This window comes from Mustelus asterias, chromosome 25 (assembly GCF_964213995.1).
Source record: "Mustelus asterias chromosome 25, sMusAst1.hap1.1, whole genome shotgun sequence".
Lineage (NCBI taxonomy): Eukaryota > Metazoa > Chordata > Chondrichthyes > Carcharhiniformes > Triakidae > Mustelus > Mustelus asterias.
The window spans coordinates 837333-909421 of NC_135825.1; the positions used below are offsets into that span (position 1 = coordinate 837333).

General features: G+C 46.5%; 1 protein-coding gene across 1 annotated transcript; it reads left to right on the forward strand.

Annotated features, from left to right (window-relative positions):
- Positions 1-10196: 10196 nt before the first annotated feature.
- prok1 (prokineticin 1) lies at positions 10197-46714 on the forward strand. Its single transcript, XM_078241925.1, has 3 exons — positions 10197-10265; positions 42318-42443; positions 45870-46714. The coding sequence occupies exons 1-3, from the start codon at positions 10197-10199 to the stop codon at positions 45990-45992; spliced, it is 318 nt and encodes a 105-aa protein (XP_078098051.1). The 3' UTR covers positions 45993-46714.
- The last annotated feature ends 25375 nt before the right edge of the window (positions 46715-72089 follow it).

The window sequence follows — 72089 nt, forward strand, 5'->3', positions numbered from 1 at the left end:
CAGTGCAGCACTCCCTCAGTACTGACCCTCTGACAGTGCAGCACTCCCTCAGCACTGACCCTCTGACAGTGCGGCACTCCCTCAGCACTGACCCTCTGACATGCGGCACTCCCTCAGTACTGACCCTCTGACAGTGCAGCACTCCCTCAGTACTGACCCTCTGACAGTGCGACATTCCCTCAGTACTGACCCTCTGACAGTGCGACACTCCCTCAGTACTGACCCTCTGACAGTGTGACACTCCCTCAGTACTGACCCTCTGACAGTGCAGCACTCCCTCAGTACTGACCCTCTGACAGTGCGACACTCCCTCAGTACTGACCCTCTGACAGCGTGACACTCCCTCAGTACTGACCCTCTGACAGTGCGACACTCCCTCAGTACTGACCCTCCTGCAATTTGCCTAAATCTGCTGCAGAAAGTTTGAAAGATTGTATCAATGTGATCCAGCCATAGAAGAACATGAGGCCTGGAATATAACCTCAAATTCTGCCCTTTATACACCTTAGCAAGACACTGGAGGGAGACAGAAATAGCCCACAATCATAATGAACATAACCTCGCATGAACCTCACTGCTGAGCACATTAGGAACAAGGTGCATTTCTGGTGTGGCAAAGCCACCTCACATCACCAACATGGAATAACAATTGTGTAATAAACACCATTCATTGCAACTGATAAGAACAGAGTGGGGAATTAATCACCCAGGCCCAGATAACAAGGAGACCCTCAGCAATCTCTGCACACATTCTAGCAATCAATACCAAGAACACAAGCTCAAGAAATTGGAGCAGGAGTAGACCATTCGACCCATCAAGCCAGCTCTGACACCCAGTACAATCGTGGCTACTCTTGGGCTTCAGTTCCACCCTCTCGTCCACTCACCATTTCCCTCAATTCCTTGAGAAATGAAATGTCTGCCTATCCCAGCTTTAAATATATTCAATGATGGAGCATCTACAACACACTGGGATAGAGAATTCCAAACATTCACAATCCTTTGAGCGAAGAAATGTCTCCTCATCTCAATTCTAAATGATTGGCCCTTTATCCCGAGACTGTGTTACCTTTTTTTAGATTCCTCAGCCAATGTGAAACCCAGTAACCAACATTGGTGATCATGGAAACTCGTAATCAATGTATAATCTAGTGATCAACATGGTAATCTATGATGAATTCAGCATTCAGCAACCAACAGCAATCAGAATTAATATGGAATCTGGTGATCAATAATTAACTCAGAATTAGAAATCAGTAAATAATGTGCAATTTGTTAACCAACACTAACAACCAATGTGGAAGCCAGTGACCAGTGTATGCATTAATCTGAATTTCCTGAGCTCAATGCACTCTTGCATTAGGACAGTTCTTGGAGTGGTGGGAGTGGGGAAGAGCAGAGTGAGACTTGTACAGACTGAATGTAACAGAGCTGGGACCAATGACCTTTCAGGGTGATTTATTCATGTTATTGGGAGGGTTTAAACCAGGTGGTAAGGAACCAGGAGATAGTATTACAGAGGAAGCAAATTCTTTGGATCTGGAATTCACATAGCAGAGGCAGCTTCAACTATGGCTTTCAAAGGGAAGTGCACAATTAACTAAAAAGAGATTGTCAGAGCGAAAGGGAAAAGACAGGGGACTGGGACTGTCATATTGCCTGGAATGACCTCAATGAGGCCCATGAAGTTGGCCTCTTGGAGTATGAGCTCCCTGATTGAGGTTTCTTCCAGTTCACAGGCTCCCAAGCGTGCCCTTTTGCAACCTTGTGGAGTCTGTGGACCATGTCTACATTCTGTGTTATAGGCTGCACTATCTTTTCAGTTTCCCTGATGTTTTGTTTGCACTTCAGTCCCATGCTCCTGATCTACGGGCACACGGTGCGGGGGGGGCGGGGGGGTGGGGGGGGGTGGTAGTGGCGGGGAGCGGGTCGGGAGGAGGACCTCCTCATGAACCTGCTCCTGGGCCTAGCGAGGCGTGCCATCAACAGGTTCAGGCAGCGGGCGATCGACAGGGTTGTCCAACCTGACTGTCTGCCCCTCTACCGTGGCTATATTCGCGGCCAGGTGTCCCTGGAGAGGGAGCATGCGGCGTCCAGGGGCACCGTTGATGTCTTCCGTACCCGCTGGGCACCGCAAGGACTGGGGTGTATTATTGACCCTGATAATCACCTTTCAATTTGATGCTTTACGTTTCCTTCCCACTTTGTCTTTTGTTTCAGGTGGTTCCCCTCCTTTTAGGAAGCTGCCCCTTTTGAGTTGTACTTAAGCTAGCTTGATTTCCTTTATTTGGTTCGACGGGGGAAGAGTTCCCTGATGGAGGTAATGATTGCCTACCCAATCAGGGAATTTCAGTTCTATTTTTTTTAAAATTCATCTGTGGGACACGTGCGTCGCTGACTGGACCAACATTTATTGCCCATCCCTAGTTGCCCTTGGAGAGCAATTGAGAGTCAACCACATTGCTGTGGCTCTCGAGTCACATGTAGGCCAGACCAGGTAAAGACAGCAGATTTCCTTCCCGAAAGATGGGTTTTTCCGACAATGGTTTCCTGGTCATCAATGGATTTTTAATTCCAGATATTTTTTATTGAATTCAAATTTCACCAGCTGCCGCGGCGGGATTCAAACTCAAGTCCTCAGAACATTAGCTGAGTTTCTGGATTAACAGTCTAGCGAAAATACCACTAGGCCATCGCCTCCCCCAGAGAGTGTTCCGATAATGTTGAGGAGTGCCAGGTCTACTGACACTCCGGACTCTGACTTTATACCTGAAACGCTCTTAGGAGTGGAATAGAGTTTGTAAATAAAGGGAATCTGGTGGAGAGACACCGATCTCTGAGGAGTTAGTTCAGTGGCAATGAGGAAAAAGAGTGACCCTCAGGAACTTGCTCACTAACAGCCGGCTTCACTTGGGGTAAGCCAGTTTCAGGCATCACGACTTTGTTTGGGAAACTGGCCTGTTTTGACCCTGCAGTGGAGGACTGGATCCAATATCTGGAACGCATGCGTTACCTTTGAGAACAAATGACATTGAGGCAGATGAAAAGCAATGGATCATTCTTCTGGCTGCTTGTGGACCAGCGGCATTTACCCTTATTCACAGCTTAACGTTTCTGGAGGTGCCAGTTACCAAAACTTTCCAGGAATTGGCGGGCCTAGTGAGGGAATATTAAGCCACCTCTGATCCTAAGAAGGTACAAGTTTTACTCAGCACTCCAGGAGATGGAGAAATCTGGTACAGGTTTCCTAACAAGGTTGAGACAATTGGCAGAAGCATGTAAATTTGGGCTGACTCTTAACAAGATACTTAGAGACTGTTTGGTATGTGGGATAAATAATGTAACTATCCAAAAACACCTACCAGCTGAAGCCCACTGGACTTTAGACAGGCGCTATAGCTGGCCTCATCGTTGGAAAGTGCTAGAAGTTTGGTATATGAGTTGTGAGGTATCTCGATGGGAGTGGGCACCCACGGTAGTTTGACAGAGTTCAGTGACCACTACTTGAGCGTGGACGATTACATAACCTTCCTCAGGAAGTATCCGGATACAAGTAAGCCCGGGTGTGCCCGAAGTACAGTATCACAGCAAAGCCAAGCTTTGACCAGACAGTCAACAGTCCCTTCCGAATCCTGCCCAGAAAGGCACTGCAATTGTTGCCGTTCATGGAGTTGGAGCAGCAAAGCAAGCCTTCAAGATATAAATTTAGGAAAATGACATATAGGCTGACGTCCAGGAGAGTACACACCTTGGAAGATCCACCTACATCTGACATGGAACAATTAAACGGTGCAGCAATGTCTAAATCGGACCCAATGAACAGAATCTGCCATCCTTACCTGGTCTAGCCTATATGTGGGCACCTGAACCACAGCAGTGTGATTAACTCTTAACTACCTCTGGAATGACCCAGCAAGTTATTCAGTTCAAGAGTAGTTAGGGATGGGTGACAAATGTTGGCCCGCCAGTGATACCCGCATCCCATGAAAAAATGAATCTTAAAAAATTTCATTGCCAATTGATGAATGAGCTATAAACTGCTACTAACACTCCTGACATCCCATGAACACAAGCACCATTCCTCCTCAATTAACGCTTTCTCGTTTTTAGTTGATATATTAATATGTAGGGAAATTAACTTGGTCAGTTACTGGCCAGAGACAAACAAAATTAAGCTATGCATCATTGGATTCCAATAGTTACAAGTCCAGCAGAATCTGAAGAATCATAAAAGTAACCAATTTAATCAGGCTTTGCGAAACCATTTTAATCCTATTTACCTTTCCCCATAGACATTGAGCTGAGTTAAATCAGCAAGATGTCAGAAGGTTAAATGTGGCCCATCTCTTCAGGGAAACCACTTCACTAAGTACATTTCAGCTTCGAGTGATTTAATCAACTGGGGAAAGATTTAGAAACACTTGGTCTTGTTTTGTGCAAGTAACACAGATTATGAGGTGATTTTATTGAAGCATTTAAAACGATGTAAGAATGGTGCAGGGTTGGTAGAATCAAACAGTTCCCGTTGATTCAGGGTCTTGAATGAGGGAGTAGAGATACAGGATTACATGGGAGAGATTGAGAACTGAGGGCAGGAAAAGCTTTACACAGATTGTTGTGAAGCTGTGGGATTCACTCCCACGATTAGTGGTTGATGCAGAAAATGTGCATGCAGATAAAAATTACTGAGGGAGATAGGGAATGGGTGGCCACCAGACAGAGGAAGAGTAGGAAGGCAGTGCAGGGGTCGTCTGCGGTCATCTCCCTCCAAAACAGATATACCGTTTTGGATACTGTTGGGGGAGATGGCTCACCAGGGGAAGGTGGCAGCAGCCAGGTTCATGGCACCGTGGCTGGCTCTGCTGCACAGGAGGGCAGGAAAAAGAGTGGCAGAGCGATAGTGACAGGGGACTCAATTGTAAGGGGAGGAGACAGGCGTTTCTGCGAACGCAAACAAGACTCCAGGATGGTATGTTGCCTCCCTAGTACAATGGTCAAGGATGTCTTGGAGTGCTTGCAGGACATTCTGGAGGGGGAGGGTGAACAGCCAGCTGTCGTGGTGCATGTAGGCACCAACGATATAGGGAAAAACAGGATGAGGTCCTACAAGCTGAATTTAGGGAGTTAGGAGTTAAACTAAAAAGTAGGACCTCAAAGGTAGTAATCTCAGGATTGCTACCAGTGCCACGTTCCAGTCAGAGTAGGAATGTCAGGATTGCTGAGATGGATACGTGGCTTGAGGGATGGTGCAAGAGGAAGGGATTCAGATTCCTGGGACACTGGAACCAGTTCTGGGGGAGGTGGGACCAGTACAAATCGGATGGTCTGGACTGGAACCAATGTCCTAGGGAGAGTGTTTGCTCGTGCTGTTGGGGAGGGTTTAAACTAATGTGGCAGGGGGATGGGAACCGATGCAGGAAGTCAGAGGGAAGTAAAGTGGGGACAGAAACAAAAGGCAGGAAGGGGAAAAGTGGAAGGCAGAGAAACCAAAGACAAAAATCTAAAAGGGCCAGTGGGCTGATGAATGGCAGATGGAGTTTAATTTAGACAAATGCGAGATGATGCATTTTGGTAGATTGAACCAGGGCAGGACTTACTCAGTTAATGGTAGGGCGTTGGGGAGAGTTACAGAACAAAGAGATCTAGGGGTACGTGTTCATAGCTCCTTGAAAGTGGAGTCACAGATGGACAGAGTGGTGAAGAAGGCATTCGGCATGCTTGCTTTCATCAGTCAGAACATTGAATACAGGAGTTGGGACGTCTTGTTGAAGTTGTACAAGACATTGGTAAGGCCATACTTGGAATACTGTGTGCAATTCTGGCCACCCTATTATAGAAAGGATATTATTAAACTAGAAAGAGTGCAGAAAAGATTTATTAGGATGCTACCGGACTTGATGGATTGAGTTATAAGGAGAGGCTGGATAGACTGGGACTTTTTTCTCTGGAGCGTAGGAGGCTGAGGGGTTACCTTATAGAGGTCTATAAAATAATGAGGGGCATAGACAAGGTAGATAGTCAATATCTTTTCCCAAAGATAGGGGAGTCTAAAACTAGAGGGCATAGGTTTAAGGTGAGGGGGGAGAGATACAAGAGTATCCAGAGGGGCAATTTTTTCACAGAGGGTGGTGAGTGTCTGGAACAAGCTGCCAGAGGTATTAGTAGAGGCGGGTACAATTTTATCTTTTAAAAAGCATTTAGATAGTTACATGGGTACGATGGGTATAGAGGGATATGGGCCAAATGCAGGCAATTGGGATTAGCTTAGGGGTTTTAAAAAAAAATAAGGGCGGCATGGACAAGTTGGGCCGAAGGGCCTGTTTCCATGCTGTAAATCTCTATGACTCTGACTCTATGGCCACAATACAGAGACTGTGGAGAACTCAGCGAATGGGTCAGAAAGGCTCAGAGAAATAAAACACAGGGAGAGTGTACAAAACATGTCAGGACAGACGGTCTGAGAAAGCAAGGCAGAGAGCAAGGGAAGTCTCGATTAAACTGCATTTATTTCAATGCAAGAGGCCTGACGTGCAAGGCAGATGAACTCAGGGCATGGATGGGTACATGGGACTGGGATATTATAGCAATTACTGAAACATGGCTAAGGGAGGGACAGGACTGGCTGCTCAATGTTCCAGGGTACAGATGCTATAGGGAAGATAGAACAGGAGGTAAGAGTGGAAGGGGAGTTGCGTTTTTGATTAGGGAAAACATTATGGCCGGACTGAGAGGGGATATATCCAAGGGTTCACTCACTGAGTCTATATGGGTGGAACTGCGAAATAAAAAGGGGGAGATCACTTTGATAGGGTTGTACTATAGGCCCCCAAATAGTCAGCAGGAAATTGAGGAGCAAATAAGTAAGGAGATTACAGATAGCTGCAAGAAAAATAGGGTGGTAATAGTAGGGACTTTAACTTTCCCAACATTGACTGGGACAGCCATAGTATTAGAGGGTTGGATGGAGAGAAATTTGTTGAGTGTATTCAGGAGGAATTTCTCATTCAGTGCGTGGATGGCCCGACCAGAGAGGGGGCAAAACTTGACCTCCTCTTGGGAAATAAGGAAGGGCAGGTGACAGAAGTGTTAGTGAGGGATCACTTTGGGACCAGTGACCATAATTCCATTGGTTTTAAGATAGCTATGGAGAACGATAGGTCTGGCCCAAAAGTTAAAATTCTAAATTAGGGCAAGGCCAATTTTGATGTATTAGACAGGAACTTTCAAAAGTTGATTGGGGGAGTCTGTTGGCAGGCAAAGAAACGGCTGGTAAGTGAGAGGCTTTCAAAAGTATGTTAACAAGGGTTCAGAGAAAGCACATTCCTTTTGGAATGAAGGGCAAGGCTGGTAGAAGTAAGGAACCCTGAATGACTCGGGATATTGAGGCCCTGGTCAAGAAGAAGGAGGCGGCACACGACATGCATAGGCAGCTGGGATCAAGTGGATCCCTTGAAGAGTATAGGAGGGTGTAGGAGTAGAGTTAAGAGAGAAATCAGGAGGGCAAAAAGGGCACATTAGATTGCTTTGGCAGATAAGGCAAAGGAGAATCCAAAGAGCTTCTACAAGTGCATAAAGGGCAAAAGAGTAACCTAGGGAGAGAATAGGGCCTCTTAAGGATCAACAAGGTCATCTATGTGCGGATCCATAAGAGATGGGTGAGATCCTAAATGAATATTTCTCATCTGTTGAGAAAGGCATGGATGTTAGGGAACTTGGGAAATAAATAGTGATGCCTTGAGGAGTGTACATATTACAACGAAGGAGTGCTGGAAGTCTTAAAGCGCATCAAGGTAGATAAATCCCCGGGACCTGATGAAGTGTATCCCAGGACACTGTGGGAGGCTAGAGAGGAAATTGTGGGTCCCCTAACAGAGATATTTGAATCATCGACAGTCACAGGTGAGGTGCCTGAAGATTGGAGAGTGGCAAATGTTGTGCCTTTGTTTAAGAAGGGTTGCAGGGAAAAGCCTGGGAACTACAGGCTGGTGAGCCTCACATCTGTAGTGGGTAAGTTGTTAGAAGGTATTCTGAGAGACAGGATCTACAGGCATTTAGGGAGGCAAGGACTGATTAGGGACAGTCAGCATGGCTTTGTGAGTGGAAAATCATGTCTCACAAATTTGATTGAGTTTTTTGAAGGGGTAACCAAGAAGGTAGATGAAGGCAGTGCAATTGATGTTGTCTACATTGACTTTAGCAAGGCCTTTGACAAGGTACCGCATGGTAGGTTGTTGCATAAGGTTAAATCTCACGGGATCCAGGCAGCCAGTTGGATAAAAAATTGGCTTAATGACAGAAGGAGGGTAGTTGTAAAGGGTTGTTTTTCAAACTGGGGGCATGTGACCAGCGGTGTGCCTCAGGGATCCATGTTGGGTCCACTGTTATTTGTTATTTATATTAATGATTTGGATAAGAATTTAAGAGGCATGGTTAGTAAGTTTGCAGATGGCACCAAGATTGGTGGCATAGTGGACAGTGAGGAAGGTTATCTAGGATTGCAACGGGATCTTGATCAAATGGGCCAGTGGGGCCGATGAATGGCAGGTGGAGTTTATTTAGATAAATGAGAGGTGATGCATTTTGGTAGATTGAATTGGGGCAGGACCTACTCAATTAATGGTAGGGCATTGGGGAGAGTTACAGAACAAAGAGATCTAGAAGTACATGTTCATAGCTCCTTGAAAGTGGAGTCACAGGTGGACAGAGCAGTGAAGAAGGCATTCAGCATGCTTGGTTTCATTGGTCAGAACATTGAATACAAGAGTTGGGACGTCTTGTTGAAGTTGTACAAGACATTGGTAAGGCCACACTTGGAATACTGTGTACAGTTCTGGTCACCCTATTATAGAAAGGATATTATTAAACTAGAAAGAGTGCAGAAAAGATTTACTAGGATGCTACCGGGACTTGATGGTTTGAGTTATAAGGAGAGACTGGAAAGACTGGGACTTTTTTCCCTGGAGTGTAGGAGGCTTAGAGGTGATCTTATAAAGATCTATAAAATAATGAGGGGAATGGATCAGCTAGATAGTCAACATCTTTTCCCAAAGACAGGGAAGTCTAAAACTAGAGGGCATAGGTTTAAGGTGAGAGGGCAGAGATACAAAAGGATCCAGAGGGCAATTTTTTTTACTCAGAGGGTAGTGAGTGTCTGGATCAAGCTGCCAGAGATAGTAGTAGAGGCAGGTACAATTTTGTCTTTTAAAAAGCGTTTAGACAGTTACCTGGGTAAGATGGGTATAGAGGGATGTGGGCCAAATGCGGGCAATTGGGACTAGCTTAGTGGTAAAAACTAGGTGGCATGGTCAAGTTGAGCCGAAGGGCCTGTTTCCATGCTGTAATACTCTATGACTCTATTCCCAATTGGATTAGAGAAATGGATGGGATCAGGGATATGTGAACAGGGTTGGTTATTAGGGCTTTTTTCTCGGGTGGAAGATACTTGGAAGGGCTTGTTGAGCAGAATGTGTAATTTCTATGTATTTCTGTGATATGTAGTAAGTCTAGTTAATTTTCAGTAAATTATTAGTAATCTCAATAAGTGCTAAGTGGTTACTGAGCACTCCCCAATTTTAATATTAATGTCTTTGCATGAGCAGTTTGTGCTTTGTCTGCACAGAGTCTATCTGCAGTCTGTGCGCAGTTTGCATGTTGTCTTTGCCTGACCTGCCTGGTCTGCAGGCACAGGTCAGGCAAAGGCAACATGCAAACTGGTCTGCGTGTGTGTTGCGTGTTGTGTGTGCACAAACTGCCTGTGCACCAGGATATATACTGGGGTGCTGAACCCCTCACCTTATCACTGGTCTTTGGTTTGTCCCTGCAATACTGACAGTTTTTCATTTGATTTGATTTGATTTATTATTGTCACATGTATTGGGATACTGTGAAAAGTATTGTTACTTGCGCACTATACAGACAAAGCACACCGTTCATAGAGAAGGAAACGAGAGAGTGCAGAATGTAGTGTTACAGTCATAGCTAGGGTGTAGAGAAAGATCAACTTAATGCGAGGTAAGTCCATTCAAAAGTCTGACAGCAGCAGGGAAGAAGCTATTCTTGAGTCGGTTGGTACGTGACCTCAGACTTTTGTATTTTTTCCCGAAGGAAGAAGGTGGAAGAGAGAATGTCCGGGGTGCGTGGGGTCCTTAATTATGCTGGCTGCTTTGCCGAGACAGCGGGAAGTGTAGACAGAGTCCATGGATGTTGATAACTGCTGTACTGGAGACAGTTTCACGCTTTCAGCCCCATGTTGTTTAGTTAAACATGTAAGTACAATGACACAGAGATCTAAAGGGGTTGTTGGTGATGTCCGTACAACAGATTCAAAAAACTTTGTACCTTTTTAAATTGGGACATATTTGGACTGATTCAATCCTCCTTCACTCAGTTCCAGAGCCACCAGTGAATCTGTCATCCTGCCAGCTGTTTCAGATAACTCACCACAGGCTGGGAATTGGGGTTTCTGCCTTATTCGGCTCAGCACCAGTTCCATCCTCTCCCTCAGGCGACTGAGCCCAGGAGGAAACAGCAGTAAAACAGGGAAATAAGAGCGCTGGTCTGAACTGGCCTTTCCTTCTGTGGGGGTAACTGGTTGGGTAACTACCAACTGATAGGCAGCAGGTAACCATCGAGGATCTTGATCTGGGGAGTGAAGGAGTACAGACTATTTCTGTTGGACTACGATTTTACTGCTGCTGGACTATTTACCATTGATCACAGTTTTCACTGTGCATGAGTTACCCGCGCTACTTTTCAATTGAACCCATTTTTTTTCCAGAAGTGTGCCTTCATCCCCTAGGTACTGATAACTCGCACACTATTCCATCAGCTTCAGCGCTGCTGAAAGCAAAGCCACTGTTTTATTTCTTTAATTTGTCTAAAACCCCAGTGAGACTCACACCAGGCATGAAAGAGAGCAACTCACAAATGTTACTTTAACCCTTATGTATCTCACAGCAACTTCACATGAAAGAAGATCCAGCCTTAAGCTGCCCTGTGAAGAACGTAAGAACATCTGTAACATGGATGTGTTCTTAACATCTGGTTTTATGAGTGAAACCTGCTGGCCAATGTTTTTGCGTTTCATTCTGTCTTCATCACAACAGGAGGAGGCCATTCAGCCCCTCAATTCTTTTCTGCCATTCTATTTGGTTGTTGCTGACCTGAATCCATTTACCTTCAGAACCGGCCAACAGCAACACTCTTGCTGCCTGGAGCCTGAGAACAGCAGTATGTTTTTGGTCCAGCCTCTTCTTTTCCTTTCCTAACTCCCCCAGCAACACACCCATCTCGATGACAATGTAGCTCCAACTCCCAAAGCAAAATAACTATTTGGGCAGAAAGTTCTTTGCAAGCAGAGTAGATACCTCCTCTCCAATTCGCTAGCTAAGTAAGCCCACCTGCTGTTTTATTAAGTTACCTTTCCAGCTGAGAACTCCTTACCTCAACAAGGCTCCACCTTTTAAGAGGAATAGGCTATAAGTTGTTCTTGTTACATTTATCCCATTTCCACAGTTAAACATTAATCTTTCCAGAATTAAAAATTACCTCTAAAATATTACTGTGAATATGAATTGGTATTTATCACACGAAACACAGAGTCAATGACACATTAATAGGACTCACAAATAAAGAGACAAATGAGTTATTACTGGAGCTATTGAGACAAATGCAAGTTCTGTTTCAATGCAGAATTCCTGTTAATTCTCTCATCCATCATCAGCCGCTCATTGCAAACAAAACAATTTCACCAGGAAGACTCATTTTTCATTTGGCTGACATCCATTGGAAGGCATTCCAGATGATTTTCCAGGCAATAATTACTGTGATTTACCCTCTTGTCCATGTGACACCCTTTCCCTCCCTCCCTCCCTCCCTTCTTTCCTCCCTCTCTCCCTCTCTGCCTCCCTCCCTCTCTGCCTCCCTCCCTCCCTCTCTCCCTCCCTCTCTCCTTCCCTCCCTTTCTCATTCCCTCCCTCTCTCCCTCCCTCTCCCTGTGCCTCCTTTTCTCCCTCCCTCCCTCTCTCCCACCTTCCCTCTCTCTCTCCCTCCCTCTCTCCCTCCCTCCCTCCCTTCCTTTCTCCCTCCCTCCCTTTCTCCCTCCCTCCCTTCTCTTTGACTAGGCTCACAATATCTCTCGTTATCCAAGGTTCCCAAAACTTGCCATAGTTATCCTTCATCCTTACAGGAATGTGCTGGTCCTGAATCCCTATCAGTTTACACTTGAAAGCCTCCCACAAGCCAGATGTTTATTTCCCCTCAAACATCTGCCCCCAATCTACATTCTTCAGTTCCTGCCTAATATCATTGTAATTAACCTCCCCCCCACCCCCCCCCCCCCGCTTCCCTTTTAATGAGATCACCTGTTATTCTTCTAAACTCCGGAGACTATGGGCAGATACAGTTCTTGAGTGTAGATGTACTCAGTTGACAGAATTCCCAGGAAGAAATAAATGGGTTCTCTAAGAAAGGTACCAGAATAATCATGGGCGACTTTAATCTACATGTAGATTTTGTGTACAAAATTATGAAGGGTATAGATAGGGTGAACAGTGGGGAGCTTTTTCCCAGGTCGGAGGTGACGATCACGAGGGGTCACGGGCTCAAGGTGAGAGGGGCGAGGTATAACTCAGATATCAGAGGGACGTTTTTTACACAGAGAGTGGTGGGGGCCTGGAATGCGCTGCCAAGTAGGGTGGTGGAGGCAGGCACGCTGGCATCGTTTAAGACTTACCTAGATAGTCACATGAGCAGTCTGGGAATGGAGGGATACAAACGAATGGTCTAGTTGGACCAATGAGCGGCACAGGCTTGGAGGGCCAAAGGGCCTGTTTCCTGTGCTGTACTGTTCTTTGTTCTTTGTTCTGTCCTTCCCTCTCTCTCCCTCCCTCCTTCCCTCTCTCCTTCCCTCCCTCCCTCCCTCCCTCCCTCCCTCCATCCACTCACTGAGTACTGAATCTTTGCTAAATGCACATTCTGAAACAACAAAGGTGGTTCTGGGAATCAGGATTTGAACTTCCAATGAAAGGTTCTGGAAGTGGTACTGTTCCCTTTGAAAAACAAAGCCTTGAAATGAAATAATTGAAGTTTTCAAATATTGAGATACAAAATACAAGATATAGGAGCAGAATTAGGCCATTCAGCCCATCGGGTGCGCTCCACCATTCGATCATGGCTGATATGCTCCTCACCCCATTTTCCTGCCTTCTCCCCATAACCCTTCAACCCATTACCAATTAAAAATCTGTCTAACTCCTCCTTAAATTTACTCACTGTCCCAGTATCCACCGCACTTTGGGGTAGCGAAATCATGAAGGGAAATGGCAGATTTGATTCTCGGAAATTGTTCTTTGTGAAATTAATTCAAGTTTCAATTGATACAAATTCAAAATGAGCAAGTTAAGAGAAATCCTTCTCATCAAAAGGTGACTGAATTTAGATTAGAAGGAATAGTTATAATTGAGGGAGAGGGTGGCAATGGGTGGGAGGATGACGGTTGGTGTGGAGTGCAGTAAGGTTGGGTGGGTTCGGGTGAGGTGAAGGTGGGTGGGCTAGGTGAATGTGGGTGCAGGTAGGGTGAGTGTAGGTAGAAGGGTGGGGTGAGTGTGGGATTAATCAAATGAAAGATGTTGTGTGGGTGAAATGGACACAAAGGTATTCTATCACATCCAGGATCAGAGTTTTCAGGAAAGGTCATCAGCTAAGCCAGGCCCAAACAAATGATCGGTGGAGGACATGAATGTTAGTGCAAGGGGTAGCGACAAGTGGGCTGTGTTGTCCTGGACGGTGTTCTGCTTCTTGAGTGTTCTTGGAATTGCACTCATCCAGGCATGCGGAGAGTATTCCATCACACTCTTAACTTGTGCCTTGTAGATGGTAGACTGGCTTTGAGGAGTCAGGTGGTGAGTTAATCGCCACAGGATTCCTAGCCTTTGATCTGCTCTTGTAGACACAGTATTTACATGGCTAGTCCAGTTCAGTTTCTGGTCAAGCTTTGTGTAATTGCTATTTTGTGTAGTAACCTTTGATGTGGCACCTTGTTAAATGCCTTCAGGAAATCTAAATACAGCACATCTTTATCCACATTGCTTGTTATTTTCTCAGACAATAAATTAGTTAAACATGATTTTTCTGTCACAAAACCATGTTGATTCTGCCTGAGATTGCTCCTTCATATTAGTTTCCACAGCATGAAGTTATTACAATTGTCACTTTCCTGAACTTTCCTGGAGAGTTATTTTTCCTCCCAATATGTAGAATGAGTGCCTGTAGTCTTGATGTGGGCAAAGACCAACCGACTTTGAAGACCTCAGCTACATCACTGTTGATGCCACAGGCTTTGTTTTACATCATTTTGGTTCTCCCATCGATGGTGGCACATCCACGGATTCCTATCGATGGTGGTACACCCACAGATTCCCATCGATTGTGGTACACTCATGGATTCCCATCTATGGAGGTACACCCACGGATTCCCATCGATGGAGGTACACCCATGGATTCCCATTGTTGGTGGCACACCCACGGACTCCCATCGATGGAGGTACACCCATGGATTCCCATCGATGGAGGTACACCCACGGACTCCCATCGATGGAGGTACACCCATGGATTCCCATCGATGGAGGCACACCCACGGACTCCCATCGATGGAAGTACACCCATGGATTCCCATCGATGGAGGCACACCCACGGATTCCCATCGATGGAGATACACCCATGGATTCCCATTGATGGAGGTACACCCACAGATTCCCATTGATTGTGGTCCACCCACAAATTCTACCGCAGGGTGCTGGGTGAAAGCCTGGGGAGGATCAGCTGCCATTCCAGATTCATGGTGGAAGAGTTGCTGCAAATGATTTTTCCAGTGTTGATGGGCCACATTGTCATCATTAAGAAGAGAGACACCATCCTTTGAGTGATCTTGGTCTATAGATGGCCATGGTGGCTTCAAAAACACTTCACATGTCATGATGACCATGTATTGTTGGATCTCTTGAGCTTTCCCTTCCCATTATGTGTCATTTATCTTCCAAATTTGTCTTTAGGCATCAGCCTTGAGCTATGTAATGCTGCCTTCTATAATTGCAACCTTGGGTTGTTCAGCCAGACATGTATCTGTCGCCTGTGTTTTTGTTCTAGGAGGCCACAAACTTCAGCATTGAACCAATCCTGGTGACAATGATGCTCAAACCCAGTGATCTCAGCACAGGACCCTTGTACAGATGACTTTATTTGATCCCACAGTTGTGGAACTGAGATTCATATCTGATTAATTTCCAGATTGGTCATGAATTGCACTTGGAATTCCTCTTTTTGATTGGGCTGCTTTAGGGCTGAGACATCGATCTTCTTCCTCTTGGACTTTTGGGTCTTGGAGCTTGGTAATATTCATCAATGATTGAATAAATCTATGATTTATCCAGCAGGTGATCAGTACTTTGCATTAATAAAGTGATATAAGGATTACTTATGTCACAAACAGAATATATTTCTTTCTTAATGTCTTGATCAATGTGATTTGTGTGTGGGGTATTTACATTTTCACCCTCAGAGGAATTGTTCCAATTTAGGTAATTCTAGCAGCAAGCTTTCTGTGAATCTTAAAATAAAGAAGGCTATATATTATCTCACACTTACCCTGGAGATTTGCAAGCATGATTTTTCATCCACTTGATTCATGCACTCAAAGATTAGATACGATGAAAAGAGAAATACTGTAACTACAATGTATAATTCTCTCAGTTTCTCTTTTGTGTCAGGCCTGTAGTTTCTTAGATGAGTTGATTTTTTTTATTGAAGTGAAGGTCCTGTAAGCAGTGGTTTCTCAGTAAGCTGTGAGGTTTCTTATTGTTGGATTTTCAAGAGGTTGGTTCTCAGATAAACTTGAAGTTGGAAAGGTCTTCAGTCGATTTCAAAACATTGCTGTTTATTACCTTGGCTGCTTGGTTGAATGCAGCTAGTACAGTGGCTTTCTGGTAGTTTCTCTGTCTTTGCAGAGCTGAATCTTGGTGTTTTAAAAATAGGCTACAAGCAACAACATCACCTGTTACAAATCCAAAATACTTGTTCAAATAAGTTTGGTGGACAGTTTGATAAACATAGAACAATCATAGAGGAATCATAGAATCCCTACAGTGCATAAGGAGTCCATTCAGTCCATCGAGTCTGCACCGACAACAATCCCACCCAGGCCCTATCCCCGTAACCCACATATTTACTCTGCTAATCCCCCAGATACTAAGGAGCAGTTTACCATGGCCAATCAACCTAACAGGCATATCTTAAAGTTTATTTATTAGTCACAAGTAAGGTTTACATTAACACTGTAAGGAAGTTACTGTGAAATTCCCCTAGTCGCCAGAGTTCAGTGCCTGGTTGAGTCAATGCACCTAACCAGCACATCTTTCAGACTGTGAGAGGAAACCCTGCAGACACAGGGAGAGCGTGCAAACTCCACACATACAGTGACCCAAGACTGGAATCGAACCCAGGTCCCTAGCGCAGCGAGGCAGCAATGCTAACCATTACTGCCTCTTGTGTTGATCTTGTGTTTATCATTTGAAATTTAGAAATTTACCTAGTCTGTGTTGAGAAGAGGGACCATCATAAAGCAATGGCAGGTCAATGTGTACCCATTCACATTCATCAAACACAGATTGAGTTTTGATGTTTTTTGTCTATGGTGAACCAAGAAGATGAGTTGGCCAGAATGCAAAAGTCCTTTTGTTGATGTTCCATCTTTGAACAAAGGGATGTGTAGATTTCCTGCAAGGTCATGAAAGTGAATAGTTAATTAGGCGTTGGCTTGAGTTGCAAAACTGTCTGGAGACAATACGGAAAAATCTCACATCATTCTGGTAGTTTCTCTGCCTTTGCAGAGCTGAATCTTGGTGTTTTAAAAGTAGGCTACAAGCATGGCTAACTAATCTACGTCACCTGTTATAAATCCAAAATACTTGTTCAAATACGTTTGGTGGACAGGTTGATAGGCATTGACTTGAGTTGCAAAACTGTCTGGAGCCAATACAGAAAAATCTCACATGGTTTGCAGTGGCCACTTTAACAGTCTGGGTTTGTTCAAAATTTTAAAGTGATGTCTGAAAGTTCATAATAAACTGGAAAATGACACCTCTCTCTGACAATAATGGAATAACCCAGGAGGTGCCAGTGCTTTGAGCCACGGTGCCTCCATGTGGTTTCGTATTGGCCCTTCAGCTGGAAGAAGGTGTTTGTTACCATGAAGTCATGCTGAGCACACTACCTCAGCAAGGGGATACCAGAGCCATGGCCAATCCCGGGATTAAAGCCTCTCAGAAGGAGGTTTGAGGTTAGCAGTGAAGATTTCATAAAGGTCAGAACCAAACTCCTCTTCAACATCTTCATTGGAGGCAAAGGTCAGTGCACAAATGCTGATGATGGTCATATCTTAGTTACGGGTCAGCTGTCAGAGAAATGTCACGAGTCGTTCATTGCTATAACTGGAGAGTTCTGGCAGTGCATCCAGGTTAATATTCCAAATGGCAAACCCAACTCTGTGGACATCAGGGTCACTGTCAGCCTTTCCTCTCCAGTAGAAGGTGTATCCCTGTTTGTTCTTTCAGCTGCCCCTCCCAGGAAGGTGGCTCTCACTGAGAGCAGCAATGTTAATTTAGAGTCTCGGTAGCTGACACGATACGAATGTAGTTCTTTCTGGATGGTCACTCTTGAGATTGTCCATGAGCATTCCAATATTCACGTTGCAAAATTGAAGGTTTTCTTTCTTTGACCATGAAGATGGTGCTGCCGCAGGGTGCGGTTCCCCAGCCTGGAGAAAGTGGGACAACCTATTTTTAGGGCACCTTTTCCAGCCCTCTCCCCATTGGTGTGAGCAGAGGGTATCCTGAAAGGAACGGCTCAGACACAGATGCTGCTGCCCAAAGACACATCTGTCCCAACACAGGTGTCCAACCATCTTCATGTATCTGTCGCCGTGTGCAGATTCTTGGCTCAGACTCACAGACCTGTCCCTGTCACCAATTCTCCAAGGATTGGTGGTCAGACTTTGGTGGTGAGTCAACCAATGATAATTGGGGCTAACTTGCCGCTGCAACCCTCTTCCACCTTTGCAGCCAGTGTGATGCACAGACTTCCTTTACCTGTTCTGCCATTGAGGGCTTTTTGGATCATGCTTTCATGACATTTTCCCTTAAACTTGTCACCATGTGTGATGCTGCAAGGAGAAAGGAACTCCCAAGACATCTCTCAAGGAATTGTTGGGATGCACAAGCCTGTCCGCCATGTCAAGGTGATGATCCATGGAGTGTGAGGCACCTGTGCCAAACATGGTGACAATAATGAGAGAAGTGGAGAGCAGAAGTGTAGTCATTATGTCACTGTGCTAATAATCCAGAGAATGGGAAAGTCCCAGCATATGGTTTTATGAATTTGAGGTCAGTTAGCGATATTGTACATAAAATCCTTCCATAAATATAAAAGTGCCCTTGAAGTGGCAGTTTCACAAAATCTAAGCTCTGATGATAACTGTATTTTTATTGATAGTGACAAGTTCATGACCTTGTGACTGATTCACCAGGAAACCGCACTGAGGGACAGGTGAGCCAGAGAGTCAAAAAGATCTTTCCAAGGTTGTCTTCGGTGCCCAGGAGAGCAGAATGTTCCTGTTGGCTCCCCAGGAATTCTCAAGCTTCCCTTGCTGTCCTAGGAGCCTCCCCTCGAACTCACCTTGACACGAATTCTCCCCACAGGTTCACAGCTGCAACCACTTGCCTCACTCTCCCATTTACCCTCTTTCACCCCTGCCTCCCTGCCTCATGTCACTGTCATTTGCTTCAATCAGAAGCTGGATCTCTGTTTCGGTGAGACTGGGAGTTAAATGACCAAGAAACGGGGAGCCAGACTGAGAGTGAACTTTGTTCAAAAGGCCCCAGTCACTGCTCGGACAAAGTTAATTCGGGGTTTAGAAATCACAAAGAAAGAAAAGGTCATTATAATCCCACTGAAAAGCCCAAGGCAATCATTGAAAAAGCCAAGTTGACTGACGAACAACACAGTAAAAGTGTTTAATTAAATTGGTGCCAAGAATGCAAACCCAAGTTATATTTGACATGTAAATTTACAAATGTTCCAGGACTTTAAAGGACAGCGATCTGTGGTACTAATAAAATATGATTTTATATTTATATTACACAATGAACATGCAGTTCTCAGAACTTGATATTTAATGATGCCTAATTGACAATTTATTGAGAAATTAGCTCTTGCATTAATATCAAGGATGTTAGCTGAAAGTTAATTACATATTTAAATTGGGTTTATCTCAAGTTGGAAAGCTGGGAGCACGAACAGACCATTTGGTCCCTGGAACCTGCTCCACCGTTTAATAAGATCATAGCTGATCTTCACCTTAAATCCACTTTCATGCACTATCCCCCATATTAGTGTCAAAATGCATGGGATTGGGGGTACTGTATTGAGATGGATAGAAAACTGGTTGGCAGACAGGAAATGATGGGCAGAATGTTCCCATCCCGCCTGCCATGGGAATCGTAGTGGATGGGACACGATCCATGCAAAGGTCCGTTGACCTTGGGTGGGATTTTCCAGTCATGGAGTGAATGCAGCCAGAAAACCCGACCCAAAGAGTAGGAATAAACGAGTCATTTTCTGATTGGCAGGCAGTGACTAGTGGGTTGCCACAGGGATCAGTCCTGGGACCCCAGTTATTCACAATGTGTATTCATGAGTTGGAAGAGGTCACTAAATGTAATATCTCCAAATTTGCAGATAACACAAAGTTGGGTGGGAGGGTGAGCTGTGAAGAGGATGCAGAGAATCTTCAGCATGATTTGGACAGGCTGAGTGAGTGGGCATGTGCATTGCAGATGCAGTATAATGTGGATAAATGTGAGGTCATCCACTTAGATAGCAAAAACAGGAAGGCAGATTATTATCTGAATAGGTATACATTGAGAGAGGGGAATGTGTAACGAGACCTGGGTGTCCACGTACACCAGTCACTGAGGTAAGCGCGCAGGTGCAGCCGGTGGTAAAGAAGGCAAATGGTATGTTGGCCTTCATAGCAAGAGGATCATAGTGAGAGGATTTGAGTACAGGAGCAGGGATATTTTGCAGTTATGTACGACTTTGGTGAGTCCACAACTGGAATATTGTGCACAGTTCTGGTCTCCTTATCTGAGGATAGATGTTCTTGCTATAGGTGCGTGCAGCAAAGGTTTACTAGACTGATTCCCGGGACTTATGTATGAGGAGAGACTAAGTCGGTTAGGATTGTATTTGCTGGAGTTTAGAAGAATGAGGGGGGGTCTCATAAAAACCTATAAAATTCTACCAGGCCTAGACAGGGTAGATGCAAGAAGGATGTTCCCAATGGTGGGGGAGTCCAGAACCAGGGGCCACAGTCTGGGGATACAGGGTAGACCATTTAGAACAGAGATGAGACATTTATTCACCCAGAGAGCAGTGAGCCTGTGGAATTCACTGCCACAGAAAGTAGTTGAGGCCATATGTTTTCAAGAAGAAGTTCGATATAGCTCTTGGGCTAAAGGGATGAAAGGTTATGGGGGGAAGTCGGGAACAGGCTATTGAGTTAGAATATCAGCCATGATCATAATGAATGGTGGAGCAGGCTCAAAGGGCCAAATGGCCTCCTCCTGCTTCTAATTTCTATGTTTCTATCCCTCCACTCCCTCGGCATCTCAAAGGTTATTGATCTCTGACTTGACTTTATTCAATGACTGAGGATCTGTAGGCCTCATGGGGTCTGGTGGTTGGTGGGGCTGGAGGTGTTGGTGAAGGAAATTTATTCTAAGATTCACATCCTTTTGAATTAAGAAATTTCTCGTCATCTCAGTTGGTGTCAACTGTGATTCATTTGATGGAACTTCTTCCCTTTGAATTGCAACATGATGGGTTCAAGACCCACACCAAAATCACACGCACAAAAATCAAAGCTGAACATCCCAGTGTGGAGAGGGTGCTGCACTGTCAGCAGTGCTGTCTTTCAGCTGAGATGTTTAACTGAGGTTACTACATCCCTCAATCAATCTCTCAGAAACATCTTAACTGGTCACTATTGCATTGATTGAATCATAGAATCCCTACAGTGCAGAAGGAAGCCAATCGATCCATCGAGTCTGTAGCGACCACAATCCCACCCAGGCCCTATCCCCATAACTCCACATATTTACCCTGCCAATCCTTTTAACCTACATATCCCAGTACAGTAAGGGGCAATTTAGCATGGCCAATCAACCTAACCGGCACAGGTTTGGATGTTTGTGGGATCTTGCTGTGCACAAATTGGCTGTGACAGTTCCTACATGACAACAGTGATGACACTTCAAAGCACTTAATTGGTTGTAAAGAATTTTGGGACATGTTGTTATGAAAGGTGCTATATAAATGCAAATATTCTTCGTCCTTTTTCCGAAATGGCTGACCTCTCATTCCGAGTCACTGAGGCGTAGTTCCAGACTCTCCAGCCTGACAAACAGCAAGGGAGAAGAAAAAGTAATTGAACCCTCTGTCCCATCAAACCTTTTATGATTTTTATGTTTCGTATTTCAATGAAGTCACCCCTAGGCTCCGGAGAGTCGAGAGCCATTCTGGAATCTGCTCCCAGCTAACAGGAAGCTTAATTCAATACTTTCCATCTTTACACATGGCACTATGGAATGAGACACATTTTAAAGTCCTACCAGAAGGAGCAGGGTCATGTTCCCTGTCCTTGGTTCTATGGCCTGGTGCAGAACAAAGAACAAAGAAAATTACAGCGCAGGAACAGCTCCTTCGGCCCTCCAAACCTGCACCGACCATGCTGCCCGACTGAACTAAAACCCCCTACCCTTCCGGGGACCGGGTGTTTAGTTCAGTCGGGTAGCATGGTGTAGCCTAGGCCAGGACTGGAGGCTTTCAGGTCTCGGTTTTGGGTTCATACCCATTGAATTGATGCTGAATGGGGAAGGAAGATACAGCACAGGGTGTTTCTGTGCTTGCAAAACTCAGCCAGAGTGTTGGACCCCACTGAAAGGAGCAGTTTCTGCCTAGGAATAAGTTCAGGATTTGGTGCTTCCACGAGGGAAGTGTGATCACCTATAATCAGGAATTTATTCTGATAGACATGAAACCTGATGGAATTCTACTGATACATACACATCTCATAACCTTCGAAAGGGACGCACCCATATTTAAAATGGAAAGGGTTGAAGAACTATGGGAAAGAAGCAGGGCAGTGGGAATAACCAATAGCTCTCTCAAAGAGCCAGCACAGGTACAATGGGCCAAATGGCCTGCTTCTGTGCTGTGCCATTCTAGAAACATATCAAAGTGCCAATGCCAGAAATGTCCGGTGAGAAAGGGGATGAATCTAATGGCAATTTTGAGAGTCATGTCTCTGATACTCAGGCTATGCCCTGACTGTGGCTTTCAGACTAACCCAAGGTGTGTTGTCTTTTGATTGATGCTGTTCTATACTGACGCACAAGACTATCTTCCTGTGGTTTCTAAGGCAATCATTGCCATTTCTCACACCAATGAAAGTAGCAGCAGCTTAATGCACAGCTGTGAATGCAAACCAAAGCATTCGGAAACCTTTTGGAGGATTGGCTCTGCTTTCCGCAGTATAACTGCAGAGAGGTGCAGTAAACTTTGACTGATTATATAAGAGCTTTCCAAACCTTTTCCATTTCCTCACTTTCTCAGCTGTCGAGGTGTTTGAGTGATATAACTGGCCCTTTGGTTGGCTCAGTTGTCTAGCTAGCTAGAATCTGGAACCGCTTGTGCCAGCCTCCCTGCCTTACCCTTATAAAAGCTAAAGCACTGTGCCGTGGTTCAGTGAATAATCGCCAAGGACCTGTTTTCATTCAGAGAATTGAAGAAGAAAATTGGCCTCTAAATCTCTGAACCACGGCTACTGTCCCAAGAGAATGAGGCAAAATCCATGATTAACACAGGAGGTCAAAGATAATGTTAAATTGCAAAGCAGGATATACAGAGCGGCAAGGGATAGTGGGAGAGCAGAGACTGGGGAGCTTTTACAATCCAGCAGCGAAAGACTAAAAAACTCATAAGGAGGGAGATGTTTTGAGAGTAAACTTGCATAAAAACAAACAGTAAGAGGTTCTATGGATATATAAATAGGAAGTGCGCGGCTGAGGTAAATGTGGGACCTCGACCGAACGAGGCGTGAATTGAAAACAGCAAACAGAGAAATGGTGGATATGCTAAATAAATTTTTTGCATCAGTCTTCACCGGGGAAGACATTGAAAATATCCCTGAGATTTCAGATGGGCCAATTTCAAATAACATGGTAGAATTTACAATAATCCCAATCACAAGGGATAGATTATTAGAGAAACTCAAGGGGCTAATGAAGGATAATTTGCCAGAACCCAATGAACTGCGCACTAGAGTTCTAATGGAAGTGGCTGCAGAGATAGTGGACCCATTGGTTGAAAATTTTCATAACTTGCTGAATTATGGGAAGGTACCAGAAAATTGGAAAACAGCCAATGTGACCCCCTTGTTCAAAAAGGGAGACAGGCAGAAGGCAGGAAACTATAGGCCAGTTAATTTAACATCCATTACTGGCAAGATGCTGGAGTCAATAATCAAAGAGGAAATAGCTAATCATTTAGGAAACCTAAATATAATCAAACCTGGTCAACAGGGTTTTATGAAAGGTAAATCATGTTTGACAAATTGGCTCGAATTCTTTGAGGATGTAACAGGAAGAGTAGATAGAGGGGAATCAGTAGATGTCGTTTGTTCAAGGTGCCATATAAAGTAAAAGCCCATTGCTTTGGAAGAAGCGTTGCCAGATAGAAAACAGAGTTGGAATAAATGGGTCCTTTTCAGAGTGGAAAGATGTAACTAGTGGAGTGCCGCAGGGATCAGTTCTTGGCCGGCAATTGTTCACTGTTCACATTAATGACCTGGAGGAAGGAACAGAATGAATGTTGATTCTATGATCTCATGAAAGATTTCCAAATTTGCCGGTGATGCGAAGATAGGTGGAAGGGCAGGTTGTGATGAGGATATTGTGATTCTGCAACGGGATATCGATAGATCGGGTGACTGGGTGACAACCTGGCAAATGGAGTTTAATGTGGGCAAGTGTGAGGTCATGCACTTTGGTAGGAAAAATCAAAAAGCAGATTATTATCTAAATGGAGAGAGACTGCAGGTGAGTGAACTACAGAGGGATCTGGGTGTTCTAGTGCATGAATCACAAAAAGCTAGCAGGCAGATCCAACAACTAGTTAAGAAGGCAAATGGAATTTTGGCCTTTATTGCAAAGGGATTGGAGTTTAAAAATAGGGAGGTTTTGTGGCAATTGTACAGGGTGTTGGTGAGGCCTCACCCTCTCATCCCAGGAATTAGCCTGGTGAATGACCTTTGGGCTGCCTCCTTTTTTAGGTAAGGGAACCAAAACTGTATGCAGCATTTAAGCAATTGACTTTTCAGAGAATTAAATCATATCAAAGGTCAGACACTGATTTGTTAACTAATTAATTCAGGATGTGGAGTTACAGTCATAGAGTCATAGAGGTTTATAGCATGGAAACAGGCCCTTCGGCCCAACTTGTCCATGCCGCCCTTTTTTTAAAAACCCCTAAGCTAATCCCAATTGCCCGCATTTGGCCCATATCCCTCTATACCCATCGTACCCATGTAACTATCTAAATGCTTTTTAAAAGATAAAATTGTACCCGCCTCTACTACAAGCTCTGGCAGCTTGTTCCAGACACTCACCACCCTGTGTATGAAAAAATTGCCCCTCTGGACACTTTAGTATCTCTCCCCTCTCACCTTAAACCTATGCCCTCTAGTTTTAGACTCCCCTACGTTTGGGAAAAGGTATTGACTATCTAGCTGATCTATGCCCCTCATTATTTTATAGACCTCTATAAGATCACCCCTCAGCCTCCTACGCTCCAGAGAAAAAATTCCCAGTTTACCCAGCCTCTCCTTATAACTCAATCCATCAAGTCCCGGTAGCATCCTAGTAAATCTTTTCTGCACTCTTTCTAGTTTAATAATATCCTTTCTATAATAGGGTGACTAGAATTGCACACAGTATTCCAAGTTGGCCTTACCAATGTCTTGTACAACCTCAACAAGACAATTCTTATGTTCCAATTCCTGTATTCAATGTTCTGACCGATGAAACCAAGCATGCCGAATGCCTTCTTCACCACTCTGTCCACCTGTGTCTCCACTTTCAAGGAGCTATGAACATGTACCCCTAGATCTCTTTGTTCTGTAACTCTCCCCAACGGTTAACTGAGTAAGTTCTGCCCTGGTTCAATCTACCAAAATGCATCACCTCGCATTTGTCTAAATTAAACTCCATCTGCCATTCGTCAGCCCACTGGCCCAATTGATCAAGATCCCGCTGCAATTGGAGATAACTTTCTTCACTGTCCACTATGCCACCAATCTTAGTGTCATCTGCAAACTCACTAACCATGCCTCCTATATTCTCATCCAAATCATTAATATAAATGACAAATAACAGTGGGCCCAGCATTGATCCCTGAGGCACACCGCTGGTCACAGGCCTCCAGTTTGAAAAACAACTCTCTCCAACCTCCCTCTGGCTTATGTCAAGAATGCCGGCATCTCCACATTATGTCAAGAAGCCAATGTTGTATCCATTTAGATACCTCACCCTGGATCCCGTGAGATTTAACTTTATGCAACAACCTACCATGTGGTACCTTGTCAAAGGCCTTGCTAACGTCCATGTAGACAACCTCAACTGCACTGCCCTCATCTACTTTCCTGGTTAAAAACTCAATCAAATTTGTGAGACATGATTTTCCACTCACAAAGCCATGCTGACTGTCCCTAATCAGTACTTGCGTCTCTAAATGCCAGTGTTGGACTGGGGTAGGCACAACAAGTAGTCTCACAACATCAGGTTAAAGTCCAACAGGTTTATTTGATAGCACGAGCTTTCGGAGCGTTGCCCCTTCATCAGATGAGTGAAGAGTTCAGTTCACAAGCAGGAACAATCAAAAAAGGATGTAGTAACATTGGAGGCAGTCCAAAGGAGATTCACCAGGCTAATTCCTTGATTGGGAGGGTTGTCCTATCAGGAGGGACTAAATAGTCTGGCTCTGTATTCCTTGGAGTTTAGAAGATTGAGGGGTGACCCAGATCCTGAGGGGGCTTGACAGGGTGGATGGTGAGATGTTTTCATGAATGGGAGAGTCTTGAACAAGGGGACACACGCGACAAGATAAAGGGCCAGTCATTGAAAAATGAGGTGCGTAGAAATTTCTTCTGGCAGAGGGTGGTGAATCTCTGGAATTCAGTGCCCCAAAGGATTGTGGAGGCTGGATCATTAGGAGTATTTAAAGTGGAAGTGGATAAATATTTGATAGATTGAGGAATAGAGATCTATGGGGAAATGGCACAGAAAAGGAGCTGAGGCCGGCATAGATCAGCCATGATGGTATTGAATGGTGGGACAGGCTTGAAGGGCCGAATGGCCAACTCCTGCTTCTGTTTCTTATGTTGTTGTGGTCTATATCAAGTATAAATGTAAAATGCTGGTACGCACCCAGTGTGGATGAAGATTTATTCTGGGCGTATAAAAGTCATTCACTCAATCAGATCAAAAATTATAAACAACAATATATAAAATAGTGGATGAAGATGGCAAGTTCTGATAGAATTTATATTCATTTTCAGTCACTTGAGCTGATCTATAGAACTGCAGTGTTAGCATTTAAAACTAAATTAAACCAAATGTTCACTATTGATTTAGTTTCAGAGCCAATGGTTGTTCCTGAATTAATGAGTTAACAAATCAGTGTCTGACCTTTGAATATGATTTAATTCTCTGAAACGTCGATTTCTTAAACGCTCCAGAATTCCTTTTCCAGGTGAGCGCTTAAAACAACGATCGTTGGACTTTGCAACTTGTGTCAGCACACCCTCACAGGACTCATTCATTCAGATAGTGTAAGGGTTTGAGAAGGGAGGCAGAGAGAAAAAGAGAGGGAAAGAGGAAGAGAGAGAGGGAGAAAAGTGAAAGAAAGTGATAGAGAACAAGACAGAGGGGAGAGATAGAGAAAGAGATAGCGAGAGAGACAGAAGAGGGGCAGAGACATTAGGACAAAAAGACAGAGAGAGAGAGACTGATAGAGGGACAGAAAGAAAGAGAAAAAGACAAATAGAAAGAGACAGAGAGAAAAAGAGGGAGACATCTCACTATCAGATTGCTGCAGCTCCATGAAGAGCAGGACCTGAAGTGGGAGGGGACAGTTCCTGGAGATCTCTGCCTGATTCAGAGTGTATTATACAATTCAGCTGTACAGATTACAGACTGAGGCAGACACCCAACACTTCAGACAAAGCTTCCATCTCTGGGATTCAGTATGAAATCTCTGCTCTTTCTAACTTTCCTACTGTTATCAATACCCAGCCAAAGTGTTATTATTACAGGGGTAAGTCTGCATTTCTTACTTAAATTATAGTCAATGAATTTATTTATATATCCAGGATTTAGAGACTTTTAAACATGTATTTACTGAATCTAGTGACAAATCGTACTGTAAATGATCCCTGGAGTCATTGCTCAGTGCTGAAGTGAAATAATTTCAATCTGTTTAATTAACTCATTAATATATTGAACAAGGATAAATATCAATTCCAATTCCTTTGGTTTGTGCTTGATTTGTTCGAACACATCTTTAAAAAGTTGTCTGATGCTGCGTAATGTTGTGTTCCGGAGTTTACAGGTGCAAAGTATATTTTTATATGTAAAATAATGGATTTAACAAGCTCAATGTCTCAGAACAAAAGTACAGCAATGCATCTGGATTGACAATAATCCACTTGATGTGATCAAAAAGTACCCCAGAAACATCAATCCAACCATTCCTTCTTTCACACAATATTTCCAGTATTCAGTTCTGTGAAGGTAAGTACTTGTTTGACGAATTCCTTTGCCGAATTCTGCTGTTATTGAATTCTTTTCTTAAAAATGAACTGTTTTATTGATGTAGCAGCAATCCTGGCTGGAGTTAGCTGAGATCCTTTCCCTGCTGTACCCTTTCCTTATCTTATTCAAACAATAAAATGTCACCAGTCAGGAATGCAATACTGAGATACTGAAACTCGACCTGAACAAGAACAACATTCAGAAACAGGTGGCAGGAACGGCTCAGGGAAGGAAGCGATTTGCCAAAGTGGGAAAGTCGCAAAAACAAATCCAGGAATGCGAACAGTTTGCAATGAGGGCAGGAAATTCAGGCAGAAATTGGCGGTTAGTGTCTGAGAGGGAAAACACCTCCGGGTAAAGGAAGTAAAATCTAACAGTTCATCAATGGATTTCTCTTTAGTGCTTTGCGTTTGTTTAATATAGTTTCATAATTCCTAAAGCACATCAATAAATGGCCACATGTGAAAGAGGGAAAATAATGACATAGCACAAGAGATAGTATGTGTGAGAGAGAAAACACCATCTGTCTGTGTGTCTGTGTGTGCATGTGTGTGTATATCTTTTTCTATGAGTATGTCTGTGTGTCTATGAGTGTTTGTGTGTGTCAGTGTGTGTGTCTGTTTCTATATGAGTATGTCTCTGTCTGTGTGTCTATGAGTGTTTGTGTGTGTCAGTGTGTGAGAGAGAGAAAGAGAAAATAGAAAGAGAGAAAATGAGAGATTTGGAGCCAGAGTGTGTGTTTGTAAGTCAGAGAGAAAGTGAGAGATAAACATTTTGAGGCAGTGATATTCAGTTGCACTGGTTTGTGAGAGTGGGAGGTGATTGCGGTAAAAGCCTGTGTCCCCCCCCCTCCCAACACCGTTACACACAATAATACACTGTTAGAATGTACTATATATTACACTGACGGAAACTCACTGCATAGGAGCTGCCAACACATCCCCACTTTTTGTTCATAACCCGATAAGTTCTTCATCCTCAAGTAGAGTCAAACTCCCTTTTAAAATTACTGATAGAATCAGCATCGCAGGTCGATCCCAATACCTGAGTGAAAAAATAAACATTTCCCCTCTTTGCTCCTCTTTTGCCAATGATTTTGAATCTATGGGCTCCAGTTAATGACCCGCTCACCGAGGGAATCGTTTTCTCAATCTACTCTATCAAAATCTGACATCACCATGAATTCTCCACCTCACCTCTCAACCCTGTCTGTTCCAGAGAGAACCATCCAAACTTTTCCAACCTCTCCTCAGAACTGAAATTCCTCTTCATTGGTAATATTCTGATAATGCTCCTCTGGACCCTTCCTCAGGCTTTTACATCTTTCCTCAAGTGAGGTGCCCAGAATCATAGAATCCCTACAGTGCAGAAGGAGGCCATTCGGCCCATCGAGCCTGCACCAACCACAATCTCACCCAGGCCCTATCCCCGTAACCCCACATCTTTACCCTGCTAATCCCCCTGACACTAAGGGGCAATATAGCATTGCCAATCAGCCTAACTCACATCTTTGGAGTGTGTGAAGAAACCGGAGCAGCCGGAAGAAACCCACGCAGACATGGGGAGAATGTGCAAACTCCGCACAGTCACCTGAGGCTGGAATTGAACCCGGGCCTCTGGTGCTGTGAGGCAGCAGTGCTAACCACTGTGCCACCGTGCTGCCCAGAGTTATCTACAATTATCCAGCAGAGATCTAACTGGTGATTCAGAAAGTTTCACATCATTCCTTTTGCCTTTTAAAAAAAAAATCCTATTTCTCTACTTATAATCGAAGTAACCGATGTGCTTTTTAATCCCTTATCAATTTACCCTGCTGTCTTTAAGGATTTATATACATGGACACCAAGAACTCTCTGCGCATTTACAATGTTCAAAATCATGATATTATCGTATATTATCTTTTCACATGAGATCCGGCCAGCTTTCTAACTATTCCAGCTTCCTGCCTGAAATCTTCAAGCCAAGAGTTGTTTTCATCAGTATATGATATTACATCGCTATATTACATTATACACAATAAATGGAAGCTGGATAGTAAGGCACATTGGGCGGGATTTTCCAGCCACGCTCACCCCAAAACCGAAAAATCCTGCTCAAGGTCAATGGACCTTCGCATGGTCCGGGTCCCGTTCCCACCCGCACCCCCCACCCCCCAGCTACGATTCCCGTGGCAGGCAGGACGGGAAAACTCCCCCCACAGAGAGAAAGAGCAACCTGAGAGTATGTGTCCACAGTCCCTGAAGGTAACAGAACCGGTAAGTCAGCTGGTAAAAATGTTTTCCATAACTTTCCCGCTGTCAGTGTGAGTCTGAGTGGACTGAGGAGGGATTTCTTTCTCTCAGAGGAGAGTGAATTCTTTCCCGCAGAGGGCTGTAGAGGCTGGGTCGTTAAGTATGTTCAAGGCTGAGATAGTGAGATTTTTAATCAGTAAGGGAAACGGGGGTTATGGGGATAAAGCGGGAAAGTGGAGTTGAAGATTATTGAAGTTTAGGCATGATGGGGGACTTTTCCTTTCCCGCCTGCCAAGGGAATTGGAGTGGGCGGGACAGGACCACGCAAAGGTCCATTGACCTCGGGTGGGATTTGGGGTGAGCATGGCCGGAAAATCCTGCCGGATCTCATTGAATGATGGAGCACACTTGATGGGCCGAATTCCATATTCCCGTTTCCAAGCTGAATGATTTTACAGGCTGTTGTTTCCTGCTTAATCCTCTTCCCTTTCCTGAACACTGGCCTCCACTATTTCCAGCTTTGGTTATGTTTAGAAACTTAGTTTGCTTTTATCCAGAACAAAATGTCTTATCAACTTTCAGAAATGCTGATCTTTCCTCTGTTTACCTTTCACATCATTCGCTTGCTTTCTGATGACAGATGTCATGTATACAATTAATACTTCTGCCATTTAAGATCCAAAGGGTAATTTTCGTGTCCAATTACCTTTTGGGTCTTAAATGCATCCAACCCATATCCTTCATAACTGCGTCCACTTCCTGGTCAGAATCTTCACATAATTTGTCAGTTTCAGTGGGAAAACCAGGCTGTATCTCTCCTGCGGCATTGCCAAGATTTCTCTCCAGATTATCTGCAGTGCCTAGGCAGTCTGGCGGTTGGTTTCTGCTGTTGGCCTGGTAGGGCCAGGTCTAATAGAGCCAGCAATGCCAGCTTCACACAGATCGGGACACCACCTATAAAGTGCGCCCCAATCAGCACCCAAAATTAACCCCCACCACTGACTCCCCCCCACCCAACTAAACATCGAGGCAACCCCCCTCACCCAATAAACATCAGGGTGAGCCCCCCAACGAGCATTGAGGCAAACCCCCCTCCCCAACAATCAGCAGGGCAACCCCCCTTTCCCAGCAAGCAGCAGGGCAGCCCTCCCTTCCCAGCAAGCACCAGGGCAGCCCCCCCTCCCCCCAGCAGTCATTGGAGCAACTCCACTCCCCCGACAATCAATGTGGCAAAACCTTCCCACCTCCCCATGAGCATCGGGGTGACCCCCCACACATAAGGGGAATCTCCCCACTGAGGGTCTCCAGAGGGCAGGCCCTGGCACAGCCTCTGGCACAGTCCCCCTGGCACAATGTGAGTTCAACTCCCACTTCAGATACCTGAACTCAAAAATGTAGGAAATATTCCAAAGTACTGAGGGAAAGCTACACTGCGAGAGCTGTCACATTTCAGATGAGATGTTAAATCGAGGTCCCATCAGTACTCCCGGGTGTTCTAATCGATCCATGCTATTATTTCAAAGGAGAGCAGGAGAATTCTCCCTGTATCCTGTACCCCACAATCTACATCACTAAAACAGATTTAACACTATCAAGTTGCTTTGTGTGGGATCTGTGTGAAGATTTGCTATTGTGTTTCCTATTATACAACTGTGGCTACATTTTAGAAATAATTTTCTGGACAATAAAGCACTTTGGGGCATCTGTGGCCATGAAAAGCGCGATAGAAATGTAGCTTTCTTTCTTTTACATAGAAACATAGAAAAACTACAGCACAAAACAGGCCCTTCGGCCCCACAAGTTGTGCCGAACATATCCCTACCTTCTAGGCCTACCTATAACCCTCCATCCTATTAAGCTCCATGTACTCATCCAGGAGTCTCTTAAAAGACCCTATTGAGTTTGCCTCCACCACCACTGATGGCAACATAGAAACAGACTGTTTGAATCCTTTACAAAGTCCCAGCTATGGAACTGTTCCCACACTCTTCCTTAACTCAACACAATTAGATTCAGTCAAATTCAAAAAATCCTTTCTATTTAGAAATTTATATCACCCAGAATAAATACGGCCAGTCCAACTCCTCCTTTCCCTTCTCCTTTATTCGGGGACACCTGTTAACCTGGAATATTAAGAACACATTCCTGGAATTGCAAATGCATCATAATCGCACGTAGTAATTAGTGCCTGCAGCTTAATAACCTTATTAATTACACAACAGACTTTGACGTACATACACCGCGATATCTTCTTCATCACTTTTCTGCTGTCCCCAATCTGATTCCTACAGTTTTCAGGAATGTTCTGGTTTTCCTGCTGTTTATACCTCGCTGTCCTTGGATCTCTTTGCTGCAACCTGTGATTCTTTGATTTTTCTCACTCTGCCGAATCAGTTTAAACCTTCCCTGACAGTATTGGTTAACTGGTTAATCACCGAAATAAAAGCAAAATACTGCAGAAGATGGAAATTAAAATGTGGGAGAAACTGGAAAAGGCAGCATTATTGTCCAGTCCGAATTGCCCTTGAGAATGCAGTGCTGAGCTGCCTTTTGGAGCTGGTGCAACCTCCTGATGTAGGTACACCCACAGTGCTGTGGGAGAGGTGGAGAGTTCCAGGAGTTTGAACCAATGACAGTGAATGAGCAGTCAGGATGGTGTATGATTGGGGATCTTGCAGGAGGAAGTGTTCCCAAGGGATTGTGTACCAACCAAGCGGACTGGTAATAGTGTGACACCCCTCGGGCGATGTCACGACACTTCAGTCTCCTTTAGGAAGAACAGATAATTATTGATAAACAGAAATCGGGTACAGGCGATTTCAGCCATGGCTGCCTTGGGGCAGAGTCCCAGTTCTTACATGCTTACTACTCCCGATGATTCTGCACGAGAGGACTCCACCCTCTGGTATGACCTGTCCCTCAAGTCAGGTGACCCTCTTCTGCTGTGCTATCTTAGAGACAGACCCCCACAATCACTACATCCCTCCCCCTTTACCTTTTTATACAATTGTTAAAGTCAATTTACTCAAAGCCACATTCTAAATACACATTATGCACACAGGTTCGACATTTGTAAATCGGTGTAACAATTGTCCAAAGATGAGTTCCGGAGGCTTGTATTTAACTCCATCTACCAGGAGGTTTAAACTATGCACAGTTCCAAATATGGGGGGGTGACTCTCCCAAAAAAATTCTAAGTGCTGAATTCACGTAAAAACTGGAGTAAATCACACTGGTTTTTTTCAGGGGGAGTTTTAAAATGAGCCTCTACAGAGTGCCCCAGCATGAATCACGCTGAAAATCAGTGAGTGAGGCCCATTCCCACTGGAGGATGAAAGTGGCAAGGATTAGTGGGAAGCCAGAGGATTGGGAAGTCTTTAAAAGCAAGCAGAGGACAATAAAAAAGCAATAATGGGGGAGAGGATGAAATATGAGTGTAAGCTCGCTAGTAATATAAAAGAAGATAGGAATAGTGTTTTTCAATATATAGAAGGTATGAGAGAGGCAAAAATAGCCATTGGACCACTGGAAAATGAGACTGGAGAAGTAATAATAGGAAACAAAGCATTGGCAGAGGAACTGAATAGTTACTTTGCAACAGTCTTCATGGTGGAAGACACCAGTGGGATGCCAGAGCTCCAGGAGAGTCAGGGGGCACAGGTGAGTGTAATGGCCATCACTAAGGAGAAGGTTCTGGGGAAACTGAAAGATCTGAAGGTGAATAAATCACCTGGACCGGATGGACTACACTCGAGGACTCTAAAAGAGATAGCTGAGAAAATTGTGGAGGCATCGGTGATGATCTTTCAGGAATCACTGGAGGCAGGGAGGGCACCAGAGGATTGGAAAGTGGCTAATGTAACACCGCTGTTTAAGAAGGGACGGAAGGAGGCAGCAGACGGAAAATTATAGGGCGGTTAGCCTGACTTCGCTCATTGGCAAGATTTTAGAGTCCATTGGGCGGCACGGTAGCACAGTGGTTAGCACTGCTACTTCACAGCTCCAGGGACCTGGGTTCGATTCCCGGCTTGGGTCACTGTGTGGAGGTTGCACATTCTCCTCGTGTTTGCGTGGGTTTCCTCTGGGTGCTCCGGTTTCCTCCCACAGTCCAAAAATGTGCGGGTTAGGTTGATTGACCGTGGTAAAAATTGCCCTTAGTGTCCTGAAATGCGTAGGTTAGAGGGATTAATGGGTAAATATGTAGGGATATGGGGGTAGGGCCTGGGTGGGATTGTGGTCGATGCGGACTCGATGGGCCGAATGGCCTCTTTCTGTACTGTAGGGTTTCTATGTTTCTATTATTAAAGATGAGGCCCTGGTCAAGAAGAAGAAAGAGGCAGATGACATGCATAGGCAGCTGGGATCAAGTGAATCTCTTGAGGAGTATAGCGGGTGTAGGAGTAGAGTTAAGAGAGAAATCAGGAGGGCAAAAAGGGGACACGAAATTGTTTTGGCAGATAAGGCAAAGGAGAATCCAAAGAGCTTCTACAAACACATAAAGGGCAAAAGAGTAACAAGGGAGAGAGTCGGGCCTCTTAAGGATCAACAAGGTCATCTATGTGCGGATCCACAAGAGATGGGTGAAATCCTAAATGAATATTTCTCATCAGTATTTACTGTTGAGAAAAGCATGGATGTTAGGGAACTTGGGGAAATAAATAGTGATGTCTTGAGGTGTGTACATATTACAAAGAAGGAGGTGCTGGAAGTCTTAAAGCGCATCAAGGTAGAAAAATCCCCAGGACCTGATGAAGTATATCCCAGGACGTTGTGGGAGGCTAGGGAGGAAATTGCGGGTCCCCTGGCCGAGATATTTGAATCATCGATAGTCACAGGTGAGGTGCCTGAAGATTGGAGAGTGGCAAATGTTGTGCCTTTGTTTAAAAAGGGCTGCAGGGAAAAGCCTGGGAACTACAGGCCAGTGAGCCTCGCATCTGTGGTGGGTAAATTGTTGGAAGATATTTTGAGAGACAGGATCTACAGGCATTTAGAGACACAAGTACTGATTAGGGACAGTCAGCATGGCTTTGTGAGTGGAAAATCATGTCTCACAAATTTGATTGAGTTTTTTGAAGGGGAACCAAGAAGGTAGATGAGGGCAGTGCAGTTAATGTTGTCTACATGGACTTTAGCAAGGCCTTTGACAAGGTAGCGCATGGTAGGTTGTTGCATAAAGTTAAATCTCACGAGATACAGGGTGAGGTATCTAAATGGATACAAAATTGGCTTCTTGACATAAGCCAGAGGGTGGTTGTAGCGAGTTGTTTTTCAAACTGGAGGCCTGTGACTAGCGGTGTGCCTCAGGGATCAGTGCTGGGCCCACTGTTATTTGTCATTTATATTAATGATTTGGATGAGAATATAGGAGGCATGGTTAGTAAGTTTGCAGATGACACCAAGATTGGTGGCATAGTGGACAGTGAAAAAAGTTATCTCCAATTGCAATGGGATCTTGATCAATTGGGGCAGTGGGCTGACGAATGGCAGATGGAGTTTAATTTAGACAAATGCGAGGTGATGCATTTTGGTAGATTGAACCAGGGCAGGACTTACTCAGTTAATGGTTGGGAGTTGGTGAGAGTACAGAACAAAGAGATCTAGGGGTACATGTTCATAGCTCCTTGAAAGTGGAGTCACAGGTGGACAGAGTGGTGAAGAAGGCATTCGGCATGCTTGGTTTCATCGGTCAGAACATTGAATACAGGAGTTGGGACGTCTTGTTGAAGTTGTACAAAACATTGGTAAGGCCACACTTGGAATACTGTGTGCAATTCTGGTCACCCTATTATAGAAAGGATATTATTAAACTAGAAAGAGTGCAGAAATGATCTACTAGGATGCTACTGGGACTTGATGGATTGAGTTATAAGGAGAGGCTGAATAGACTGGGACTTTTTTCTCTGGAGCGTAGGAGGCTGAGGGATGATCTCATAGAGGTCTATAAAAGAATGAGGGGCATAGATCAGCTAGATAGTCAGTATCTTTTCCCAAAGGTAGGGGAGTCTAAAACTAGAGGGCATAGGTTTAAGGTGAGAGGGGAGAGATACAAAAGTGTCCAGAGGGGCAATTGTTTCACACACAGGGTGGTGAGTGTCTGGAACAAGCTGCCAGAGGTAGTAGTAGAGGTGGGTACAATTTTATCTTTTAAAAAGCATTTAGATAGTTACATGGGTACGATGGGTATAGAGGGATGTGGGCCAAATGCGGGCAATTGGTATTAGCTTAGGGGTTTTAAAAAAAAAGGGCGGCATGGACAAGTTGGGCCGAAGGGCCTGTTTCCATGCTGTAAACCTCTATGACTCTATGAGATCGCGGAGTACTTGGAAGTACATGATAAAATATGACTGAGTCAGCATGGCTTCGTCAAGGGGAGGTCATGTCTGATAAATCTGTTAGAGTTCTTTGAGGAGGTAACAAGGAAGTTAGATAAAGGAGAACCAGTGGATGTGATTTATTTAGATTTCCAGAAGGCCTTTGAGAAGGTGCCACATAGGAGACTGTTAAATAGGTTCAAAAGCTCGTGGTGTTAAGGGTAAGATCCTGGCATGGATAGAGGATTGGCTGACTGACTGAAGGCAGAGAGTGGGGATAAAGGGTCTTTTTCAGGATGGCAGCTGGTGACTAGTGGTGTGCCTCAGGGGTCGGTGCTGGGACCACAACTTTTCACAATATACATTAACGATTTGGAGGAAGGAACTGAAGGCGCTGTTGCTAAGTTTGCAGACGATACAAAGATATGCAGAGGCACAGATTGTATTGAGGAAGCAGGGTGGCTGCAGAAGGACTTGGACAGGTTAGGAGAGTGGGCAAAGAAGTGGCAGATGGAATGCATTTTGGAAAAGTGTGATGTTATCACTTTCACTCCAGCAGGCTCAGGTTGTCAGCTCCCCGCTAGTGGGAAGCTATTGTAAACCCTGCTGGAGTGAACCTGTCCTGGGGGGAGAAGGCGGGGAGAGACTGGCGGACCTGGAGAATTCAGTCCCGGGCCCGCTAATGATATTTAAAACAGATTCAAAGGCGAATTTAAATAGATGATACAGCTCTGCGCCACGGAGCTGATGGCACTGGAAATCCGGCTGCAGAGCCGCGTGGAGTCCGAGGCGTCCAATGGGGTGCCGGCGAAACGGCTTCCACTCGAGTCTCCCGACCCGCTGCGCTACAAAAGCAGAGTAAGAAGTTTAACAACACCAGGTTAAAGTCCAACAGGTTTATTTGGTAGCAAAAGCCACACAAGCTTTCGGAGCTGCAAGCCCCTTCTTCAGGTGAGCCTTCACTCACCTGAAGAAGGGGCTTGCAGCTCCGAAAGCTTGTGTGGCTTTTGCTACCAAATAAACCTGTTGGACTTTAACCTGGTGTTGTTAAACTTCTTACTGTGTTTACCCCAGTCCAACGCCGGCACCTCCACACCATGACTACAAAAGCAGCGCAGCGCGATGAGAGAATCACGCCATGAAGATTCGTGGGACTCTGCCGAACAGGCTTGCTGCTTTCCCAGTTCTGTCCTAGACTGTGTGACCAAGGACTACATACTGCGGACGGTGTCACTCTCCAGTCCTCTGTTGATCCTTTTCTCTTTCACACACGTTACAATGCCTGCAGGTACCAACATCACAAAACAACACAGCCTTGTGTCTTGACAGCTCATTCACAAACTCGGCCTGTCACTTGCGAAGGAATTGATCATCGTATTCTATTTTTGATAATTACATCCTGTGGAAAGTTTTGTCTATTTTGAGCATTTTTCTTTGCATCTTTCCATCGATATTTTTATCATAAATGCAAATGACTGGGAATACTGGAATCTGAAACCAAAACAGAAATGCTGGAAAATCTCAGCAGGTCTGGCAGCATCTGTGGAGAGAGAGAATAGAGCCAACGTTTCAAGTCTGGATGACCCGTCGTCAGAGCTAAAGACAAGGAAAATCGGACAAGATTTATACTGTCAGGGTGGGGGGGGGGGTGGGGAGTGGGGGGGGGGGGCAGGGGGCAGGGGTGTGGGGGGTGCTGTAATTGAAAGGAACGGTTTAGACAAAGGGAGTGTAAATGGTGGTGATAAAGGCTGATCATTTTATCATACTGGATTTTGTTCTTTTCCATTAGTGTGAACTTTTCAGCAGTCTCTGGTGTGTAACCTCAGTTTCCTTCTCTGCCTGAACTGCTGCTTTGTCTCATTCTCTCCGGCACAACTTCTCCAACTGGGTGGCTTCATTCTCCAATCTCTCCCTTTCACCTTCTGTATCAACCAATCTTCTGCCTTCTCCTCAGCCTCTGTGAGTTGCAGTTTGATTTGAGCCAATTCCAGCTCCATCTCCTGCACTTGGTTTCTCATTTATCCTGATATTCATCGGAAGTCCCTGAAGATGACGTGACAATTTTAAGGCGCCTCCTCTTTGGGTCCGACCATTGTTAAATCCTCCTTGACACCCTCGTACCCCGGACAGTTTCTGCCTCTCTGCAGAATGCCAATGTCTCCAGCTCATTGGTGTATTCCACACAGTGCAGTTTGATCATTCGATTGGATTGCTGCAAGGATTCCTATCTGGCTCTGGTGAATGATAGGCTCTGCTCCGATTTCTGCTTCAACAGCATGGTGACTCTTGTCGATGACTCAGGATGTCCTGAGCGCCCGGGATGAAATCTCTGATGTGTCTCACTCTGAGACGAGCAGATCTCTCACTGATCACAAACCGAAAGCATCCATTACAATGGGACATCCTTGCCCTTTCTCCAGTTCCATGCTGTAACCTTTGTTGCTTAGTTCTGTGTGCTTTTTCTCTCAACTCTTTTTATCCTTTATTCACATCTTCCTGCTCTAACTCCAGTTCCCTTACCACGGGCTGGTGGATGTTGTATTGTTTCTCACTCGCCCCAATAGGTTTCCGAGCTTGGAGATTACTGTGTTGTTTCTCCTTTAGATTTGGGTTACAAACTTCTCCCTCCTTTTCGATTTGCTGTATTTCTTGGTGAAATTTTTCCAACTGTTCTCTCTTCACTCTTACTTCTTCCTTTGCTGTGACTTATCTTACTTTCTGACTGACGACAACTTTATCACCTGCTTGTAGTTTTTTGCTAATACTTCCAAGAAGCTTTTCATTCCAATACAATGGGATGGGGCGCAACTGAGTCTTGCTGCCTTCAACTCCTCAATTAGTCACTGAGGGTCTTCCGTTATCCTCAAGGGGGGAGGTTTCCCAAACACCCCCTTCAGGGTTTTCATTTCTGCCCCCTCTCTGGGGTTTCTCAATGCTCGCCATTCGCCCGGGTTTCCCAGTGCTTCCCCCTTCTCCCCACCCACCTCCCCCCCCCGCCCCGCCCCCCCAGCTCCCCCCCGCCCACTTACAGATCTTTTGAGAGTTGCTCCCTATCTGGGGTCTTGTCTGATTTTCCTGTGTCCTTTGTTTCTTCTTATAGAATAGAATCCCGACAGTGCAGGAGAATGCCATTCAGCCCATTGAACCTGCACCGACAGCAATCCCACCCAGGCCCCTTCCCCTTATCCATGTATTTACCCTCCTAGTCCCTCTGACACAATTTAGCATAGAAAATAAGCATTGAACAAGTTTAGAACTTCATCGAATTTTACAGATGATTGGCTGATTCCTTGTCTTGCTATTATATTGTCGACGATTGGACCTACAGAATAAAGCAGCATGTTAACCTGTTCAATCCTGTCCTCTCACCCAGACTCAAAACAATCATGGCCCATAACTTCCTGGCTCCCGAGTGTCAGATTTAGGGAGCATTCCGGGGAAACTCTTTGGGAGGTTTCCACGAAAGGGTTTACCCAGCAGTTGTCCAAAGTGCTAACTTCCCCTGGACAATTGCACTGCTCTGGGGACCATCCGACAAAGTGACTTAAATGATTCTGCCGGTTTTACCCTCATCGTTACTCTGAGAGAGAAGAACTAAAAGCTCCAGAGCAATTTTTTAAAGACCCTAATGGAGCCCCCACATGGTACACATCCCATATTCCGGACACACTTCCCCCAACTAATTACCCCCTCTGCACCCCCCCCCCCCACCCCAGGGTATTCCAAACCCACCTCCCTGACACCCCGATCCAACTTCCTCCATCCCTTGACTCCAGCCACAAGTAACTACCCGCTCACAAACCCACTGGCCTGACTCTCAGTCCCTCTGAACTATCATGTCCTCCCTGCAACCAGATCCCAGACCACCCCCCCCCCCCCCCCCCCCCCCCCCAACCCGATGTCCAGCCCTTTCATTCCCTTGATGTCTGCTATCCTCCCCCTGTAACCTGACCGGACTCTCCCCCGCTCCCCCCTCCACTTACCTTCTCCCTGGCCTGTCAGTTTCATTTGGCCCTTTACCTGCTGGTGTGGTCTCTCTGAGTTTCCTGGGGTCACTGTGCTGGTGTCGATGGGTCTCTTTGCTGCAGCCTTCAGGTAACTCCAGACAGCAGACATTTGAGCAAAGTTTTCCAGACAGAAAAGTGCTTTTGTCTCTTCAATTGGCCATGATTTTTCACCACTAGTTGGAATTTATGGCTCTATTTATCTGAAAGATCTCTTTCCACAAAGTTTTAAAAAGTCTTTCATAGAATCATCGAATCCCTACAGTACAGAAAGAGGCCATTTGGCCCGTCGAGCCTGCACCGACCACAACCCCACCCAGGCCTTATCCCTGTAACCCCACATATTTACCCTAGCTAGTCCCCCTGACACTAAGGGGCATTTAGCATGGTAAATCCACCTAAACCGCACATCATTGGAGTGTGGGAGGAAACCAGAGCACCCGGAGGAAACCCACGCAGCCACGGGGAGAACATGCAGACTCCACACAGACAGTGACCCAAGCTGGGAATTGAACCCGGGTCCCTGGCGCTGTGAGGCAGCAGTGCTAACCACTGCGCCACCGTGCCGCTCCAAGGGATGTGGGCATCAAAGACTCTGCCAGCATTTGTTGCCCATTCCTTATTGTCCTTGACTGGAATGTTTCGCTCAGTCATTTCAGAGGGCAGTTAAAAGTCAACCACATTGCTGTGGGTCTGGAGTCACATGTAGGCCAGACCGGGTAAGGATGGCAGATTTCCTTCCTTAGAGGGCATCAGGGAACGAGATGGGTTTTTACAGCAATTGGCAATGGTTTCATGGTTATTATTAAACTTTGTAAATAATAGATTTTTATTTAAGTCAAATTTCACCATCTGCTGTGGGGGATTCAAACCCAGGTCTCCAGAGCTTTACCCCAGGTCTCTGGATTGCTAGTCCAGTAACAATACCACTGTGCCATCATCTCAATCTGTGCCTTGAATAAGTCCAAACTGATCATGAGGGTGGATTTCTGATCCATTGTTAACATTTTTAAATTGCAGGTTCAGCTTTAAGAGGTTTCCAAAAATCCAAGGTGGCATTGCTGTCTGCTTCGACACAAACAGTTTTCCCGCGGTTACTGATTTTGGCGGGTTCCCACAGTAATGGCACTTGGGATCTCTGAGTGTGAATCTTTTTAACAATCACAGCCTGGATAATCTATTTGAGTCTTCGCTGTTTTAGCGCAATGTTCTCAGGTTTTGGAAGTGCTGGATCCCAGCTTTTATTCAGTTTTTAATGCTGTTATTTAGTCCAACGTAATATTCATCAATATTTTTCCTTGTTCAGAGTGAGCTCGGCTGCCACGCACTCTGGCCCCCACTCAGAAATCGCGTTTCTCAGTGTGCGGTTCCAACAGCAATCTCTGAGCACTCCTGCAGTTAACCTTTTTCAGGACTTGTGTTGTCCAGAACTTTTAAATTTTTCGCTGACCCCTACTCGGTCTGCTGACTCTGCAAACTCTGGGTATAGAAGCTGGACTTCCACGCCATTCAATGGAGGTTCCTGTTTCAATGAGAAATTTAATTTCTGCCTTCAGCTTCCAAGTCTTTCTTTGGATCTTTTCTCTGGCAGTTTCCTCCTGCAGCTTTGCATCTTGAGTTTTTCTTCAGGTCAGAACGTTTCTTTGATTTTTTCTTCTTCTAGGATAATCAAACAGAAAAGGAATTGTAGATTTTAAGCATTTCAACTGGTCTTATTTTTCAAACCTCTCTGCAGCATTAACCTGAGATTTGAGTACTTCTCATTAACTCCCTCCCTCTTTCTCTCACCAGGCCTGTGATCGGGATATGCAGTGCGGCCCAGGGTCCTGTTGTGCTGTCAGTCTGTGGTTGCGGGGACTCCGAATGTGCACCCCACAAGGACAGGAAGGGGACAAGTGCCATCCCTTCAGTCGCAAGGTTGGAATCTGCTGTGTCACTTGTACATTGTGTTAGGATTCACACAGTCCAGTCCCATCTGATGGGACTTGACAAGAGGAGAATGTTGGGTCTTCCCAGAGTAAATGCTGAGCCACACTGACCCCCAGCCTGCCAATGGGCTGCTCCAAGTAACTAAATTGTTCCATTTCAGGGTCAGATGTAAGGCAACAGCTCCAATATCCACCATGTGCAGGGTCCCATTGCTACCTGAGTCCCAATATTTCCAGCAATTACTTTCAACATCCTGGGGGTCACCAGTGACCAGAAACTGAACTGGACTGATCATATAAATACTGTGGCTACCAGAGCAGGTGAGAGGCTGGAAATACTATAGTGAATAACCCACCACCTAACCACTCCCCCATCCTGCCATCCCCCCATCCCCCCACCCCAAGTCTGTCCACAATCTACAAGGATACTCTTCCCTTGCCTGGGTGGGTGCAGCTCCAACAACACTCTAAAAGCTTGACACCATCCAGGATAAAATAGCCTCGCTTGATTGGCACCCCATCAACAAACATTTAAGACCTCCAACATCACCGCACAGTGGCAGCCGTGTGCACCATCTACAAGATGAACTCACCAAGACCCCTTAGGTAGCAGCTTCCAAACCCATAACTGCCACCATCTTGAAGGACAAGGGAATTCTGGGAAAACCACCACCTGCAATTTCCCCTCCGAGTCAGTCACCATCCTGACTTGGAAATATATCGCCGTTCCTTCACTGTCGCTGGGTCAAAATCCTGGAACTCCCTCCAAACAGCATTGTGGATGCACCTACACCACACATACAGCAGCGGTTCAAGAAAACAGCTCATCCAATATCTTCTCAAGGACAATTAGGGATGGGCAATAAGCGCTGGTCTAGACAGCAAACCCTACAACCCATGAATGAATTTTGAAAAAAATTGTTCTGTAATTAACCCACCCCGCCCGTGTGTTTCAGCAATCGATGTTAATCATTTCCTTGCAGCAATGTTTCATTGCAAGGGCAGCTTTACAGGGTTAAAGGGCTTCTAACATGGCCATTTTCCAGAGACTGAGGTGTGTTGTTGCCTCACTGTCATAGACAGGAGCTCACTCAGAATTTCCCACAATGATATTAATAAAAAGTCAGACAGGTGACTCACTTGGACTCCCCGTGCATTGACTTGGCATCCAGCCTGTGGCATGGCACCCTCTTTAAACACAAACAGCTGCCAGTTTGTTTCACAAACTCATAAGAGAATTTTCCGCTCAGAAAACAGGTCTCCACCTTTCCAGATGCAGGAAAGAAATCTCCAAGCTAGAGAACACTCGAATGTCTAAGATATTAAGGCTTGTTGTTGATGTGTTTATTGAGCTTGTTACGTGAGTGATCTAGCTGGGGAAATAAAGGAGTCTCTCTTCACTAATCTTAATCCTTTTGAGAAGATCCAGGTCATTAATACGTCACCAATAGGGTAGGAAATTCTCAGAGAAACATTGGAATACAACTGACCAGCTAATCTCAGTTACAACAGACAGGAACATTCTCTGCTGCACGATTTGGGAACCCACCACTGATCAGTAAAACACACAGGAACACAGCGAGGACATTTCTCAAGAGGTCTTTGTTAATTGTCCCCTTGTCACATTCAGGAATTCTAAGGCTGCAGTTTGGTCGCGTGCGATATCCCTGATGAAAGATGTGTGCAGTTTCCTCTCCCTCCTCCCTAAGATCGGAATTTCGACCTGAATGGTCCATCAGAATATCTGATTCCGCATGTTGTGGGAATCATTGCAGGTGTGACGGGGATTTACCCAATTCATTCACAGCCACTGACCCACTGACCCATGGACAGTATAGCACTCCCTCAGTACTGACCCTCTGACAGTGCGGCACTCCCTCAGTACTGACCCTCTGACAGTGCGGCACTCCGTCAGTACAGACCCTCTGACAGTGCGGCACTCCCTCAGTACAGACCCTCTGACAGTGCGGCACTCCGTCAGTACAGACCCTCTGACAGTGCGGCACTCCCTCAGTACAGACCCTCTGACAGTGCGGCACTCCCTCAGTACTGACCCTCTGACAGTGCGGCACTCCCTCAGTACAGACCCTCTGACAGTGCGGCACTCCCTCAGTACAGACCCTCTGACAGTGCGGCACTCCCTCAGTACAGACCCTCTGACAGTGCGGCACTCCCTCAGTACAGACCCTCTGACAGTGCGGCACTCCCTCAGTACTGACCCTCTGACAGTGCAGCACTCCCTCAGTACAGACCCTCTGACAGGGCAGCACTCTCTCAGTACTGACCCGCTGACAGTGCGGCACTCCCTCAGTACTGACCCTCTGACAGTGCAGCACTCCGTCAGTACTGATCCTCTGACAGTGCGGCACTCCCTCAGTACTGACCTTCTGACAGTGCAGCACTCACTCCGCACTGACCCTCTGACAGTGCACCACTCCCTCAGTACAGACCCTCTGACAGTGCAGCACTCCCTCAGTACTGACCCTCTGACAGTGCAGCACTCCCTCAGCACTGACCCTCTGACAGTGTGGCACTCCCTCAGTACTGACCCTCTGACACTGTGGCACTCCCTCAGTACTGACCCTCTGACAGTGTGGCGCCCCCTCAGTACTGACCCTCTGACAGCGCGGCACTCCCTCAGCACTGACCCTCTGACAATGCAGCACTCCCTCAGTACTGACCCTTTGACAATGCACCACTCCCTCAGCACTGACCCTCTGACAGTGCGGCACTCCCTCAGTACTGACCCTCTGTCAGTGCAGCACTCCCTCAGTACTGACCCTCTGACAGTGCGGCACTCCCTCAGTACTGACCCTCTGACAGTGCAGCACTCCCTCGGTACTGATCCTCTGACAGTGCAGCACTCCCTCAGTACTGACCCTCTGACAGTGTGGCACTCCCTCAGCACTGACCCTCTGACAGTGCGGCACTCCCTCAGTACTGATCCTCTGACAGTGCGGCACTCCCTCAGTACTGACCCTCTGACAGTGTGGCACTCCCTCAGTACTGACCCATGGACTGTGTTGGTTCCCACTGAGTAAATCCCATGAGTTGGAGCTTGTGCTTGAGTGAATTTGCAAACTGAACGATGGTGATGACTTCTTGCTGTGATCTCCGGTGTCCAGCTCCGTGTCCTGCGGATTGTTTCAGTGTAGGAGCCTGGCTTTAGTGTCCTGGGGTAAGAGACCCCGGGGTGGGGGCGTGAGTATCCCGGGGTCCTGCAGGGGGGATCAGTGTCCCAGGAGTGGGAGAGGGGTGGGTATCAGAACAGTTTTCAGTGCGGCTGTTTTGTGGGTGGAATGCTCTCTCTGATTTCCAGTTTCCAATCGCAGGCTGATGATTTCCTGTCTGTTGTTGGTGTGAAATCTCTTTGGACGTTGAATTTGTTGATTTTTGCTTCTCTTTTCTCCTGCAGGTCCCATTCGTTGGAAAGCGGCAGCATCACATCTGCCCATGTTTGCCGTACCTGCTCTGCTCCCGATCCTGGGACAGCAGCTTTCGCTGCACCTCCAACTTTAAAAACATGAACTTACATTGAGAGTGTGGTCACTGTGTGGCCATCGCCATCTGGGAGGCCAGAGACACCCAGTGACAGTCACACTGGCCACACATCTCAGCAACTGACCACAGCGTTCTCCATTCTGTAATGTGGGCAGCACTCACTTTGCCTGTCCCTTTAATGTGGGCAGCACTCATTGGGCCTGTCCCTTTAATGTGGGCAGCACTCACACTGCCTGTCCCTTTAATGTGGGCAGCACTCATTGGGCCTGTCCCTTTAACGTGGGCAGCACTCACTGGGCCTGTCCCTTTAACGTGGGCAGCACTCACTGGGCCTGTCCCTTTAATGGAGGCAGCACTCACTGGGCCTGTCCCTTTAATGCAGGCAGCACTCACTGGGCCTGTCCCTTTAATGCAGGCAGCACTCACTGGGCCTGTCCCTTTAATGCAGGCAGCACTCACTGGGCCTGTCCCTTTAACGCGGGCAGCACTCACTGGGCCTGTCCCTTTAATGCAGGCAGCACTCACTGGGCCTGTCCCTTTAATGCAGGCAGCACTCACTGGGCCTGTCCCTTTAACGTGGGCAGCACTCACTGGGCCTGTCCCTTTAATGATGTTGGGATTATTCTGCTGCTACCTGGGGAGTGGCTGTTTGTTGCAGTTCCACTGATTCGGTCACGGAATGACACCTTGTTCTCGTGTTGATGATGCCATTTCCAAAGGGAATTCTCATTTTCTGATTGTTCAGCTTCCGCAGTGACAATAAACTCAGCAGCACAAACAGCGACTGTTATCTTTGTAAAGCTCACTACACACATCCTTCATCGGACTGCCTCCTGCAAGGAATGGACCCTCTGGGAGCGTCTTTGCGAGCGCCCTCTGCGAGGGCCCCCTTGGAGCGCCCTCTGCAGCGCCCTCTGGGGGCGCCCTCTGCAGCACCCTCTGCGAGCGCTATTTGTAAATTTGGGAATTCATCTTATTCCCACTGCTCCTCCCGGCATTCCAACAAAAAGGATATTGGCGGTCAGGGTTAGAGTGCTCGGGGGTCCGTGCCCACGGTCCATGCCTGGGTGTCCATGCCCGTGGTCCGTACCCGGGGTCTGTGCCCGGAAGTCCGTGCCCTGGGGTCCGTGCCTTGGGGTCCGTGTTCTGGAGAAATGTCCTATGGTCAGTGTTCGGGGGTCAGCTATATTGGGGTCATGTTCCGTGGTCAGTGTCTTGTGGTTATTGTCCTGGGGTCAGAGTTCTAGGGTCAATGTCCTAAGGGTCAGAGTTCTGAGTCAATGTCTAGGTTCAGAGTTCTGGGCTCAATGACCTGGGGTCAGAGTTCTAGGGTCAATGTCCTGGGGTCAGAGTTCTGAGGTCAATGTCCTGGGGTCAGAGTTCTGGGGTCAATGTCCTGGGGTCAGAGTTCTGAGGTCAATGTCCTGGGATCAGAGTTCTGGGGTCAATGTCCTGGGGTCAGAGTTCTGGGGTCAATGTCCTGGGGTCAGAGTTTGGGGTCAATGTCTGGGGTTTCTGTTTCAGAGTGAGGGAGGCACATTTAATCCCTCGACATTCGCGTGCAAACATTCAGCAGCTTGTGTTCCTCAGCCACTGGGTTAACATCCCACGGGGAGAGTCTGAGAACTGGAGATTTGCATCTTGAATCCTATTGTTATTCTGATGTTGGTGTTGGATTGGATTCTGCCCCAACCTCCGTGTTTGATGGTTGGGATTCGATTGATTGTTATCTGAACCTTGGAGAAACGTCAGGGGGAGGTGGGGATGGGGGAGGCGGTGGCGGGGGGGGGGGGGGGGGGGGGTGCGGTGTGGGGAGGGAAGGAGATCCTCGGAGCTACAGCATTGTTGGGAGGGAGCAGAACAAAGAACAAAGAAAATTACAGCACAGGAACAGGCCCTTCGGCCCACCACGCCTGCTCCGACCATGTCGCCCGACTTAACTAAAACCCCTACCCTTCCGGGGACCATACCCCTCTATTCCCATCCTATTCATGTGTTTGTCAAGACGCCCCTTAAAAGTCACTACCGTATCCGCTTCCACTACCTCCCCTGGCAATGAGTTCCAGCACCCGCCACCCTCTGTGTAACAAAATCTGCCTCGTACATCACCTTAAAGCCTTGCCCCTTGCACCTTAAACCTGTGCCCCCTAGTAATTGACTCTTCCACCCTGGGAAAAAGCTTCTGACTATCCACTCTGTCCATGCCCCTCATAACCTTCTATCAGGTTGGTGTCTCAGTGTGGGAGTGCTGCTCGGGCTGCAGTAGAGAGTGACAGTTGGTGTCTCACTGTGGGAGTGCTGCTCGGGCTGCAGTAGAGTGTGACAGTTGGTGTCTCACTGTGGGAGTGCTGCTCGGGCTGCAGTAGAGTGTGACAGTTGGTGTCTCAGTGAGGGAGTGCTGCTCGGGCTGCAGTAGAGTGTGACAGTTGGTGTCTCAGTGAGGGAGTGCTGCTCGGGCTGCAGTAGAGTGTGACAGTTGGTGTCTCAGTGTGGGAGTGCTGCTCGGGCTGCAGTGGAGAGTGACAGTTGGTGTCTCAGTGAGGGAGTGCTGCTCGGGCTGCAGTAGAGTGTGACAGTTGGTGTCTCAGTGAGGGAGTGCTGCTCGGGCTGCAGTAGAGAGTGACAGTTGGTTTCTCAGTGAGGGAGTGCTGCTCGGGCTGCAGTAGAGTGTGACAGTTGGTGTCTCAGTGAGGGAGTGTTGCTCGGGCTGCAGTAGAGAGTGACAGTTGGTGTCTCACTGTGGGAGTGTTGCTCGGGCTGCAGTGGAGAGTGACAGTTGGTGTCTCACTGTGGGAGTGTTGCTCGGGCTGCAGTGGAGAGTGACAGTTGGTGTCTCAGTGAGGGAGTGTTGCTCGGGCTGCAGTGGAGAGTGACAGTTGGTGTCTCAGTGAGGGAGTGCTGCTCGGGCTGCAGTGGAGAGTGACAGTTGGTGTCTCAGTGAGGGAGTGCTGCTCGGGCTGCAGTAGAGTGTGACAGTTGGTGTCTCAGTGAGGGAGTGTTGCTCGGGCTGCAGTAGAGAGTGACAGTTGGTGTCTCACTGTGGGAGTGTTGCTCGGGCTGCAGTGGAGAGTGACAGTTGGTGTCTCACTGTGGGAGTGTTGCTCGGGCTGCAGTGGAGAGTGACAGTTGGTGTCTCAGTGAGGGAGTGTTGCTCGGGCTGCAGTAGAGAGTGACAGTTGGTGTCTCAGTGAGGGAGTGTTGCTCGGGCTGCAGTAGAGAGTGACAGTTGGTGTCTCACTGTGGGAGTGTTGCTCGGGCTGCAGTGGAGAGTGACAGTTGGTGTCTCACTGTGGGAGTGTTGCTCGGGCTGCAGTGGAGAGTGACAGTTGGTGTCTCAGTGAGGGAGTGTTGCTCGGGCTGCAGTGGAGAGTGACAGTTGGTGTCTCAGTGAGGGAGTGCTGCTCGGGCTGCAGTAGAGTGTGACAGTTGGTGTCTCAGTGAGGGAGTGTTGCTCGGGCTGCAGTAGAGAGTGACAGTTGGTGTCTCACTGTGGGAGTGTTGCTCGGGCTGCAGTGGAGAGTGACAGTTGGTGTCTCACTGTGGGAGTGTTGCTCGGGCTGCAGTGGAGAGTGACAGTTGGTGTCTCAGTGAGGGAGTGTTGCTCGGGCTGCAGTAGAGAGTGACAGTTGGTGTCTCAGTGAGGGAGTGCTGCTCGGGCTGCAGTAGAGAGTGACAGTTGGTGTCTCAGTGAGGGAGTGCTGCTCGGGCTGCAGTAGAGAGTGACAGTTGGTGTCTCAGTGAGGGAGTGCTGCTCGGGCTGCAGTAGAGTGTGACAGTTGGTGTCTCAGTGAGGGAGTGTTGCTCGGGCTGCAGTAGAGTGTGACAGTTGGTGTCTCAGTGTGGGAGTGCTGCTCGGGCTGCAGTGGAGAGTGACAGTTGGTGTCTCAGTGAGGGAGTGTTGCTCGGGCTGCAGTAGAGTGTGACAGTTGGTGTCTCAGTGTGGGAGTGCTGCTCGGGCTGCAGTGGAGTGTGACAGTTGGGGAAGTTTTTTTTTTTCTTGCTGGTAATGGCTTCAGGGATGGCAGTTCAGGCAGTATGCTGCATCTCCTGTGGGATGTATGTGGTGAGGAAATCCAGTAGTGTTTCAGGAGATTTTAGTTGTAAGAAGTGCATTAGATTGCAGCTTCTGGAGGAGCGTGTAAAGGAGCTGGAGGGGGAGGTAGAGGAACTCCGCATAATTCGGGAGGCGGAGGTGGAAGTTGATAGGAGTTATAGAGAAATAGTAACTCCTAGAAATGAGGCTTGGGTCAATGCCAGGAGGAGGGGTAAGAAGCAATCGGGAAGACAATCCCCTGGGGCGGTTCCCCTCCATAATAGGTTTTCGGTGCTGGAGGCTACAGTTGAGGAGGAATCAACTGAGCATAGAGAGCAGATCTCTGGGGGTGAGCCGAGTGAGAAAGCTCAGGTGGTTAGGGGCTGTAAAAGACTGGGCCTTGTGATTGGGGACTCCACAATTAAGGGGACAGATAGGAAGGTCGGAACTAAAGGTAGGGACTCAGGGTTGGTGTGTTGCCTACCAGGGGCTGGGGTCCGGGATGTGTCTGACAGGGTATTCAGGACTCTTAGGGGGGAGGGAGATAAACCACAAGTTATTGTACATGTGGGGACACACGACATAGGGAGGATAGGGGAAGGGGATATTAGGCAGGGATTTATGGAGTTGGGGTGGAAACTAAAGGCCAAGACTGACAGAGTGGTTATCTCTGGACTCTTGCCTGTACCACGGGATAGTTTAGAGAGGAATAGGGAGAGGGAAGGTTTGAATTCATGGCTGAGGGGATGGTGCAGGAGGGAGGGGTTCAGGTACTTAAGCAATTGGGGCTCGTACTGGGGAAGGTGTGACCTCTATGAGAAGGATGGTCTACACCTTAATCAGAAGGGGACCAATATCCTGGGGGGTAAATTTGCTAAGGCCATGCAAGGAGGTTTAAACTGATTCGGGGGGGGGGAGGGATCCTGAGTAGTGGGGCTGAAAGTGAGGGATGCATGGATGGGGACTGCAATGCACGGCATTGCAGAGGTGGGGTGGAGCAGGGTTTGAAATGTGTATACTTCAATGCCAGGAGTATTCGCAATAAAGTGGGTGAACTTGCAGCGTGGATCAGTACCTGGGACTTCGATGTTGTGGCTATTTCAGAGACATGGATAGAGCAGGGGCAGGAATGGATGCTGCAGGTCCCGGGGTTCAAATGTTTTAGTCGAAGTAGGGAAGGAGGTAGAAGAGGGGGAGGGGTAGCATTATTGGTCAGAGATTGTATCACAGTGTCAGAGAGGAGGTTTGATGAGGACTTATCTGTTGAGGTAGTATGGGCGGAGATTAGAAATAGGAGAGGAGAGGTCACCCTGTTGGGAGTCTTTTATAGACCTCCTAAAAGTTCTAGAGAGGTTGAGGAAAGGATTGCGGAGTCAATCCTGCTTAGGAGTGAAAGTAATAGGGCAATTGTTATGGGGGATTTTAACTTGACTAATATTGACTGGAATTGTTATAGCTCTAGCTCGTTAGAGGGGTCAGTTTTTGTTCAAAGCGTGCAGGAAGGTTTTTTGACTCAGTATGTAGACAGGCCAACTAGAGGTGAGGCTATATTGGATCTGGTGCTGGGAAATGAGCCAGACCAGGTGCTAGACTTGGAAGTTGGTGTGCATTTTGGTGATAGTGACCACAATTCGGTTACGTTCACCTTAGTGATGGAAAGGGATAGGCATGAACCTCGGGCCAGTGGTTTTAGCTGGGGGAAGGGTAATTATGAGGCTATTAGGAGAGAATTAGGAAACATAGGTTGGACTAGGAGATTACAGGGACTGGGAACGTCCGACATGTGGAGTTTTTTCAAGGAGCAGCTACTGCGAGTCTGTGATAGGTATGTCCCTGTCAGGCAAGGAGGAATTGGTAGGGCTAGGGAACCGTGGTGCACCAAAAAAGTTTCTTTGTTGGTTAAAAAGAAAAAGGAGGCTTATGTTCGGATGAGACGTGAGCACTCGGGTAGTGCACTAGAAAGCTTTAGATTGGCTAAGAGGGAGTTGAAGAGCGAGCTTAGAAGGGCTAAAAGGGGACATGAGAAGACTTTGGCGGATAGGGTTAAAGAGAATCCTAAGGCGTTCTATAGGTATGTCAAGAACAGAAGGTTGGTTAGGGCAAGTTTAGGGCCAGTTATAGATGGCAGAGGGAAGTTATGTGTGGAACCGGAGGAGATTGGTGAAGCATTGAACCAATATTTCTCTTCGGTGTTCACGCAAGGGGACATGAATATAGCTGAGGAGGACACTGGGTTGCAAGGGAGTAGAATAGACAGTATTACAGTTGATAAGGAGGATGTGCAGGATATTCTGGAGGGTCTGAAAATAGATAAATCCCCTGGTCCGGATGGGATTTATCCAAGGATTCTCTGGGAGGCAAGAGAAGTGATTGCAGAGCCTCTGGCTCTGATCTTCAGGTCGTCGTTGGCCTCTGGTATAGTACCAGAAGATTGGAGGTTAGCGAATGTTGTCCCATTGTTTAAGAAGGGGAACAGAGACTTCCCCGGGAATTATAGACCGGTGAGTCTCACTTCTGTTGTCGGCAAGATGTTGGAAAAAATTATAAGGGATAGGATTTATAGTTATTTGGAGAGTAATGAATTGATAGGTGATAGTCAGCATGGTTTTGTGGCAGGTAGGTCGTGCCTTACTAACCTTATTGAGTTTTTTGAGAAAGTGACCAAGGAGGTGGATGGGGGCAAGGCAGTGGACGTGGTATATATGGATTTTAGTAAGGCGTTTGATAAGGTTCACCATGGTAGGCTTCTGCAGAAAATGCAGATGTATGGGATTGGGGGTGATCTAGGAAATTGGATCAGGAATTGGCTAGCGGATAGGAAACAGAGGGTGGTGGTTGATAGTAAATATTCATCATGGAGTGCGGTTACAAGTGGTGTACCTCAGGGATCTGTTTTGGGGCCACTGCTGTTTGTAATATTTATTAATGATCTGGATGAGGGTATAGTTGGGTGGATTAGCAAATTTGCTGATGACACCAAAGTCGGTGGTGTGGTAGACAGTGAGGAAGGGTGTCGTAGTTTGCAGGAAGACTTAGACAGGTTGCAAAGTTGGGCCGAGAGGTGGCGGATGGAGTTTAATGCGGAGAAGTGTGAGGTAATTCACTTTGGTAGGAATAACAGATGTGTTGAGTATAGGGCTAACGGGAGGACTTTGAATAGTGTGGAGGAGCAGAGGGATCTAGGTGTATGTGTGCATAGATCCCTGAAAGTTGGGAATCAAGTAGATAAGGTTGTTAAGAAGGCATATGGTGTCTTGGCGTTTATTGGTAGGGGGATTGAATTTAGGAGTCGTAGCGTTATGTTGCAACTGTACACAACTCTGGTGCGGCCGCACTTGGAGTACTGTGTGCAGTTCTGGTCCCCACATTACAGGAAGGATGTGGAGGCTTTGGAGAGGGTGCAGAGGAGGTTTACCAGGATGTTGCCTGGTATGGAGGGGAGATCCTATGAGGAGAGGCTGAGGGATTTGGGATTGTTTTCGCTGGAAAGGCGGCGGCTAAGAGGGGATCTTATTGAAACATATAAGATGATTAGAGGTTTAGATAGGGTGGATAGTGATAGCCTTTTTCCTCTGATGGAGAAATCCAGCACGAGGGGGCATGGCTTTAAATTGAGGGGGGGTAGTTATAGAACCGATGTCAGGGGTAGGTTCTTTACCCAGAGGGTGGTGAGGGATTGGAATGCCCTGCCAGCATCAGTAGTAAATGCGCCTAGTTTGGGGGCGTTTAAGAGATCCGTAGATAGGTTCATGGACGAAAAGAAATTGGTTTAGGTTGGAGGGTCACAGTTTTTTTTTTTTTTAACTGGTCGGTGCAACATCGTGGGCCGAAGGGCCTGTTCTGCGCTGTAATGTTCTATGTTCTATGTTCTAGGTTGCCCCTCAACCTCCGTCGTTCCAGTGAGAACAAACCAAGTTTTTCCAACCTCTCCTCATAGCGAATGCCCTCCATACCAGGCAACATCCTGGTAAATCTTTTCTGTACCCTCTCCAAAGCCTCCACATCTTTCTGGTAGTGTGGTGACCAGAATTGAACACTATATTTCAAGTGCGGCCTAACTAAGGTTTTATAAAGCTGCAACATGACTTGACAATTTTTAAACTCAATGCTCCGGCCGATGAAGGCAAGCATGCCGTATGCCTTCTTGACTACCTTCTCCACCTGCGTTGCCACTTTCAGTGACCTGTGTACCTGTATACCCAGATCCCTTTGCCTATCAATACTCTTTAGGGTTCTGCCATTTATTATATATTTCCTATCTGTATTACACCATCCAAAATGCATTACCTCACATTTGCCCGGATTAAACTCCGTCTGCCATCTTTCCACCCAAGTCTCCAAGTGATTTATATCCTGCTGTATCCTCTGATGGTCCTCATCGCTATCCGCAAATGCACCAACCTTTGTGTCGTCCGCAAACTCACTAATCAAACCAGTTACATTTTCCTCCAAATCATTTATATATATTACAAACAGCAAAGGTCCCAGCTCTGATCCCTGAGGAACGCCACTTGTTACAGCCCTGCATTCAGAAACGCACCCTTCCACTGCTACCCTCTGTCTTCTATGACCGAGCCCGTTCTGTATCCACCTTGCCAGCTCATCTCTGGTCCCATTCACCTTCTGCACCAGTCTGCCATGAGGGACCTTGTCAAAGGCCTTACTGAAGTCCATGTAGACAACATCCACTGCCCTACCCTCATCAATCATCTTCGTCACTTCCTCGAAAAACTTGATCTAGTTCGTGAGACACGACCTCCCCTTCACAAAACCATGTTGCCTCTCACTAATACGTCCACTTATTTCCAAGTGGGAATAAATCCTGTCTCGAAGAATCCTCTCCAATAATTTCCCGACCACTGATGTAAGGCTCATCGGCCTGTAATTACCTGGATTATCCTTGCCACCCTTCTTAAACAAAGGAACAACATTGGCTATTCTCCAATCCTCTGGGACCTCCCCTGTAGCCAGTGAGAATACAAAGATTTATCTCAAGGCCTCAGCAATTTCCTCCTTTGCCTCTCTCAGTATTCTGGGGTATATCCCATCAGGCCCTGGGGACTTGTCTACCTTAATGTTTCAAGAACCCCAATACCTCCTCCTTATTGATCTCAACATGACTCAAACTATCTACACATCCTTTCCCAGACTCATCATCCACTAAGTCCTTCTCTTTGGTGAATACTGATGCAAAGTACTCATTTAATACCGCGTCCATTTCCTCTGGCTCCACACATAGATTCCCTCCCTTGTCCTTGAGTGGGCCAACACTTTCCCTGGCTACCCTCAGGCTCTTTATATACGTGTAAAAAGCCTTGGGACTTTCCTTAATCCTGCCAGCCACTGCTTTTTCGTGACCCCTTTCAGCCCTCTTTACTCCTTGCTTAAGTTTCTTTTTACTTTCCTTGTATTCCACACTTGCTTCGTGTGTTCCCAGCCTCCTAGCTTTGACAAGTGCTTCCTTTTTCTCTTTGACTAGGCTCACAATATCCAAGGTTCCCAAAACCTGCCATACTTATCCTTCATCCTTACAGGAATGTGCTGGTCCTGAATCCCTATCAACTTACACTTGAAAGCCTCCCACATGCCAGATGTTGATTTGCCCTCAAACAGCTGCCCCCAATCTACATTCTTCAGTTCCTGCCTAATATTGTTGTAATTATCCTTCTCCCAGTTTAGCACCTTAACTTGAGGACTGCACTTATCTTTATCCATCAGTACCTTAAAGCTTACTGAATTGTGGTCACTGTTCCCGAACTGCTCCCCAACTGAAATGTCGACCACCCGGCCGGGCTCATTCCCCAATACCAGGTCCAGTATGGCCCCTTCCCTAGTTGGACTGTCTACATACTGTTTCAAGAAGCCTTCCTGGATGCTCCTTACAAACTCTGCCCCATCCACGCCCCGAGCACTAAGTGACTCCCAGTCAATATCGGGGAAGTTAAAATCTCCACCACAACAACCCTGTTACTTTTACACGTTGCCAAAATCTGCCTATATATCTGTTCCTCAATCTGCTGCTGGCAGTTGGGTGGCCTACAGTAAACCCCCAACATTGTGACTACACCCTTCCTACTCCTGAGCTCTACCCATATTGCCTCGCTATATGAGTCCTCTGAGATGTTCTCCCGCAGGACAGCTGTGATATTCTCCTTAGTAATACTTCTCACATTGAAACAAATGCACTTCAGTCCACCAGACCCTCTTTGATTAGCAACTATACCCTGCCTGCTCTTTCTCTGAGTTTTACTGGCCCAATCTCTGGTTCCCCTTCCGCTAATTCCCCTTTGCTTTGGCTCCCACCCCCTTGCAATCCTCCCGTGTGACACTAGCAAACCTCCCAGCCAGAATATTTATGCCTTTCCAGTTTAGGTGCAACCCGTCCTTCTTGTACAGGTCCCATCTGCCCCTGAAGAGACCCCAATGGTCCAGATATCTGAAACCTCCCTCCTACACCAGCTGTTTAGCCACGTGTTGAGCTGCACTATCTGTCTATTCCTAGCCTCACTGGCATGTGGCACAGGAAGTAATCCTGAGATTATAACCCCAGAGGTCCTACTTTTTAACTTTCTACCTAACTCCCTAAACTGCTGCTGCTGGACCCCATCACTCTTCCTGCCTATGTCGTTAGTACCAATATGTACCACGACCTCTGGCTGTTCACCCTCTCCCTTCAGAATGCTTTCTGTCCGTTCAGAGACATCCTGGACCCTGGCACCAGGGAGGCAACATCCCATCCTGGAGTCTCTTTCACATCCACAGAAGCGCCTATCTGTACCCCTAACTATAGAGTCCCCTATAACTATTGCTCTGGTCCTCTTTGTCCCTCCCTGCTTAACAACAGAGCCAGCCGAGGTGCCACTGCTTTGGCTGCTGCTGCTGGTATCCCCTGATAGGCCATCTCCCCCCAACAGTATCCAAAACGGTATACCTGGAACGTTTGAGGTTTCACGGGGGGGAGGGGTGGAATAGCCTGGAGCTCAGTGTCAGCGGTGAAGGCAGAAACCCGGGAGGGGCAGAGATTCAGCTCAATACTGACCGTATCTCCGTTTTGCCTGATGTTGGTTCTCCTGAAGTCGGATCAATGCTGGAAGTGCCTCAGGTGGAAACCCAATCTGCAAGAGAGCAACAGCAAGCACTGTGCTCCTTATTTGTAGATGTGAATGACTGACTGGCAGCTGCTAAACAGAATAAAGATGTCTCTGAACAAATACACAACATGCCGGAAAATCTCAGCAGTCTGACAGCTTCTCTGCAGAGAGAATAGAGCCGATGTTTCGTGCCTGGGTGAGCCTCGTCAGAGCTGGAGACAATAGAAAATAGGATGAGGCAAGGTGGGGGGGTGGGGATTGACAAAGATATCATAGACAAAAGGGCAAATGGAATCTAAACGGTGATGTTCAAGGCTATGAAGGGTGCTGATAGCGGCCACTCAGAGATCAGAATGTGTCAATGGCAGAATGAAGGTGAGCAGAATGGCAAAGGACAACTTGAGATATGTGACAGATGCCCCTGTAGTGGGGGAGGAGGTGGGAGGGGGAAGGGGTAGGGGGTGGGAGGGGAGGGGGGGGGGGGGGGACCATAGAGAGTGAAAAATAGGGAAAGTGAAATTTAAAAAGTGAAAAAAATGAATCAAAATGAAATAAATTAAAATGAATGGAAATGGGGTGAAGGTGGAGGGGAGAGTTCCTGCTCTGAAGTTGTTGAACTCAATGTTCAGTCCGGAAGGCTGTAAAGTGCCCAATTGGAAGTTTGCGTTGGGGTTCACTGGAACATTGCAACAGACCATGGACGGCCACGTGGACAGGAGAGCAGGGTGATGTGATGAAGTGACAAGCGACAGGAAGGTCTGGGTCCTGCTTGCGGACGGACCGAAGGTGTTCAGCAAAGCGGTCGCCCAGTCTGCGTTTGCTCTGTCCAATGTGGAGTAGACCACATTGGGATCAGTGAATGCAATAGACCGGATTGAAGGAGGTGCATGTGAAGCGATGATTCACCTGAAAGGGGTGTTTGGGCCCTGAGACACGGAGCAGATAAAGGGGCAGGTGTTGCACCTTCTGTGGTCGCATGGGAAGGTTCTGTGGACAGGGGGTGAGGTGAGGGTATCTCAGAGAGAATGGTTCCTGTGGAATGCTGACAGGGGGAGTGAGGGGAAGATGTGTTGAGTGGTGGCATCGCACTGGAGTTGGCGGAAATAGCGGAGGATGATCCTTTGAATGCGGAGGGGTGAAAAGTGAGGACAGTGGTTAGCACTGCTGCCTCACAGCACCAGGGACCCGGGTTCGATTCCTGGCTTGGGTCATTGTCTGTGAGGAGTCTGCACATTCTCCCCATGTCTGTGTGGGTTTCCTCCAGATGCTCCGGTTTCCTCCCACAGTCCGAAAGACATGCTGATTAGGTGCACTGGCCATGCTTAATTCTCCCTCAGTGTACCCAAACAGGTGCCGGAGTGTGGCGACTAGGAGATTTTCACAGTAACTTCATTGCGGTGTTAATGTTAGCCTACTTGTGACACTAATAAACTAAAAAAACCCTATCCTGGTTCTGGGAGGGAGGGGAGGAGGTGAGAGCAGTGACCTGAGAGAGGGGCCAAAAGAAGAATCTGTGGAGTGTATCAGGGATTGCTTTTTAGAGCAGCACATTGTGGAACCTACTCAGGAATGGGCTATTTTAGACTTGGTTTGTGTAATGAAGGATTAATAAGGGATCTTGTGGTTAAGGATCCCCTTGGGGGATGTGATCACAATATGATTGAATTCCATATACAGTTTGAGAGTGAATGCCATAGGTTGACAACCAGTGACTTCAATTTAAATAATGTCAATTATAATGGTATGAGGGAGGAGGTGTCTCAGGTGAACTGGGTAAACAAGCTAAGATACAGGTTAGTCGATGAACAGTGGCAGATACTCAAATAGCTGGTCCAAAATGCCCAATCAAAAAGAGGGATTCCCTGAGAAAGATGCAAAATCCATGGTTAACACAGGAGGCCAAAGATAATGTTAAATTGGAAAACGGGATATACAGAGCGGCAAGAGATAGTGGGAGACCAGAGACTGGGGAGCTTTTAGAATCCAACAGCGATAGACTAAAAAGCTCATAAGAGAGAACATGAATTTTGAGAGAACACTTGCATAAAAACAAACAGTAAGAGGTTCTATGGATATATAAATAGGAAGTGCGCGGCTGAGGTAAATGTGGGACCTCGACCGAATGAGGCGTGAATTGAAAACAGCAAACAGAGAAATGGCGGATATGCTAAATAAATTTTTTGCATCAGTCTTCACCGGGGAAGACATTGAAAATATCCCTAAGATATCGAATGGGCCAATTTCAAATAACATGGTAGAATTTACAATAATCCCAATAACAAGGGATAGATTATTAGAGAAACTCACAGGGCTAAAGATAGACAAGTTGCCAGAACCCGATGAACTGCGCACTAGAGTTCTAATGGAAGTGGCTGCAGAGATAGTGGAACCATTGGTTGAAAATTTTCATAACTCGCTAAATTCCGGGAGTTACAGAATGTGACCCCCTTGTTCAAAAAGGGAGACAGACAGAAGGCAGGAAACTATAGGCCAGTTAGTTTAACATCCATTACTGGCAAGATGCTGGAGTCAATAATCAAAGAGGAAATAGCTAATCATTTAGGAAACCTGAATATAATCAAACCTGGTCAACAGGGTTTTATTAAAGGTAAATCATGTTTGACAAATTGGCTCGAATTCTTTGAGGATGTAACAGGGAGAGTAGATAGAGGGGAACCAGTAGATGTAGTGTATTTGGATTTCCAAAAGTATTTGACAAGGCCCAACGTAAGAGGCTGGTGCATAAAGTAAAATCCTGTGGAAGCCCGCCCCTACTACTACCTCTGGCAGCTTGTTCCAGACACTCTGTATGAAAACATTGCCTCTCTGGACCCTTTTGTATCTCTCCCCTCTCACATTAAATCTATGCCCTCTAGTTTTAGACTCCGCTACCATTGGGAAAAGATATTGACTATCTAGCTGATTTATGCGCCTCATTATTTTATAGACCTCTATAAGATCACCCCTCAGCCTCCCACTCTCTAGGGAAAAAAGCCTCAGTCTATCCAGCCTCTCCTTGTAACTCAAACTATCAAGTCCCGGTAGCATCCTAGTAAATCTTTTCTGCACTCTTTCTAGTTTAATAATATCCTTTCTATAACAGGATGACCAGAATTGCACACAGTATTCCAAGTTCTTTACTCCAGGTTCTTTACTCAGAGAGTAGTAAGGGCGTGGAATGCCCTGCCTGCAGCAGTGGTGGACTCGTCAACATTGAGAGCGTTCAAGTGGTTATTGGATAAACATATGGATGATATTTGAATAGTGTAGATTAGAGGGGCTTTAGATTGGTACCACTGGTCGGCACAACATCGAGGGCCGAAGGGCCTGTACTGCGCTGTAACGTTCTATGTTCTATGTTCTAAGTGTGGCCTTACCAATGTCTTGCACAACTTCAACAAGACGTCCCAACTTTTGTATTCAATGTTCTGACCAATGAAACCAAGCGTGCCGAATGCCTTCTTCACTACTCTGTCCACCTGTGACTCCACTTTCAAGGAGCTGTGAACAGCTATCTTGACAAGTTGGGTGAGTGGGCAAATCAATGGCAGATGTAGTATCATTTGGGTAAATTTTTGCTTTGGAAGCAAAAACAAGAAGGCAGATTACTACCTGAATGGCTGTAAATTGGGAGGGGGAGTGTGCAGCGGGACCTGGGTGTCCTTGTGCACCAGTCACTGAAGGTAAGCATGCAGGTGCAGCAGGCGGTAAAGAAGGCAAAAGATATGTTGGCCTTCATTGCGAGAGGTTTCGAGTACAGGAGTAGGGATGTGTTGTTGCAATTATACAGGGCCTTGGTGAGGCCACACCTAGAGTATTGTGTGCAGTTTTGGTCTCCTTTTCTGAGGAAGGATGTTCTTGCTCTCGAGGGAATGCAGCGAAGGTTTACCAGACTGATTCCGGGGATGGCGGGACTGATGTATGAGGGGAGATTGATTAGGTTAGGATGGTTTTCGCTGGAGTTCAAACGAATGAAGGGGTTCTCACAGAGACTTATAAAATTCTAACAGGACTAGACAGGGTAGATGCAGAGAGGATGTTCCCGATGGTGGGGGAATCCAGAACCAGGGGTCACAGTCTGAGGATTCGGGGTAGACCATTTAGGACGGAGGTGAGGAGACATTTCTTCACCCAAAGAGTGGGGAGCCTGTGGAATTCATTACCACAGGAAGTAGTTGATGCCAAAACATTGAATGTATTCAAGAGGCAGCTGGATAGAGCACTTGGGATGAATGGGATCAAAGATTATGGGGAGAAAGTGGAATTAGGCTATTGAGTTGGACGATCAGCCATGATCGCGATGAATGGCGGAGCAGGCTTCAAGGGCCGAATGGCCTCCTCCTGCTCCTATCTTCTATGTTTCTATGAACCTGAACCCTAGATCCCTTTGTTCTATTACTCTCACCAGCGCCCTACCATTAACCGAGTACTGTACACAATACTCCAGACTTGGTCTCACTAATGCCCTGTAGAAATGTAACCTCCCTACTTTTGTAATCAATACACTTCGCAATGAATGATAACATTCCATTCACTTTTCTAATTACTCTCTGTGCCTGGATACTAGCATTTTATGGTTCAAACTCTAGGACACCCAGATCCCTCTGTGCCTCAGAGTTCTGCAACCTCTCACTATTTAGATAATAAGCTTCTTTTAACCTTCCTGCCAAAATGGACAGTTTCACACTTTCCCACATTTCACTCCATCTTCTGGATCTGTGCGACTCAAACAGTGCATAGAGCCATGGTTCCTGATCGAGTGTAAATTAATCACAGGGAAGTTTTTATTCGAAAAACACAACACACCACCCAGTCTGAAAGTAGAAAGATGACTGACACAGGACTCGTGTTTTGATGGGATAATTATTTTGAATTTGGATTTTAAGTCAGCTTAGAACAAAGAAAAAGAAAGTTCCAGCACAGGAACAGGCCCTTCGGCCCTCCAATCCTGCACCAATCATGATGCCCCAACTAAACTAAAAAAAACCTTCTGCCCTCACTTGGTTCGTACCTCGCTATTTCCTCCCTATTCATGCACCCTTTAAAAAAAAAAATTCCCCATTCCCAGGCCTCACAGAGCCCCTCCAATCGCTGAGTTTAGCTCAGAGACGGGGCAATGCACAATGACACAGCGAGTCACCAGAACATTGAGCACAAAAAATGCTCCGATTTCAAAACAACATTGTGAGGAGTACGTAAAATCCTCTCTCAGATGGTCAGTGCTGAGGGAGTGCCGCACTGTCCGAGGGTCAGTACTGAGGGAGTGCCGCACTGTCAGAGGGTCAGTACTGAGGGAGTGCCACACTGTCAGAGGGTCAGTACTGAGGGAGTGCCGCACTGTCAGAGGGTCAGTACTGAGGGAGTGCCGCACTGTCAGAGGGTCAGTACTGAGGGAGTGCCGCACTGTCAGAGGGTCAGTACTGAGGGAGTGCCGCATTGTCAGAGGGTCAGTACTGAGGGAGTGCCGCACTGTCACAGGGTCAGTACTGAGGGAGTGCCGCACTGTCAGAGGGTCAGTACTGAGGGAGTGCCGCACTGTCAGAGGGTCAGTACTGAGGGAGTGCCGCACTGTCAGAGGTCAGTACTGAGGGAGTGCCGCACTGTCAGAGGGTCAGTACTGAGGGAGTGCCGCACTGTCAGAGGGTCAGTACTGAGGGAGTGCCGCACTGTCAGAGAGTCAGTACTGAGGGAGTGCCACACTGTCAGAGGGTCAGTACTGAGGGAGTGCCGCACTGTCAGAGGGTCAGTACTGAGGGAGTGCCGCACTGTCAGAGGGTCAGTACTGAGGGAGTGCCGCACTGTCAGAGGGTCAGTACTGAGGGAGTGCCACACTGTCAGAGGGTCAGTACTGAGGGAGTGCCGCACTGTCAGAGGGTCAGTACTGAGGGAGTGCTGCACTGTCAGAGGGTCAGTGCTGAGGGAGTGCCGCACTGTCCGAGGGTCAGTACTGAGGGAGTGCCGCACTGTCAGAGGGTCAGTACTGAGGGAGTGCCACACTGTCAGAGGGTCAGTACTGAGGGAGTGCTGCACTGTCAGAGGGTCAGTACTGAGGGAGTGCCACACTGTCAGAGGGTCAGTACTGAGGGAGTGCCGCACTGTCAGAGGGTCTGTACTGAGGGAGTGCCGCAGTGTTCTTTTTTACTCACTTGTGGGACATGGGCGTCGCTGACTGGCCAGCATTTATTCCCCATCCCTAGTTGCCCTTGGAGGCCAGTTGAGAGTCAGCCATATTGCTGTGGCTCTGGAGTCACATGTAGTCCAGACCAGGGTAAGGACGGCAGATTTCCTTCCCTAAAGGAAATGAACCAGATGGGTTTTTCCGACAATCGACAATGGTTTCATGGTCATCAGTAGATTCTTAATCTCTTAATTTTTTATTGAATTCAAATTCCACAATCTGCCTTGGTGTGACTCAAACCCAGGTCCCCAGAACATTAACTGAGCTTCCGGATTAATTGTTTGGTGGTAATTCCACTCGGCCATTGCCTCCCCTTCTGGAGGAAGTGCTGCAGTGTTGCAGGTACAATCCCAACCACTCGCTGGGTGAAAAAGCTTTCCTCACATCACATTTGTTTCTTTTACAAATCACTTGAAATCTGTGTCCTCTCGCTCTTCATCTTTTTACGAGTGGGAACAGTTTCTCCCTCTCTACCCTCTCAAATCTCCTCGCAGCCTTCCTCTCTCCAAGGAGAACAGTCCCAACCTCTCCAATCTATTCTCATAACTGAAGTTTCTCATCCCTGGAACCATTCTTGTAAACCTCTCTGCACTCTCCCCAATGCGTTCACATCCTTCCTACAGTGTGGCACCCAGAGCTGGACACAATATTCCAGCTGAGGTCTAACTAGTGTCTTGTATAAGTTCAGCAAAACCTCCTTGCTATGAGATTTTCACAGTAATGTCATTGCAGTGTTAATGTAAGCCTACTTGTGACTAATAAATAAACTTTAAACTGCTCTCTCCACCTGTCCTGCCAGCTTCAATGACCTATGCACAGATACATCCAGCTCCCTCTGCTCCTGCACCCCTTCTAGAATTGTTCCCTTTGTTTTATATTGTCTCTCCATGTTCTTCCCGCCAAATGTAATCATTTCACATCATTAAACTTTACCTGCTACCTGTCTGCCCATTCCACCCACTTGTCTGTGTTTCTTAGAAGCTCTGCACTATCCTCCTTGGTGTGGTCTCTTATGGTCTGTGGCCACCATACACGCTGAGGGTCTCAATGTACATCTCAGGGGTCTGTCCCGATGCGAGGCGACACAGTGAGAATGATGAGGATTCTGGCCGAACGTAATGACATGAAGTTTATTCCGGCAACAACGACCCCCAGTCCTTGCTCCAGCCTGTGTCCTAATCATGGAATCCCTACAGTACAGAAGGAGGCCATTCAGCCCATCAGGCCTGCACTCAAGCCCTATTCCCTTAACCCTATGTATTAACCCTGACCCTAAGGGGCAATCTTTTTTAGCATGGCCAATCCACCTAACCAGCACATCTTTGGAGTGTGGGAGGAAATCAGAGCACCCAGACGAAACCCACACAGACATGGGGAGAACATGCAAACTCCACACAGACAGTGACCCAAGGCCTAATCAAACCTGGGATCCTGGCGCTGTGAGGCAGCAGTGCTAACCACTGTGCCACTGTGCCGCCCATATCTACGACACATTCACTCCAATTTCAGAGAAAGAGGCTCAGGCAGATGAAGCAATCCTTCTCACAGTTTACAGTGCCTCCAAGTTTTGTTTCATCTGCAAACTTTGTAATTGTGTTCTATACGTCAAAGTCTAGATTATGAATATGTATCAGAGGAAACAAGGGTCCCAGTCCTGTCCCCTGGGGAACACCACTACAAACTTTTCTCCAGCCCGAAAAATATCCATTAACACTTTGTCCCTCAGCCAATTTTGTATCCACATTGCTACTGTCCCTCTTATTCCATGAGTTATAACTTTTCCTACTAGTCTGTTGTGTGGCACTGTATGGAATGCCTTCTGTAAGTCCATGTACACCACATCAACAGCATTATACTCATCGATCCTTTCCATTACCGCCTCAAAAAACTCCAGCAAGTTAGTTGAAAATGGTTTTCCCTTAACAAATCTATGCTGGCTTTCCTTAATTAATCCACATCTGTCCACACGACTATTAACTTTGTCCTGAATTGTCATTTCCAGAAGCTTGCCTCCCAGTGAGGCTGGACAGACTGGCCTTCAGTTGCCGGGCTTATCTTTATCTGAACAAGGGTGTAACATTTGCAATTCCCCAAACCTCGAACACAAGCCCTGAGTCTGAGGAAGGTTGAAAGATTATGGCCAGTCCCTCCACAGTTTCCACTCTTACTTCCCTCGGAACCCTTGGATGTTCCTTATCTGTTTCTGCTGCTAATTTTATATTTCTGCCTTTCCAATTGTAACCCTTAGTGTGTTAGTTACCACCTCTCTCACCAGGTCTTGAGTAACATTATCTTCCTCGGCAAGACAGATTTAAGGCATTCATTTAATATTCTCCCTGACTTCATGTATCAATCTCCATTTGGTCTCTAATTGGCCCTAGCTTTTCACCACTCTTTTACGACCTAAATGCCTATAAAAGACTTGAGAACTCCTGCTCTGTAACTGACAGTCTCTTTTTATAGTTTCTCTCAGCTTCTTTTATTTGTTTTTTCACCTCTCTGAACCTTCAGCCTGGTTGTTGTGTTATCAATCTGACATCCATCATAAGCACACTTTCTCACCACCATCTTAAATTCTATCTCGTTTGTCACCCTCTTTCTTGTTTGCTGTCCCTTTCCCTTTTGAGGGAATATTCCCTAACTGTAACTGAACTATCTCTGCTCTGAAGGCAGCCCACTGTCCGCTATTGCTTTTCCTGCTAAACTTGGGCTTCAGGTTATTTGACTCAGATCATTTTTTAACTCCTTTGAAGTTACCTTTTCCCCGGTTAATCTTGCAGTCTGGTATTTAGCGACTGAGTTTCCTGTTACAACACTTGACTACACTTCAAATGTACTTCACTGACTGGAAACCACAGTAAGGAGTCTAACAACACCGGGTTAAAGTCCAAGACGTTTATTTAGTAGCAAACTTATTTGGTAACTGCCGGCTCCAAGTGGAGAGGATCTCCAAGAAGATTGCGCATATCGACACCGTTTGCTACCAAATAAACCTGTTGTACTTTAACCTGGTGTTGTTAGACTCCTTACTGTGTTTACCCCAGTCCAACACCGGCATCTCCACATCATGGAAACCACGGGACAGGCTGAGGTTGTGGACAATGTTTTAGAAATAAAAGTCTCTCCTTCCTTTTGTTTTTCTAAATTGTTTACCATCCCATGAGGAAAGACACCCGGGATGAGATGCGTGAGGAATGGTGAGACGCGATCCTCGGGAACTGCCTCTTGAAATAAACACCATCTGCAGGGCAGCAGAGCAGGAAACAGAGTTAATGGGATTTCCTCATGGAGAAACGGCTGAGTGAAGGACACTTGCTTTGACAGGGGACAGCCAGCAGGAGGGGACAGTGTATCAGAAATAAAAGATTCAAATCGACCTTCACAAAGCAAAAAGCAACGAATCAAAAGCTGGAATTTCCTCAAATGTTCACGACCAGATCTGTCAATAATATTGGAATTTTATCAACTGCCGTGAACAACACATTAAAAACCAACTTAGAAACACGCAAATGTAACAACGAAAGAATAATACAACTCGATTATTTTCTCAGACTGAGAAAGTGGCCATAAAATCTGAATGTAGTTAATGAGAGATTTCACTCTCACACTCGTAACTTAGAATGTGCGGAAAATTTCAATTGTGCCGAGCGACTGACAGATCCCACTTCACAGGAATGGATGTGTACCTGTCCCCATCTAACACTGATGTGGAGATGCCGGCGTTGGACTGGGGTGAACACAGTAAGAGTTTTAACAACACCAGGTTAAAGTCCAACAGGTTTATTTGGTAGCAAATGCCATTAGCTTTCGGAGCGCTGCTGGATATCCACTCCATCTGATGAAGGAGCAGCGCTCCGAAAGCTAATGGCATTTGCTACCAAATAAACCTGTTGGACTTTAACCTGGTGTTGTTAAAACTCTTACTGTGTTTACCCCATCTAACACTCCCAGGACAGGTACAGCACGGGGTTAGATGCAGAGTAAAGCTCCCTCTACACTGTCCCCATCAAACATTCCCAGGACAGGTACAACATGGGGTTAGATACAGAGTAAAGCTCCCTCTACACTGTCCCCATCAAACACTCCCAGGACAGGTACAGCATGGGGTTAGATACAGAGTAAAGCTCCCTCTACACTGTCCCCATCAATCACTCCCAGGGCAGTTACAGCACAGGGTTAGATACAGAGTAAAGCTCCATCTACACTGTCCCCTTTTCCCAATAATTCCCTCTGGTTATCAACTCTTCTGCTACTGGAAATAATTTGTCCATATTGCTCCATCGAAACCACTGATTATTTTGAAAACCTCCATCAAATCTCCCCTTAACCAAGTCTGCTCTTTGGAGAACAGCCCTGGCTTTGCCAGACCCTCAACCCAGAACGATTCTGGTAAATCTCCTCTCGAAGGTCCGAACATCCTTCCTGTGATGCCCAGAACTGGACAGACTGCTCCAGCCGAGGCCCAACCAGAGATTGAGAAAGATTGAGCCCAATTTCCTGGCTCAGTCTATCCAGTTATAAAGCTCCGGAGACCAGATGGTTTTTAACAGCTTTCTCCATCTGTCCCGTTACATTCAATGACTTGTGGACCCACACCCTAAATCTCTGTTCCCACATTCCATATAAAATTTCCCAGAATATTTATTCATTACCTGTTCTTGGCCGGAATCTTACCACTCTTCCCGCCGGCAGGATTTTCCCATTCTGCCGCGGTGAATTTAGATTGGGCTGCCGCTAAGCTCACCAACCTTTCTGAAGCGGGACTGTGGTGTGAACAGCCGGTAAGACTGTGACCCTGGTCTCCAAAAGGCAAGCACTAAATCAGAAGCCTATTCTTCCCGGTGTTCCGGGAGGCCCGTTGGAGTTGCTGATGCTGCTCTCACTCCCATCTCACAGGTCACTGACGGTAAATTGATTCACGGGCATCAGTTTAAACAATAGTGACTTTTAAGGGGTGTTTTGACAATTTGATCTGATCTGATTTATTATTGTCACATGTATTAACAAACAGTGAAAAGTATTGTTTCTTGCGTGCTATACAGAAAAGCATACCGTTCATAGAGAAGGAAAGGAGAGAGTGCAGAATGTAAAAGAGTTAGAATGAAGTTTTAGAAGCGTAGAAGGAGAGTGAAAGATGGAATTAGAAGGTGTGCTGGGCACAGCTTGCAGGAAGCCGCTTCGCTCTGGCGCCATCTTGAGAAAAAACATACAAATACATGAATAGGATGGGAATGGAGGGATACGGTCCCTGGAAGGGTAGGGGGCTTTAGTTCAGTCGGGGCAGCATGGTCGGTGCAGGCTTGGAGAGCCGAAGGGCCTATTCCTGTGCTGGAATTTTCTTTGCTCTTTGTTCTGCTCTGATACACACACTCACTTGCATAGAAACATAGAAGATAGGAGCAGGAAGAGGCCATTTGGCCCTTCGAACCTGCTCCCCCATTCATCACCATCATGACTGATCATCCAACTCAATGGCCTTATCCTGCTTTCTCCCCATAACCTTAGATCCCATTCACCCCAAGTGCTATATCCAACTGCCTCTTCAATACATTGAATGTTTTGGCATCAACTTCTTCCTGTGGTTATGAATTCCACAGGCTCACCACTCTTTGGGTGAAGAAATGTCTCCTCACCTCCGTCCTAAATGGTCTACCCCGAATCCTGTGACCCCTGGTTCTGGACTCCCTCACCATCGGGAACATCCTCCCTGTATCTACCCTGTCTAGTCCTGTTAGAATTTTATAAGTCTCTATGAGATCCCCCCTCATTCGTCTGAACTCCAGTGAAAACAATCCTAACCTAGTCAATCTCTCCTCATACATCAGTCCCGCCATCCCCGGAATCAGCCTGGTAAACCTTCGCTGAACTCCCTCGAGAGCAAGAACATCCTTCCTCAGAAAAGGAGACCAAAGCTGCACACAATACTCTAGGTGTGGCCTCACCAAGGCCCTGTATAATTGCAACAACACATCCCTACTCCTGTGCTCAAAACCTCTCGCAATGAAGGCCAACATACCATTTGCTTTCTTTACCGCCTGCTGCACCTGCATGCTTACCTTCAGTGACTTGCTAGGGTGCAGATCAGAAACCCCAAAATATATTATGGAGCTTGACTGGACCCCAACAATTTGCTATTTTGTCATTAGTGTGAGGACATGATGTTTCACTTCAGACTTGATTCTACTCACACATTGGGAAGCTTTTATCAAAACAAACTTTATTTTAACAACACAGTTTAATTACAATGAATGAATTAACTTCACTTTTGCCAATTCAAATACTTAAACATGACACAATACAATTCTTAACTGCCATGCTATCTCTATTAGTTCCAATTTAAGCAATATTCCTCTTATAGACTTAAACTCCTCTGCAAAATCAGTAAGCGACACACAGGCTAATGTGCTTATACCTGGGCTGCCTGTCCATGGCTCTCCAGAACACCTTTGGACAGACAGACAGAGAGAGAGAGCAAGAGCTATTCCTCCTAGCAGATCCCAAACAGCAGCCTCCAGAGAGAGAGAGGGAGACAGACACACCTCCAGCTTCTTTCAGAACCCGGCAGTAACTGCCTGTTTTGCTCTGTAAGCTTAGCTCCTCCCCTTAATCACATGATTCTGTCAATGAACATAATCAAACCCTACTCTGAAACCTCTGGGGAAAAACCAAATAAACAAAAATGCATGAACTCAGTTCAAAACAAACACATCCCTCCAGTGATAAACAGCAGGAAGAGCATCCAGTAAAGGCAGCAAAGGGACTCCACTGGAGCATCTGACCCTCTGATAGTGCGGCACTCCCTCAGTACTGACCCTCTGACAGTGCAGCACTCCCTCAGTACTGACCCTCTGACAGTGCAGCACTCCCTCAGTACTGACCCTCTGACAGTGCGGCACTCCCTCAGTACTGACCCTCTGACAGTGCGGCACTCCCTCAGTACTGACCCTCTGACAGTGCAGCACTCCCTCAGTACTGACCCTCTGACAGTGCAGCACTCCCTCAGTACTGACCCTCTGACAGTGCGGCACTCCCTCAGTACTGACCCTCTGACAGTGCAGCACTCCCTCAGTACTGACCCTCTGACAGTGCAGCACTCCCTCAGTACGGACCCTCTGATAGTGCTGCACTCCCTCAGTACTGACCCTCTGACAGTGCAGCACTCCCTCAGTACTGACCCTCTGACAGTGCAGCACTCCCTCAGTACTGACCCTCTCACAGTGCAGCACTCACAGTGCAGCACTCCCTCAGCACTGATCCTCTGATGGTGCAGCACTCCCTCAGTACTGACCCTCTCACAGTGCAGCACTCCCTCAGTACGGACCCTCTGATAGTGCTGCACTCCCTCAGTACTGACCCTCTGACAGTGCAGCACTCCCTCAGTACTGACCCTCTGACAGTGCAGCACTCCCTCAGCACTGATCCTCTGACAGTGCAGCACTCCCTCAGTACTGACGGCAGAAGTAATAGCAAATGCATTAGTTGTAATTTATCAAAATTCACTGGGGAGGTGCCAGCTGATTGGAAAACAGCTAATGTGACGCCACTGTTTAAAAAAGGAGGTAGACAAAAGGCAGGTAACTACAGGCCGGTTAGCTTAACGTCCGTAGTTGGGAAAATGCTGGAATCCACCATTAAAGAAGAAATAGCAGTACATCTGGAAAAGAATGGTTCAATCAAGCAGACACAGCATGGATTCATGAAAGGAAAGTCATGTTTGACTAATTTACTGGAATTATTTGAGGATATAACGAGTGCGGTTGACAGAGGGGAACCAGTGGATGTGGTGTATTTAGATTTCCAGAAGGCATTCGATAAGGTGCCTCACAAAAGGTTGCTGCAGAAGATTAGGGTACACGGAGTTGGGGGTAAAGTGTTAGCGTGGATTGAGGATTGGCTATCTAACAGGAAGCAGAGAGTCGGAATAAATGGGTGCTTTTCTGGTTGGCAGTTGGTGACTAGTGGCATGCCGCAGGGATCGGTGCTGGGGCCTCAACTGTTTACCATTTACATAGACGATCTGGAGGAGGGGACCGAGTGTAGGGTAACAAAGTTTGCAGATGACACAAAGATGAGTGGTAAAGCAAATTGCGTGGAGGACACAGAGAGTCTGCAGAGAGATTTGGATAGGCTAAGTGAGTGGGCAAGGATCTGGCAGATGGAGTATAACGTTGACAAGTGTGAGGTTATCCACTTTGGAAGGAATAATAGTAAAATGGACTATTATTTAAATGGTGAAAAATTACAACATGCTACTGTGCAGAGGGACCTGGGGGTCCTTGTGCATGAATCACAAAAACTCAGTTTGCAGGTGCAGCAGGTGATCAAGAAGGCAAATGGAATGTTGGCCTTTATCGTGAGAGGGATGGAGTATAAAAGCAGGGAGGTCATGCTGCAACTGCACAGGGTACTGGTGAGGCCGCACCTAGAGTACTGTGTACAATTTTGGTCCCCTTATTTAAGAAAGGATATATTAGCTTTGGAGGGGGTACAGAGAAGGTTCACCAGGTTGATTCCGGAGATGAGGGGGGTTAGCTTATGGGGAGAGATTGAGTAGACTGGGCCTGTACTCGTTGGAGTTTAGAAGGTTGAGGGGAGGTCTTATAGAGACATATAAGATAATAAAGGGGCTATAGACAGGGTAGAGGCAGCGAGGTTATTTCCACTTACAATGGAAACAAGAACTAGGGGGCATAGCCTCAAAATACGGGGGAGTCAATTTAGAACAGAGTTGAGGAGGAACTTCTTCTCCCAGAGGGTAGTGAGTCTTTGGAATTCTCTGCCTAATGAAGCAGTAGAGGCTACCTCGTTAAATGTGTTTAAGTCACAGATAGA

Coding starts and splice junctions, on each gene's coding strand:
- prok1 (XM_078241925.1), top strand. CDS start 10,197: ATGGATGTTGATAACTGCTGTACTGGAGACAGTTTCACGCTTTCAGCC. Junction 10,266..42,317: donor CATGTTGTTTAGTTAAACAT/GTAAGTACAATG, acceptor TTCTCTCACCAG/GCCTGTGATCGGGATATGCA. Junction 42,444..45,869: donor GCCATCCCTTCAGTCGCAAG/GTTGGAATCTGC, acceptor TTTCTCCTGCAG/GTCCCATTCGTTGGAAAGCG.